The sequence below is a fragment of the Hydra vulgaris genome, chromosome 01 (genome assembly GCF_038396675.1).
Source record: "Hydra vulgaris chromosome 01, alternate assembly HydraT2T_AEP".
NCBI lineage: Eukaryota > Metazoa > Cnidaria > Hydrozoa > Anthoathecata > Hydridae > Hydra > Hydra vulgaris.
Window position 1 is genome coordinate 21,251,904 of NC_088920.1, and position 72,089 is coordinate 21,323,992.

Here is a 72,089-nt window from a genome sequence, read left to right on the forward strand (position 1 = left end):
ATTGATGGCGTAACTGCTAATAATACTATCCCTGAATCAACAGTATTCATGAGACAAATCAATGAAAGTTCCATAAGCCAATTTTAAAAAATTATTAAATAGATCCATCTATTGGAATCAAATTTTACAATCTCATGATGTAGTTAATGCTTATGATTTATTACTGAACCAATTTTGTAAAATTTATGATAACGCATTTCCTTTAAAAGTAAAAGTAATGAATTCTAAGTCATTTTTATCTCCATGGATGACCAAAGAACTAATAAAATCATTAAGGAAAAAAACAAAATTGTGTGAAAAATATTTAAAACATAAAACTTATAAAAATGAAATTAAATAAAAAAACTAAAAAAAATTTTTAAAAAAATTAAAAAACGATAAAAAATAATAATTATGATAAATTGCTTGAAATTAACAAAAGAAACACTCGAAAAACGTGACATGTTATTCGAGAATTAATTGAGAAGGAAAAAAATTGCAAAAATTAACTTACGTTAAAAAGTTATTATTGAAATCTGAACAGTTTTTTTGTTGATGTTGGTCCAAGCTTAGCAGCGAATATTTCATTCAGTCAAAAAGGATTTGATTCATATCTTACAATAACTGATATAATTATGGACGAATTTGAAAATAAGTGAATAGAATAATGCTTTTAATAGTCTTTAAAAAAAATGAAAGTAGAGGTGTTGATCAAAATAATGTTAATGCAATTAAATCTATTTTTAGTATTATCGAACCCTCATTATTCCATATATTTAATCTCTCACTTAAATAAGGTCATATTCTTGACAAATTAAAAATTGCAAAAATGATACCTATTTACAAATCTGACGACGAGACTAATATTTCAAACTACAGACCTATTTCAATCTTGCCCTCCTTTTCTAAACTAATTGAACGCATTATGTACAACAGACTTTACAAATATTCAACTGAAAATAAGAATTTATACTGTCATCAATTTGGTTTAAAAAAAGACCATTCTTCTGACTCGTAATAATTAAATTGGTTAAACACATATCAAACGGATTTAATAGTGTTTTAAATGGTTGTAGTGATTTAATGGATGTAGTAGATCTTTTACACTATCTTATTTGCAGATGACATTTATTTTATTCTCACAAAGATATTATTGTTCTTTTTAAAATTTTTAAATTAAACGTTGATTAAACAAAGTTTATCCTATTCCCTGAACCTGGTAAAGCTGATAACTTTCTCTTAAGAGATCTCTTAAATTGCCCCAGCTTTTAATTAATAACATAATAATTAATAGGGAATTAACTGTAAAATTTCTAGGAGTGATTTTAGATGAAAAATTGTCATGGAAATACCATATTAGATATATAGAAAGTAAGATTTTAAAAAGTATTTTTAATTATTTCTATATTATATCAGACAAAACCGTTCCTTAATAATCAATTTTAATAAATATATATTTTTTGTCCATACATAGCTATACTTCTTACTGTAACCTTGTCTGGGGTAGCACTAATTACACTAAATTCAAAAAAATTTATAGCAAACAAAAACATGCTAGCAGAATAATATTTGGGGCAAATAGAAATGCACATTGCGAACCTGTCTTAGGTCAGCTTGTAGCTTTAAATAATTATAAGATTAATATTCATTAAGAAATGTTATTTCTGTTTAAAGCAAAACGTGGTTTATCTCCAGTAATATTTCACTCTAACTTTAACGAAATCTCTCATAAATATCCTATCAAATTTTCAGTGAACAACTTTGTCATTTCCTTAAACCATCTCATATTAGGCTCGTACCGAATTCAATATCGGGGACCTTTTGTTTGGAAAAATTTTCTTTATATTTTTAATGAAAAACATGACTTTGTTTTTGCACTTTGGAAAGTTTTAAGGTTGATTCAAAACGGCATTTACTAAACATGGACTTTAATATACAAGATTTCAAATATCTTTTTTAAAATAATTATAAAGTTTTGAATTAACAAGTCATCTAATTTAGGTTTGCTTTTTTTTACTATCTGTTTTCCTTTTTTGTTTAAAATTTTTGTTGATATTTATTAATAAGCCCTAATTTCTTATTTGTATAGGATTATTTTTAATAAAAATTAACGCAATTTTTAGTGATTAATAACTTTCACGACTATCTTACTTTTGTATTATTTTATTTTTCATTTTTAATTTATTCCGCTGGAAGATTGTTCGCAAAAATTTTTTTTTGCTATAGTTTGGTAGATACTTATACCATTTTGTTTTATCACTAATTAATAATGTGAATACGTTTGAAAACAACATTGTAATGGGGCTTGGCGATTAGACAGGTCTGTCTTCATCTTGCTTTGGCCAGGGTTTTCTATTATTGTAATTTCTTTTTTGTAATATTTAACAAACGGCAAAATGAAATTAAAAAAAAAAAAAAAATTCTAGAAATTTCCAAGGTGTCTTTGGCGAGAATAAAAATGCTTGAATTTTAAATAGAAAAAAAGCTTGACTTTCGAGCATGTTTAATTACCTGAACATTTCTCTTTAAAGACCAGCAGTAACTTCCCATTATATTACTGTTATATTGTCTTTGGTAACTTTAAAAAAATAATAAAAATAATTTTAAAATAACAATGAAAACGCTCACTTTGCTTTTCGCTTACAACTTTAAAAATTTCTGGGAGAAAATGAAGGTGACTGTAAATGAAGTGACCTTAAACATTCATGTTGTACCAAAATTTTTAATAACTGTAAGCAGCTTTTCAATCTTATCTTTATATTTTTCAAATATAGATACAATGCAAAGGAACTCAAGAAGAAAAAAAGCCTTTTTTATAATTACAAAAATCCGCGACCGTCTAATAAGACAGTTTCAATATTTTCTTAACATCAATTCCGAGATTTCTTATAAGACCGAATGTAATAAGATTGAAGCGTAATGAAGAAATAAATAAAAATAACAATTTCCGCGTATTATTAAAATAATTTTGATTTACTATAAATTTGTAGAAATTCATTGTATTTTCAGTTGTATTATAAAAGTGTTATAAAAAAATATCAGGATCACGAGTACCATACTTTTCTTCTTTAAAGATTAAGTCCTTAAATTAAAATTGAAAGGCAAAAAAGTAATTTTAGAATCCATGGCAACGCCCTTAGCAACCGTGTTTATGTTTTAGCTCTAATTTAAATTCTAGCTCCAAATATAAATATATTTATAAATAAATATAAGTTCAAAAATGACTTATTTTGTGATACTCTTTGTTTCTACGAAGAGATAAGTTGCGGAGCTTCTCTTTGTAATAAAATAGTTTTAAAATATTTTGGTTTTTTCTTTGGAATAGAGTTACTTTTTATTAAAAAAAACTTTAAGAAATAATTTTGTCTGGATAATATATTTTTATATTTTTAAACGTTAAATAGTTTCATGAATTGTTTGATATATTTATGCTATCAAGTTTTTATAGAAATATACAACTATATTTGATTATGATTTATTGAGATTGTAAATTACAAGCGGTTCTCGATGACAAGATCTGACTGTCTTCTGTCTTTATTATAGCATAAAATACCTGTAAGACCATGTTATCTTTTACTAAGTTCTTACAGTATGATTTTATTATTTAAATGTTAACGATTTTATTGTACAACGATTTAATAAAATGTTTAAGAAAATAACCAAAAAAAAAATAATAGTAATATGTATATAAAGTCTTATAAATGACTTATTTTGTGATGCTCTTAGTTTCTACGAGATCTAAGAGATACGCCATAAGCTTAAACAACCTTTTATAAGTCATAAACTTAAACAACCTTTTGATGTGATTTACTATTTAGTTAGATTTACAAGCATGTTGATAATTGTTCTTGATAATAAACTTCCAAGTTTTTCCTAAATGTCAAGATAAATATTTTTATAGTTTAATATTATTAATAGCAAATATAAAAAAAAAAAAAAAAAAAAGAAGAAAGAGAAAGTTTCAAGGTAACTTTTACACTAAAAAGGTTGTATCAAAATTTTGTATAACTGGTGACACGAGTGTTTTAAAGAAAATTCAAGTCATGCATAAAAATAAACAAAAATATTATGATTTAAATAACTTTTACCTTATTACCTTATACTTTAGTGCATTTTAAACAGCTGAAAGGAGTTTTTAGAAAAAATTGTTATTTAGCTGTTCAAAATTCTTTTTTCAAATTTGTACAAGCTGAAAATATCACATAATATGTTGCTGCCTAAAAGATTTTCTTTGAATTTAAAAGTTAAATGTACTCATTGTGATAACATTTATAGTTCTTATACATCTCTTGTAGTAAACAATAAAAAGTATGGAAATAAACTTCATGAAGTCAACATTCGCAGTCTAATGGAAAAGGATGTGACAGAGAATCAATGATCGGCTTTACAAATATTATGAGCATGCCACCCTCTATGACTTATTGAAATATTAAGAGAGGTAATGACGAGTTATCAGAAAGCTGCAATATGTAGTTTGACAAATTCTGCTATGGAAGTAAGACAAAGTCTTGTAAAACCATATGATGATACATCAAATCTTGTTGATCGTTCTGTTTCTGTTGATGGTACTTGGCAGAAAAGGGATATTTCAATCTTAGTGCACAAAACTTTGATAAAAGTATTGAGTTAAAATCAAATGAAATAATTAAAAAAAGAAGAAAGACATTAAGATCACTAAAAAAGGTTATTATGTCAAAGAGCAATAGATTGATGGTGGTCAAAAGTATTGCAATGGGCAGTTTTGATGTTTTTAATGAATAATTTTTTTAGTGAACAACTTTTTTTATTTTAAAAATTGTTTTCCTCAGTTTGTGAATATTTCTAAATATTAGAACACGAATATCTCAAAAACAGTTTATTTATTGATATTGTAGAGAGGGCTGGTAGTAGAATAAATAAAAAATAATTTTTATTTTAGTCAGAATCTGCTATTTTACATACCCTGCGGACCATTTCTTATGTCCGTTGTAGCCCTATATCCGCCCATTTAGTTTGACCTAATATTTTTTAATAACTTTACTAAGAGCCTAAAAATGCTTAGAAAATTTGAAGCTTAAATCTCAAATATTACTCAAGTTATTAACGCTTTTGTAACTGCACGTTTTTTGCCCTTTTATGCTGACTCAACATCTTTTAACAACAATTTTTTAATTATGTTTTTTATATTCAGCTTGTGAACTACTTTCTAAAAAAGTTTATAATTTTAAGAAAAATATCAAATTTTGAAAAATAAAACATGTTAGGTAGTTCTTTCTTAAATCATATCATGTTGGTTAGCATATACACAATTTTAAAAATTTAATTCGCGATTTTCTCTAAACATTTAATGCACTATCTTCTTTAAAAATTTAATACACTATCTTCTTTAAAAATTTAATACATTATCTTCTTTATAAATTTTTTCTTTTTTAAAAAAGAGAACAACAAGCTTTAAAATAACTACGAAAAATATTTTTATAACTTCTTTGCAAATCTTACGATACATGTTTCGATACCTACGATACCAAATAACAATATAAAAAAATTTGAAAAGCACTTTCTTTCTTTAACGGCAAATGAAATTGCATCTCCTTAATATCTGACATGTAATTATGTTTTTATATGTAATTATGTAAGTATGTTTGTATATGTGTGGGTGTGTTTATGTGTATATGTTAATATGAGTATCTCCATAAAGTAAGTACTTTTTTTTGCTTACCCATCCCTGCCCCCTCCCCCCCTCTCGCTTTTTGCGATGCGTATTTTTGAGTACCCTCTACTTCCCTGAAAGTACTTATGCTTTTAACCTACCAACGCAACATTTTATGATATTTTTTTTTATTAAGTGTCTCCATACTTTAATAATTGACCTAGTGTAAATGTTTCATTGCAATTTTATTATTTTATTTTTATATAAACGATGAAATATATATATATATATATATATATATATATATATATATATATATATATATATATATATATATATATATATATATAAATAAATATATATATATATATATATATATATATATATATATATATATATATATATATATATATATATATATATATATATATATATATATATATATATATATATATATATAACCCACTCTTTATAATTATTATATGATTTGGTTTATATTTATTTTATTTTAACTCGTTATATAATACGAACTTATTCGAGCTATATTTAAACACTTCATATATACTCCTAAAAAACTTTTGTAAAAAAATATAAATCATAGCAGACAAAATAATGTCGTCGTCTTGTGCCGGGCATTAATTTAGTTAAAAAATTATGTGGACTGTTTATATTTATTAAACGGTCAAGTATCATGTTTTTAAAGAAACCAATGTATTACGAAGTTTTCAATACATTCTAATAATAATATATAATATTTAGTTTTATATAATACTATTTTCTATTGAGTCATTTTTTTGAATATAATGTTTAAATATTGATACAAAAAATGACTTTCAAAAACGCAAAAGTAATAATTTAGAAAGTTTTTTTTTAAAACAATCAAGGAAGCTCAGGTATATTTTTTTTTATGTTTTTAAGTCTTATTTGACATCACATTCTTTTTTTTCTTTTTTTTTTGATTGCTGCATTTCCTGCAAAAAAATAAAAGTATAAAAAAAACTTAAAATTTGTTCTACTAATCTTTTTACACTTAAAGATTCTAAGGTAAGATACTTTCTGCTAATTGTACACATGAGTAAAGTGACAGTAGAAGTTAAAAAAGTTTAGTAAACTGAAGAACAATCGTTTAGTAAACTTTAAGATTGTAAAAAAGTCTCTCCGTTCGACTATGGGCCAAGATTGCGTTACTGACCTTTTGGTTATTTTGATTGAAGAACATTTGGATAAAAAGGTGAGCTGATGTGTACGTTGATGATATTGATAATTAGTTGATGATATTGATAATTAGGCGGCCAAAAAAGCTCATGTTTTTTTTAAACCCCTTTTACCTTTCTCGAAGATTTTGTTGATCGACTTTTTGTTTATTGGTTTTAAAATTAATATTTTGATTAGTATGTCAGTTTTGATTAATTTATACAGAGAATTAGTAACACAGAAATGAGATGTGCAGTATCAAAAATTGATAATTGATGCGTTCACAAAATCTAAAGTTTTTTAATTTCTTGGTTTGAAATAAGGGCATCGTTCTCTATTTTTGACTCAGGCCCGCTAGGCGTTTTCAAAGACCCTGCTAGTTTGCACTTACTCCAGTTTGTACTTATGTACGTTTTTGCAGCTGTATCGCACCTTATACCTGTTTGCTCTGATGAAGTTTAAAAAACACTTATTCAGCCTCCTTTTTGTATATCATTATTAAAGACATCTGATGTAATGATATTATTATTAGGGGTAGCTGTATAAAAGGAGTAGCTCCTTATACTAAGATTGAATCGTTTCAATTTGGGCCTCGCTCAGCATCAGTGGAAAGCCGAAGGAACCCGTGGTCAGGCAAGATAAACCAAGGATTCCATGACCTAATGCCAATGCAGTCATTAGCCGAACTGTGCCAGCGTGACAGATGTTAAACTGATAAAAATAGATACTACACAGATACTATATAATACTCAAATTATTGAATTGAAAAAATTTTTTAAATGAAAATTGAAAAAAATAAAAGTTGAAATTTTGTTTATCTTCATAATCACTATTATCGAAAAAACTTCAAAAAAATCCTTTACTTTTTTCTTTTGTGTCTTTTTTGAAAAGGTTTTGTTCAAAAAATCTGCTCAAGCTCTTATTCACGCCCTAAGGTGATCGTTCACGGTAATAACAGCTTAATAGGATGTTTGTTAGTTGATTATTAACAAAGGCTAAAATTTATTTGTCCTTGCCAGAACTTATTATTAACATGGGTTAAAATTTATTTATCCTTGCCAGAAGCACTCAAATTATTTCTAATATAATGCGATATATTTCTCTTTCAAAAAGATAAAATTTTTATTCATCTCTAGATCAAGAAGATGATCAAGAAGTTTTTCAAAATTACGATCTAAGCTATTATTATTTACATGAAGAAATTTAATTTAATGTTGATATTTTAATTATTCTTCAAAAGAAACTCTTTTAACTTGCTTGGGTAAAAATTTCACCAATTTTGCTCAAACTTTTAATCACTTAAAGCTAAACGATTACTCAGCGTTTTTGGAGTAAATTGCTTAGCTTAACGTGAATAAAAATTTGAGCGAGTCTGCTTAAGTTTTTATTCATGTAAAGCTAAACAATTACTCTAAAAACGCTGAGTAAAAGCAATTGCTTTTTTTATTTTCCCGGCGTAATGATTAGAACATTCAGTATGTAAATCACAGTTGTAATTAGTTTCTGGGTCAGAGTTTTCAATTGTTGACAAGCAATCTATTTCAGCAGAATTGATTCCTTGTCAAATTCATTTTATTTAAAAAATACTAGTGTTGTCAATTTTAGCATATGTGCTTATAAAAGAACTTCTTCAAGATTAAAATCAAGTATTATTTGTTTAGATCTTTACAATAGTTTTGTCAAACTTCAAAATACAATACTAACCTTTTCTCCACAAATTTAATACTTCATTTCATGTTTCCGCAAATTTAATATCTTTCCATCGATTCTTTCAAAGTCTTCATTAATAAAAATACTCTCTTTTTGTAGTTACAGTTGAAGAGGAATTTTTTATCGTTATAAAACATTTTATTCGTAATGTTCCTCTTTTTTCGAGACGGATCTCAGTGCAGGTTGAATAATTATTTTGATGTTAATTTTTAGTTACTTTGATAAAACTTTATTTCACTATTCTTTTAATTGTTTCAAGTTTTACCTTTTTAACTCGTTATCACCTTCGATTCTCAGATTATATATCAATTTTCAAGGTCGATCAACTTCTCATTTATACTTTGGATGGTATTTGTATCGGTGACTATTTTAAAGTGTTTCTGTTTAATGTGACTTTTATTTCATTATTTTGTTCGTTTGTTTATTTCTGCCAAGCTTTTCTTCATCATCTCTTCTCGGAGTTTTAAACTTTCATTTAAACTTTTCTGTTTAGAAAGCCGTATAAATCTATTTTGGAATTGTTTATTTTCTTCTATTGTTGGTTAAATCAAATTTCAGTTATAATTTTGATATTTACGCATGTAAATCATTCTTCTTGAAGTCTTTATTTTAAGATAATGTGTTTCTATTGACATTTTTTAAAATGGTTTTTGTTACTTTTATTTATTACATCCATAGTAATTTCTATTTTTATTTTATATGAAGTTTAGAAATGTTTTTAATTGTTATAAAGCTGTGCATTTACTACAAACCCCCTTCCTTCCTCCTACGCCTAACTCCACAATAACGAGATTTGAGAACGAATGAGGGTCCTTCCTCAATTTTAGAAATTGAGGAGGGGGCCACGAAACATATTTTAAAAATAGGAAAGGAGGCAAACGTAAATGGGGGCTCGTTTGGAAATTTAAGGAGCATTTTTTTTTTAGTAATACCTAGTAGTAAATTTATATGGTATTTAGGCCCTAAAGACAATTTTTTTGAGAGGAAGGGATCGGTAGGTTGTCTCAGACCCACTAGCCACGGCACTGCGTGCGTATATATATATATATATATATATATATATATATATATATATATATATAATATATATATATATATATATATATATATATATATGTAAATTATAAATTATGTTAATGTATTCTACAAATAGAGTGCTCAATGTTCTAAAAGAACTGAGCAATAATAAATTAAATTATAAATTATAAATTAATTTATATATCTATCTATCTATCTATATATATATATATATATATATATATATATATATATATATATATATATATATATATATATATATATATATACAGTATCGGACAAAACGAGTGCAACCAAATAATGTTAATTTGGTTTCTTTATATAAAAGTGCTGCATTTTTTCAATTTAGAGAGATAACTATGTAAGTGAAGAGACAAAGTTCTTCAAATTTTATTCATCACAAAAGTTCATTATTTGTACACGAAAATTAATAAATTAATCAAAAGTATTAAAAAAAGGTTGATTTCCTTCTGGACAAAACAAGTGCAACTCGACAAAATGTTGACCAAGCTCTATTTCGCTATCGTTATTTCGTGGCGAATCCTTTGTTATCGATCACAGCCTTGCATCTTCGAGGCATAGATTCGATCAGGTGATCAATGAAACTTTGTGGAATTGCTGCCCAGGCCTTTTGGATTTGTTCAAACAGTTGATCCTTATTACGAACACCTTCACGATTAATTTTGCGGTTGACGATCTCCCACAGGTTCTCGATAGGGTTAAAATCCGGAGTTTGAGGCGGCCAATCCATCACCGATAGGTGGTTGTCTTGAAACCACGGCTTGACTACTTTTGCAGTGTGTTTTGGATCATTGTCTTGCTGAAAAACCCATTTTATTGGCATATTCCATTCAGCATGAGGTAACATAACATCTTTCAGGATATTTTTATTCATGAAACGGTTTGTTATTCCATCGTTTCGATGTATTGGACCTAGACCGTTAGCAGAAAAACACCCCCAGACCATTACATTGCCTCCACCATGCTTCACGGTCTTATGGCAGTAACGTAAATCGCGGCGCTTTTTCCGGCTGGTCGACGGTTCCGGCTGAATGCCATCGCTCCCAATGATGTTGAACTTTGATTCATCACTGAACAGGAAAGTTTGCCATTTCTGCACATTCCAGTCAATATGAGATGTAGCAAACAGGAGTCTTTTCTTCTGGTTTTTTAGTGAAATCAGCAGTTTCTTTGCAGGGCGTCGAGAAAACAATCCGGCTTTAACAGCACGTCGTCTGATTGTTCGGTCCAATAAAGGCAGCTCTAATTGCTTTTGTATCTTGACTGATGATATCCAGGGATCCTTCTTGACGGATCTGACGATCATAGAATTCTCTCTAGAAGTGGTTGAACGCGGTCTTCAACCTTTGTTATCTGCTGCCAACTTCCCCGTAGAACGATATTTGGAACATAGTCTTGATACGGTCCATTTTTTCACGCAATATTTATTACAAATACTTTTTTGTGACATTCCACTTACGTAATGGCCAATAATTTTCTTTCTTAGTTCCAATCCAAGACTGTCGGAAGCCATTTTTGCACTTGAAGTCATAAAAATAAATAATCACGCTTCTCAAGGCTTACCGTGTTGCATTTACCTTGTGATGATACAATAATGCCCGGTGGAACACAACGTCTTGGTGGATGTGGACTGTATTGAATGTAATGAAACACTTGTTGTATTTCACTTCTTGTATTGATGTTCTTCGATAAAACAATTTGATAAAACTCACTTTGATAAACTGTATTGATAATACTGACTAATTGACTTCCATATACTGACTGAATCACATGTCGATTTACATGTCTCTTATATAGTAAAATGAAACTGTGTGAACCTGTTCTAGAAGAATCTAGATGCTTCTTTTTGATGCTTCTGGAAGCTTCTGGATGCGTCTGGATGCTTCTGAATGTTTCTGGATATTTCTGGATGCTACTGGATGCTTCCAGTGACGTTGACACGGACCAGACTTAAGAAAATAAAATAAACCAAAAAAGTTGCACTTGTTTTGTCCGCTGCAAATAGGCACTTGTCAACGAAATTCTGCCTGTGTGCTGTCACCTATTAGCTGATTGCTCATGTCATGGCATGCTATGACTCCAGACTTTTGAACTGTTTGCTGTGGTAGTATAGTTCGTTTCGTTTTTAAGACATGTAAAATTAGGAACACTTTTTTGCATTGTTCGATGTTGGTTGCAAATATTTTTTCCAATACTGTATATATATATATATATATATATATATATATATATATATATATATATATATATATATATATATATATATATATATATATATATATATATATATATATATATATATATATATATATATATATATATATATATATATATATATATATATATATATATATATATATATATATATATATATATATATATATATATATATATATATATATATATATATATATATATAACACTAGATTTGATGATAGGGCAACAGTGTATATTTCGTTTTATCAAGGCCACAGTTTTCAATTTTTTTTTTAATATATAAGCGACAATTATATTTATTAAATATAAGCTACAGTAACAAAATTTTATGTTTTTAATTTGTTAAGTTAAAAATTTTGTAACATAATGAACATTTTGTAATTAAAGGTCGCCTTAACGTTACACAAACACTTTAATAAGGCTTAAATAATAACTTATTTAATAAGGCGACTTTTACTTGTCTCTTTATTATACCAGATTAACATTTTTATTCGAACTATGTATTCATTGAAAATTTTTACGTTCGAATTTCGAATTCAATTACTTACGTTAACTTTATTGTTTACAAATATCGTTGCAAAGATTAAAAGTAAATAAAAAAGTTAGGTTTTTAAAAAAATATATAGTTATTATCTTAGTTGAACATATAAAAATTTTATAATACTGAATCATATTCATAAAAATTCATATTTAAACATCAAAACATTTTTAATCCAAAAATATTTAAAACGTTTATTAGAACTATTGACAGGGTTGTTTTGTCGTGTTGATGTCTAAAAAATATCAAGTATAAATCTATATATATAAAAGATATCTTAAAACATTTTTGCCAATGAATACTGAACTTATTTTTCTTTACATTAAAAATTTACTAAAAACCATGAAATTATATTCCTTAGCATAAGGAAAAATATTCCTTGTTCTCCAACAAAGTAGCATAATGTGCTATAATTTTTGGTGAACTTAACTTAAAATTTCTCAAGAATAGAAAAATTCTTTGCAAAATACTTTATATTAGATTTAAATAAGAATCAAATATTAACTAAATGTTATGTTCATGCGCGAATCAGTATCATGATTTATTTCTCCGTCAGCTAAATACATTTCAGAGAACTTATACTTGAGTAGACAATTTTAACTCTATTTAGAATGTTGTCCCTACACTCCATGAAATTGGTTAAGCGAATTAAAACAAAACAGAAGATTCTTAAGTGAAAATCAGAAGCAGTGGCGGATACAAGAAGGTAGAAGTTTTTTTTTTAAAGTTTTATCAAGATAATATTAATAAAATTTAAAAAAAAAAGGTAAATATAAAAAATTATGTTGCAAAATAAGATTTTTAAAAATTATTTACACACACATTCCATATACGTATTAGAAAACTAACTTATAAACAATTTAAACAATAAAATGAATTAGTGTTTTTATTTGAGAAAACGGGGCTCATTTTTTTTTCCTTTTAGTCGGTCTACTCCCACAAGGACAATGACATGGATCCGCAACTGATCAGAAGTAGTCTATTTAGATAGAATGTATAAAGAAAGAACAAAGAACAATCATTTAAGAAACACAAGAACTATGAATTACTTTATGAAATAATAATAAAAAATAAAAAAAACTATAAAATACTCTATGATAGAGTATTTCATAGCTTTCATATTATTATTATTATTACATATGGTTATTATTAAATACTGTTTTTATGTTTATACATTGGTATATACGTTATACATTGATTTTTTAAATTCGTTAAAATTGGTTGGACATTAGAAATTTTTCAATTTTGTTTTTTAGGTGTTGGCAGGCCGTACTTGACTTCCTTCCAAAAAAGTTAAACGTGCAGTTTTAATTTGTTAAAGCGCTTTGACATATATCTGTCTAATTGCTCAGTAGTAAATAATCCATTAATTGGTATATAATCAAAATGGCGAGTAATTCATTTTATTCAGTTCTAAAATTGAAAATAAAAAAAACAATAATAAATGAAATATCCATTATTTCTAAAAACTAACAATAATAAAAAATAAAAAAACATTTTTTTTTTAAACATCTTTGCTTCCAACATGGCTGCAAGCAACCACTAATTAAAGATGGAAGTTACTAGAAGAGAAAAAAAGAAGATTGTAGAGCAAGATAACGATTGACGGACGACTTAGAGGATTGCAAGTTATATGAATCAGGAAAACGAGATGAAGGAAGCGAATTCCATGTTCGAGGATAACAACTAGATAAATAAGAGTTTTTGGAGCACTTAGGAACAATCACAGAAAAAAGATCAGACTTAATTGAATGACGAGTAACATAAAAATGAATTTTGGTAGATGGCACAAGAGACGCTAGCTCTTTAGAGCAGTGCCCATTATGGTAAATGTAGAAGAAATGGTAAATGTAAAAGAGAAACAACTTTATGACAATATGATAATGGTTGGAGGTAGGCGGCAAGAGCAGGACCAACTATGTTTACAATGCGTTTTTGTACCTTGTCTAAAAGAGAAAGCGCATCATTAGAAGATCCATCCCAGATATAGCAACAGTATTTTATACGAGGCTGGATTTGAGTTTAAAGAATAGAATCCGAAGTAAGAAAGTGTCAATCTCGATAAACAGTTGCAGATGCTGTTTTTGCAACAGATTTGATATATGATTTCCAAGAAAGATCTGGAGTAAGAGTTAATCCCAGAATATGAAGAGTAAATGACTCATCGAGTACATTACTGTTCATAAATATAGGAAGATCTAAATTATTGCAATAACGATTGGCTAAAACAAATTGAGTTTTATCTGAATTGAAGTTCACCAGCCACTGTGAGCCCCATGCTGTAGCAGAAGTGAGATCCTTTTCAAACTCAAATGCCCCCTTCAAGCAATCAGGGAGTGTTGGTTTCCTATCACGACTAGAGTAAATGGTAGTATTATCAGCGAATAATGCCACCTTAGATGTAAGAATATCTGGAAGATTGTTAATGTAAATTAAAAAGAGTTCAAGGCCAAGGATAGAACCATAATGAATAAACCATATTAATAATCAGTAAGTAAGTTATTAGATTCAAGATGAGAGATTAAGTACTTGTTAATAAAAGTTTCAAAATTCTTGCTTATTAAAGGAAGAAGACTAATAGAACCTTAGTTAGACGAATCAGATCGCACTCCAGAATTTTTGAAAATAGGGATAACAGATGCCACATTCAAGCAAGCTAGATAACAAGACTCTGATAAGCACTTGTTGAATATTTTTGAAAGTATAGAAGCCAGTTCCGCAATACACTTATGCAACACTATAATAGGTATGTTGTCCGGGTTACAAGCTGTAGAAGAAACTAAGCAAAAAACCACTTTAGATACAGAAGCTGGAGTGATACGAATGTCAAGCAATGGATCAACCTGATTGTTGGCTATATCAGGTAGAATGCAGCTAGTGGAATCAAGAGATGATATTGATAAAAAGTTCTAAGCAAACAATTCAGCTTTGTCTATGGGTGAGGTGACAAAGTCTGACCCATACAAGGTAGAATTACAGATTTGCCCTTAATATTGATACTATTAAAGATTCTCTAGAAGTTACAAGAGCCAAATTTTATAGCGGGCTTCGGCGTTAAACAAAACATTTTTGTTTAACGCCAAAGCGAGTCCACAAAGAGTCCACAAAGTTAAGTACGAAGCACATTTATCGACAGGAAGACGAAAAATTTCTACCCGATTGGCCATCATAAAAAAAATCACGGATAGAATCAGGATTAACAACTTTAAAGCTGACTTTATTTCGGATTAAATAAAGTCAGCTTTAAAGTTGTTGTAAGAGGTACAATGATAGGGGGATTTATATGATGAAGACAAAATGAGATATTAGTTTTAGAGAGATCTAATTGTGATCAGAGGCACCTAACGATGAATGTGGAGAAACTGAGCACTGACTAGGATCAGAAACAAGACATAAATCAAGTAAAGATGGTAAATGATTCGGGTTACCTGGAAAGCGAGTAGAAAAGTTGACTATTAGGGATTTTTGAAAGGCAAAGGTTTGGACTGAGAAAGGCAAAAGTTGTGGGCTTTAATGCCTCCAGAGTCACTGACGTTTGAGCCAAGCCATTCAGTGTGATGAGCATTTTAGTCACCAACAATAACAATATTAGCTTTTAGATAAAGAGAGAGGGCTTGGTCAATATGATAAGAAAATAACATTAAAAAGAGTGCAGTCTTTGGATTAAGGAGAGAAATTTAGGACAAAGAGAAAGACGATAGAGTGAAGTGGTGCTAAACGAAAACGCATAAAAGAAAATTCTTTGGACCTAGTTTCACAACAAATGGGTGAATTTTTACGAATGTAAATGCCAAGCATGTGACTATTGGAGTCTTTATGAAATAAAGGAAGATAACCATCAACACTAAGATCACAAGATGAGACAGCTGAACTTAAATTAGTCTCACAAAGAGCAGGTAGGTCTGGTGAACTTTGCAAGAGATGAGACTCAACAGAAGAAAAGTTTAGTATTTATTTTATTTGATCTTTTTTTGATTTACCGATTAGCGCAGCAATTTTATGCATTAGGGTTTTTAAATTAATATCTATATTCTATTGAAAATGTATAAATGGGCTCTTTAAAAGATTACAATGACGCATTGTCATTTTCATCTTCTTTAAGCCCCTGTCTGTTTAACTGTTTATTTTATAAAGATCATTATAATAAAGAAAAGTTTTTATTTTTTATTGTATATACAAAAAAGGTGCTTATTGACAAGATTTTACTGTTTTCTTTGTTCTAGGGACATTTTTTTTGTTTCTTGTATATGTATGTTGATTATTTATTATTAAACAGCAAAATAAATGTAAAAAAAAATTCTGTTGTAAATGCAAAGCATTTTAGTGAAGCTGCACCGAGCAGTGAACGCCTTAGGGATGAATAATAAGTTAAAAAGAGTTGAGCAGAGTAAGATAAAAGTACAAAAGGACAGATGTCCAGTGGAAAACAAAGAGCCTCAGAGTAGAAAATTACTAAAAAAAGATAAGTATAATGTTGTAAAAATAAACAATAACAATAAACAATAGTCGAGATACGTAAGTGTAATGTGTATACAGTATCAATGATGGAGCAGAATTAATCGTTTTACAAGTAGTTATCATGTGGTCTGTATTATTAGGGTGGTAAATAGACATTATCGATTTAAGTGTGTCATGGACGTCTCGAGTACAGTATGGATTCGTGCCCTATGGTACAGTATGAACACAAGAAGACCTCCAACTTTCGCCCGAGACAGGCATCCCAAAAGAAGTTCTACTCTGGGTATACACCAGGGTATCTCGTCAAGGTATCCCATTGTGTTATCCCAAAAGGACTATTCTCAGAGTATCCTGTCAGGACGATTGCCACAGACTGCTGAATTGACACTGGGGCCAGAGGACACTTAGTGGGGCTCAGTATAACTTGCATACAATTGTAAGTCACTTTTGTTGAAATGAGTGTCGATAAGTGCAGTGCTTTGTTGCAGTATAACGAGGGTCAGTATAAGTTGTGAACTGTTTTGAGTCTAGTAGATGTGTTTGTGATGTAGACAGTCAATGCTGTGTACTTGTGTGTCTCTACTGTAATAAAATGTCTTGATGGTATGAGTTGTAAGTATAAAATTGGTTGAAAGTCATTAAAACTGTAGTAACGTAAGTTAGACGTGAATACTAGAAGTCCAATAACATGTATTTTAAAATAACAGTCTATTGCAACTAGATAATATGGAAAATTTAAACACAATTCCACTAATATAGTAACACAAACTCTTATATATCTAATCTACAACTAATAATCTATATATATATATATATATATATATATATATATATATATATATATATATATATATATATATATATATATTTTACAACTAATAATCTAAGATTATATGGAATTATGTAAAAGTTATAAGAGTAGCTGTGAAAATGTCATGTGACTGCTATGTTAACAGGAGTATCTGAAGTGGAGAAGAATTATTCGTTTTATAAAATAGGTAGCAGGTAGCCTCTTGTCAATTAAACAAACTGTATGTATAGTATGGTTGAGATAGTGTTTACTTATATTCATTGTGACTTGTGTCTTTAGTATGAGTTTTTAGTTTCAAAACAATATTAGTGGTTAGAAGCTGGTTATCAAAATTAAGTTATTTGGTATCTAGTAATAATGTGAATTTGTGCTTTTTTTTATATTTCTCATTAGCTTAATAACTCTTTATTAGCATTATTATAGTATTTTAACAGTGTGAGAATGATACATTAACAGTAACATGTGTGTACATTTAGATATAATTTAAGTGTTATTACTTATTTTTTATAGAGGGATGTGTATGGGTGTATGTCACAGAGTTGGAGTGGAATTATTCTTTATTTTAAGAAGTTATCAGATGGTGTATGTAACAGAGCTTTAGTAGAATATTTGGAGTGGAATGATTCGTTATATATAGTTAGTGTGGTGTGGCTTCAGTTATAGGTATGATAAATATATATAGTAAAAAGATGCAGTGACTATAAAAACAATATTAGATGTAGTACCTTTAGTGTATTTGACAGTAATTATGTATTAAATATCATGTATATTTATAGTAACATTACACATATTATGTATAGCCTGATATGCACAAGCACATTATGTAGTACTGGACACCTAATGTGAAACTAGGTAGTACTGGGCAGTGGTTATGCATTTTGGCTGTACACATACAACCACTAAATGCATATATATATACATACCCTTCAACATATATGTATATCCACAAACATACATACATATACATAAAAATAGGTATGTATCTGTCTACAAATATATACATAAATACATACATATGCACAAACACTCACTGATAAAAAATAGTTACGTATATATTCATACAAACACATGAGTATATATGTGCTCATGCATGTTTATGCACACACATGTACCCCATGGACATACATATATATTCGAAGACATTCATCAATTATTTATATGTATTATATACATTACACTGGCTATTTCACACATTTATTGTGTTAAATAGGTGTTAGAGTAATGTTATAATGACTCAGTTTGGGTTAAGTATAACTCTATAGGCATAAATTAGCAAATATAAATTCTAGAAATATTAGTACAAATCTTAGAATGACAATCATCGGTGTATTGAGTGGTGTATGATTAAAATATAGGTGTTTTATTATCCAATTACCCATGTAGTGTCAAGATGACATTCTCATCAGGACCATTAATTGTCATCAGGGAGTTTCGAAGGTCTGGCGCCTGACCAATGGTCGACACCCTGTGGACACTACTTTGCTAAAAACGAGCACGTGCTCAAAATTTGTAAAACACCAGTACTTTGTGATGGGATGGTTTATCTTAGACTTAGTTTGCTCTTTTCTTGGTCAACTCTGACCAGGGCCTTTGTGTATCTACTTGTGAATAACAATGTAGGCATTCACATAGATAACATATGACATTTATTATGTACCACAGACACGCAACACAAATTGATAGTCATTTTGGTACATATTTATAAATTATAACTGTATATTTAAAACCTTAGTAAAATGAGAAAAAACAAAGACATAAGTCCCATATAAATATTATTACATATAAATTGTCTACAAATATAATTGCAAATAGAATAAAAGAGAGTTAAGTAATAAAAACATGTGTGCTTACCATTTTGAAAGTAAATATTATCTTTGGTTTAAATCGTGACGAGGATGTAAAATGTGTTCTTAATGATAAATATCCGCTTGTCGTTGTTATAAAAGTTAAATTTAGAATTATCAATAAACACTGGTATACAGGGAATGTTTAAATGTATAAAGATTGATAGGAATCTTAATCAGCCTAAATATCCAAAGAATGTAAATAAATTGAAGTAATTTTAAACTCACCGCTCTGTATCAGAGTTCAAACAGAATAACATGCGGTTTTAGAATGGCTTTTATGCTGAATAAGAGACTGAGGTAAGCGAGGCCTGGAACGCCGATGACAAATTTGCGTTAGTTTTTAGAGTCTTGATGAACCAGAGTTTTTGTTCATAAAAAGTTTTGCGTTTCCATTTAGATGATGCTGATAGAGGGGTTGAAGTAAAAGCTGATATTTTTTGTATAGTTATTATTGTTGGTGTTTAGTGTGTATTAGTAAGTCTTTAATAGATTTTAAGTTTGTATGTACTGATAGTGGTTTGTGTGGAAATATGTCCTGTAGTTGTAGGTCTGGGTCAATCATGTTTCAGTTATTAAGAATAATGCTGTTGATTTGTTGTCCTATGGGAGTATATGGTGTAATTATCGTTAGTCGTTCTGTATTTTCCTGCGCTCGCCTGTTGTTGATGAGTTCATGTTGCGTTTTATAAAGCGGTTTTTTAATGTTATTGTTGATGATGTGCAGAGGTTAGTCCCTAAGTTATGTTATGCGGTTTTTTAATGTTATTGTTGATGATGTGCAGAGGTTAGTCCCTAAGTACTAGTGTCATAGTTAGGTAATTAAGTTATTTTTTTAGGTTGTTAAGTTCTGTAATGATAGTGCAGTATCTGAGAGCTTGGCTGTATATGGTGCCCGGTATGGTGTGTGTAGGATGATGTGAGTCATAATGAAGTAGTCCTATTGTGTCAGTTGGTTTTCGGTAGATGGTCGTGTGAATGTTCCCTTGATCATTTTTGTACAGTAGTATGTCTAAAAAGTTTATTGATGTTGCTGAGTGATTAAAAGTGAATTTGATAGTTGGATGAATGGTCTTCATGTAGTTACAGATCTGATCTAACACTTCTATGGGTCCTTGAAAAATGAAGAATATGTCGTCAATGAATCTTCTGTAGAAAGTAATGTGGTTCGGAAATTGGTTAGTGATTCGTTCGTCAAGCCTCCCCATGAAAAAATTCGCATAGCATGGCGCAACTCGTGTGCCCATTGATGTGCCTGTCAGTTGATGGTAGTGTTTGTCACTAAAGGAAAAAGTACTGTTTGATAGAATTTCTTCTATTAGGTCACCTATGATACCCGGGGATGGGCAGTCAGTTGGTCTATCTTGTATTGGTATGAGCCTCAAGTAGTGTAATGCTGCGTCTATGCCATCTCTATCTGGGATGTTGGTGTAGAGTGATGTCACGTCAGCCGTCACAAAGATGAATTCCGAAGATTGAAGTCGTATATTTTGTAACATGTTGAGAAAGTGTATACTGTCTTTAATGTAGGCTGGTAGTGATTCGACTAGTGGTTGTATGAATTTTGTCAGGTATTCTGATAGATTGTCCGTTGGTCCGCTGCATGCGCTGACTATTGGTCGTAGCGGAATGTTAGGTTTATGAATTTTTGGAAGTCCGTAAAATAGTGGTGGTCTACATGGTTAGTGGGGAAGTGTTGAATTAAAAAAATTAAAATTTTTACAGTGGCCTAAAGTTGGAATATTTTTTTCAATAACCTGTTTTAAGCAATTGATTTTTTGAGATACCAATGCAACTACGCGCAATTTTAATCTTTTAAATGAAAATTAGACCCACAGCTATGTTCTGATGTAAAAAAATTCAAGTTGCTATGTTGGCTTCATTCGTTACGGCTTTTCGTATTTTTTGCAATTTCTGTACTTTTAGACTATAATTTCTAGAAAACAAAGTACATTTTTTTTTTCTTTTTTAAGGAAAATTTGGGACTGGCTGTATTTCAACAAGTTGTCAAAACTTATTAAGATAAAATAATTTTCCAATTATAGCTTCAAAAAGTTTGACCTAATGCAAAATAAGCATTTTGATTAAAATTCGTCCAAATTTTAAAGTACCACCATGGCCAAACGCTAAATATTTAGACCAAAAAACTTTGGATTTGTCATTGCATTTATTATAAAACTTCTTTACTGTTGTAAATTTGTTTTTATTATTCTGCACGCAACGAAAAGGCAAATTTTTTTTTTTTTTAAATATCAGAAACTTTAATATTATTTTTGTTGTTGAAAAAAACAACTTTATATAAAGATAATATGGAGTTTAACTTTTTTTTTGTTCATTACAGCTAAAAATATAAAATAAAAGTCTTGCTTATTTATTTAAAATCGTGCTAAGCTACTCATCCAAATATTAAGTTTTAAAAAATATCTACTTTGAATAACTATGATGAGAGAACATCTACTTTGAATAATTATGATGAGAGAACATCTACTTTAAAACATCTACTTTATGAGAAAATGTCTACTTTAAAATACTATCCTTTAGAGTTCTTTTACAAGTAAGGGGTTTTCTACAAATTACGTGACGGAATTTTTAACACTTTCAGATCCCTTCTTCCCCCCAACTTTCTTACGACATTGTAACTTTTTAATAACAAGTTCCGTATGAGTTGTCACAAAACCACTAACTCCTCGTCTCCCTTCCCCCATAGAGCATGACGTAATTTATGGACAACCCCTAACTTACACTGAACAAACACTTCATTACGCTTGATGAATACATTGTTAATATTAACACCCATTCACAAAGTATTATTATTCTTATTTAATACTCAATCACAATTTTGATCCGCGCTTTATTCATGTAAAATAAACCTTTTGATTTTAGCGAATAAATTAACATTTTATTGATTTGAAATTTACCATTTTATTAATATGAAATTTACCATTTTAATCGATTTGAATTTTATTGACTTGAAAGCTGGTTTAAAAATTTCACGCCTTCCTTACATCGACAAAAAGCAGTTCTACAAATTGGCGATGACAGAACAGAAAAGTATGATAAAAAAAATAGGTAGTTTTTTTTTATTAATATTTATAATAATAACAGTTGTTTTTGTATTATATATATGTATAATTTTTTTTTAACACAACATTATTTTTAACAAAACATTCTTAAATAATAAATTTTTAAAATTTATTTAAAAATTAGTTATAAAATATATACAATTTCAGCCATTAAGATATATATATATATATATATATACATATATATATATATATATATATATATATATATATATATATATATATATATATATATATATATATATATATATATATATATATATATATATATATATATATATATATATATATATATATATATATACATTAGCGGCATAAAGTCTTTCCCACACTCAGGAAAAACAAAATAAAAGTCATTTATTTTTATTATGCAAAAGTTAAAGCACCACCAAACAGCACCAAACATGACTCAAATGATATAAATGCATAGCACTTGTAAAAATACAACACAAATATAAAAAAATGTTAATACTTTGTGTGTCCACTACGCGCGTCAATGACTGCCTGTATGCGCCTAGGCATTGGCTGTACCAGCTTTTGGACTGTGGAAATTGGGATTGCATGCCAAACAGACTACAACTGTTGCCACAATTCATCCAAATTGCTTTTTGCTTGCTTTTCTGCACCATTCTGAACTGTTCCTCCCACAAATTTTCAATGGGCTTCAAGTCGGGACTTTGTGGTGGCCATTCAATCACATTGATGCGTGCGGTTCGAAAGTATTCAGTAACTTTTTGGGCTTTGTGGCAGGGAGCATTGTCTTGTTGGAAAACAAACGTCTTATTCCTACCAAAAAGCTTGGTGGCAGATGTTTTAACTTGTGTTTTGAGTATTTCTATGTACTTGTCTTGGTTAACAGTGTCTGTATAACGATACAGCCGGCCAACACCAAATCCCGACATGCAACCCCAAATCATAAGAGAACCTACACCATGTTTCACTGCTGGTGCAACACATTGAGAACTAAATCTCTCACCAACTTTCCTTCTAACATACACTCATTTTGCTGCACAGAATACAGTAAAACAACTCTCATTACTCCACAACACTTTATTCCACTGTTCAACAGTCCAGTTCTTGTGTTGTCTTGCAAATGCTCGTCGCTTCGCAATATTGTCTGGGTGCAATAATGGCTTTTTGAAAGCAATTCTGCCATTCAACCCAGCTTGCTGAAGGCGTTTCCTTACGGTTCTTGCTGCCAGATTGATGCTGTGCGTTTTCCCCTTGTAACTGGCTAGATCAGATGCCGTGTCGATGCGATTAGCCAGACTTACCCGAACCAAAAGCCGATCTTCCCGAATGGGGGTATTGCGTGGTCTGCCAGAACGCATTTTGTCTTTTACTGTCCCAGTCTCTCTCTCTCTTTTGATGGTGTAGGCAACAGTCATCAAGCTACACTCTAAGAAAAAATCCGTTATATACAACGAACTGCATCTGTCGCTATTGCACCAACGGGTTTTCCGTTATGTTAACGGATTAAAATTTTAACGGATTGAAGTTCGTCGATATAAATCCGTTGAAATTACGGATTTATTCCGTTCGTGCAACAAACAATTCGTTAAAATAAAGGAATTATTACGCTGGGCGGCTTTTGCTGTTTTGGTAAAATAAAGAATTTACTACGTCATTGAATTGAATAGTTTATTATTCCCTTCATTAGAATTAGAAAGGAATTAAGCCAGATAAAAATGAGAATTCATTACAAAATAGTCCTTATTTTTAGTATATAGATTATTTTATTATGATATTCAACATCTGATACAAGCAGTACTACTTATACTAACTAACTTGATCGGGAGAGATGTTTTAGCAAGCTTTAAAAACGTTTTAACTTTTTAATTGAAAACTAATTAAATATTTATAATAATATAATTCAATATAGAAACTTTCTATTACAACAAAAATTAAAAAATTTAAAATTATAAAAAGTTTCTTAATATATATTTTAATAATACAGTTATTATTTTCAAGGTCAAAAAACATTTATATAAAAAACACAGACATGTATACAATTGTTACTATTCTAGATTTCAATTTTTAATACTGTTGTGTGCACATGTGTGTGCACATTTCAATTCCAGCAACCAGTTGTCGGTTATTTAAAGATAAACAAACCTTAAAATACAATAAAGAAAATATTGAATATAAATGATATACCATAACACAAATTGGTAAATTTTTACTAATAACCCTGAAAGAAACATTTGTTGCTAACTTTTTATTTCTAAATTGCAAATAAAAATTATGTAATTTTATTAGTTCTACATTTCAATGTATTAAACTAAATTTTATTTAATAATAATAAACACGTTAAAAGTATTAATATTAGAATTTAAACTTGATACCTCATGCCTGAATACCACATGTCTAGTAGTAAGTAGCAAGTTCTATACAAATATAAACAAGCAATATATAAACTTATTTGTAACTAACATAAAAAAATTGCAATAAAAAAAAAAAGTTTTTCAACTAATTTAAACTTACTGTGTGATAGAGCATGACACGTATCTAAAATAGCAAATTATAAAAGCATATACAAACTTAAATATACAAATTATAACAATCCATATATAATCTTTGCTGTAACTAGCCTAAATAAACACCCATAGAAAAAAATGCAAGTAAACATTTTACAACTGATCAAACTTACAGTGTGATATTGCATGTCACGTGCCTAAAATTATAAAAGCATATAAACAAATTATATCTAAACTTAGCTGCAACTAGTTTAAACAAATATACCCATTAAAATAAATGCAAGTAAATATTTAAATTTGATACCTTGTGCCTGAATGAACCATGTCTAAAGTAGCAAGTTTAATACAAATATAAACAAGCAATATATAAACTTAGTTGCAACTGACATAAAAAAATTGCAAGTAAAAAAAAATAAAAATAGATTTACAACTAATTTAAACTTACCGTGTGATACAGCATGACCTGTGACTAAAATAGCAAATTATAAAAGCATATACAAACTTAAATATATAAATTATAACAACCCATATATGAGCCCATAAGATGCATGGTGGTATAAGTCACTTTTTTCAATATTTTGAGTTATTTCCATTAATTGCTAGCATTTTGTTTATTCTATTACATGGCAAAGTAGTATATCTCTAATGATATTGATAATGATGCTGGAACTGTTTTTTGTTATGCTCCTCACTAAACAGTTGTTTTTGTTCACAGCCATAGTGATATTAGTCAGACTTTTCAAAACTAGATATGAGTGACTTATACCACTATGCATCTCAGGGGCTCATATAAACTTTGCTGTAACTAGCCTAAATAAATACTCATAAAAAAAATGCAAGTAAACATTTTACAACTGATGAAACTTACAGTGTGATATTGCATGTCGCATGCTTAAAATAGTCAATCATAAAAGCATATAAACAAATTATATGTAAACTTAGCTGCAACTAGTTTAAATAATTATACCTCATGCCTGAATGAACCATGTATAAAGTAGCAAGTTCTATACAAAAATAAACAAACAATATATGAACTTAGTTGCAACTAATATAAAAAAATTGCAAGTAAAAAAAAAATAATAGTTTTACAACTAATTTAAACTTACAGTGTGATATAGCATAACACATGTCTAAAATAGCAAATCATAAAAGCATATACAAACTTAAATATAAAAATTAAAACAATCCCTTTATAAACTTTGCTATAACTAGCCTAAATAAACACCCATAAAAAAAATGCAAGTAAACATTTTACAACTGATGAAACTTACAGTGTAATTTTGCATACCACATGTCTAAAATTGCAAATTATAAAATCATATAAACTAGCTCTATGTAAACATAGCTGCAACTAACCTAAATAATGATACCCATCATTGATGGGTCTTTTGATGACATCAAAAGAAATGTTAACATTTTTAATTTTATAACTGATTTAAATTTATACCGTAAATTACTACATGTCACGTTTAAAATAGAGAATTACACAAGGATATATACAAGTCATATAGTCTTAATTATAGAAATAATTGTTCAACTAACCCTTTAGTTTATCATATTAAAAAATTAAAAATATATTCAATGCTTAATATAGAAAATTTAAAATAAGTTTAACAACCTTCGAAATTACAAATAACAGAGTATAATTTAAACTGCGTTTATCCATTTGCTTTCTCTACTAAAATTTAGTAAAAAAAGATAATGGATAAACACAATTAAAATTGTGCTTTTTTAAAATAGCTTCACATTTAGTCGAAATGTGAAGCTATTTAAAAAATGGCAAATTAAACTTACTGCAACAAACCTTTATCTACAATTTAAATATGGTTTAAGAAGATCGCCCTTTAAAAATTTATCATTTATAAATAAAGAACTTGACAAATATAAATCAAACAAACAAGACTTAAAAAAATAATCTACAGAGAATGCACTTCATAATTTCTTATAGAAACCCTTTTTAACAAAAACTTCAGTTGTTTTTCAACGGATTTGAATATTTAATCCGTTGAATTAACGAAATTTCGAAGAATCCGTTAATAGTTTATTTTACTCCGTTAATTTTGTGATTTTTGGTTACGAATTACTTCGTTAATTTATCGGAAAAAAGAAATCCGTTGCTTTTTCTAACGGATTGTTTTTAGAGTGTAACCTTTAATGATTTAGCAATGTCCCTGTAGGAAGTTCCTTGTTTTGCCATTACCACTATTTGCAGGCGTCGTTCAAGAGATAATGGGATGGCCATATCGATAACAATCCTATACAAAAAAGCACTTTTTTTTTTAATAACTCATAAAGTTATGTAGAAAATCATTGTTCACGTTAAGTTTAGTTGACAAGAATAAGAAATAAATTAGAGATTTGGTGTGAAATAATGATATATGTGTTATTGCAGTTAATTAGACTAATTATAACTACTAATTATAATTAGTAATCAATTGATAATTATTATGGTTTTAAACCAATCAAAATTGTAGTAAAAGTTATAGAGTGATAATATGTGGTATACAGCAGCCACAAATTTCAACAAATATGCGCAAAAACATCCGAAAACTATATTTTACTTACCAGTATAATACAGATTGTATTGAAGATAGTGGCAGGTGTCTCAATCAACCAACAATAGCAACTAAATTAACAAGTTAAACTATATGAAAACCGTTGCTAATAACGCGGGAGATGTCCAATTAGAGATTTAGATCAATTCCCGAAGGAAAAGCTTTAAAAAGTAATATACCAAGGCAACCTAAGTACAAGTTGTGTAAAATCCAACAGTGTGGCAAAGGCTTTATACCACCACTGTATATATATATATATATATATATATATATATATATATATATATATATATATATATATATATATATATATATATATATATATATATATATATATATATATATATCTTTAAAAGTCATATCTTGTTATACGATATGTATATAAATAAATTGATTTTAATGAAAAAGGCATCGTATAACTATTTTTTTAAATATATTTTAGATATAATAATATATTTACAATATTTTGTTGACCTATTGTGGTCAGCGTCATCAGGTAATGAAAAAAACGCTATAAAACAACATAAAACCAACCTTTTAAAAAAGAAGACATTAAAAAGCATAAAATATAAAAACCAATCAAATAATATAATAGTGACGTCAGTTGAACTTTTGTCAAAATTGGTCCCCAAGTTTTTGTTTTCACACTATCACCGTCATCTCTATTTAGAGCAGTTTGCCCAATACCTATCTCGTGTCGAATTTTTGCTTTATTTATCTCCAGGGATTCTCTAAAAAACAAAACATCAGAGTTATATTTACTTCACCTCCCAATTTAAATAACATACTATGCAACAACAAAACAAAACTACCACCGAACTTGAATCCGGGTGTTTACGAGCTTAAATGCTCATGCGGAAGTATATATATTGGTGACACCAAAAATAAAATCATTTCAAGAAGTGCGGAACACCAAAGAGCCTGTAAAAATCAAAAATGGTCGAGTTCAGGAGCCACGGAACATTCTAGAACATACCGTGGTACTTTTGATTGGCTGAGTCCTAAAACCTTGGTAGTCATTCCAGAATACAGGATAAGAAAAGTTAGAGAATCCCTGGAGATAAATAAAGCAAAAATTCGACACGAGATAGGTACTGGGCAAACTGTTCTAAATAGAGATGACGGGGATAGTGTGAAAACAAAAACTTGGGGACCAATTTTGACAAAAAATTAACTGACGTCACAATTATATTATTTTATTGGTTTTTATACTTTATGCTTTTTAATGTCTTCTTTTTTAAACGGTTGGTTTTATGTTGTTTTATAACGCTTTTTTCATTACCTGATGACGCTGACCACAATAGGTCAACGAAATATTGTAAATATATTATTATATCTAAAATATATTTTAAAAAATAGTTACATGCTGCCTTTTTTATTAAAATCAATTTATTTATATATATATATATATATATATATATATATATATATATATATATATATATATATATATATATATATATATATATATATATATATATATATATATATATATATATATATATATATTAGGATGGTTCAAAAAACAATTTTTTTTTAAATAATCTGTTCCACTTAACTGAATGTCTTTTTTATAATACAAAAACACTAGGTATAAAATTTTTTTTAATAAAAAACATTTTAAGGGGTGCCTAAAGACCCTTGAAAATTTGACAGGTCCCTAATATTTTGAAAAAAAAAGTTTTTTCTAAAGTATGTCAACCTGGTACTCATAAGAAGCAAAACTATATAAAAACTTCAAAAATGATAATCAATTTACATTAAAAAAATTCTTAAAAAAATTATTTTAAGAAAACTTAAAAATATTGATGTTTTTATTTTCATCTTAAAAGCAATAGTTTTTAGGCTATTATATCTGAAAAAAATATTTTTTATGTAAACTGATTATTATTTTTAAAGTTTTTATAATTTCGCTTCTTTTGAGTACCATGTTGACATACTTTAGAAAAAACTTTTTTTTCAAAATATTAGGGACCTGTCAAATTTTTAAGGGTCTTTAGGCATCCCTAAAAATATTTTTTATTCAAAAAAATTTTAAACCTAGTGTTTTTGTATTATATTATATTAGCGGAATCATAAAAAGCGATATAAGCGACCACTTTCCAATCTTTTTCATTTCGCGCTTTTTTAAAAAAGGAAAAAAAAAGCAACGTACAAAGGGAAGTAAAAAGGCAGATTAATGATATTAATATTGAGGCGTTTAGAAATTATTTACTCAAAGTAAACTGGAAACAACTCAATAATTGCAAAGATGCTAATATAGCTTGTGATTTTTTTTACAATGAGTTCATTAATGCTTACAATAAAGCGTTTCCGATGAAGGAAATAAAAATTAAGCTTAAAAGCCTGCAAAGTCCCTGAATTACAAAAGGGCTTATTAAATCTTCAAAGAAAAAACAAAGACTTTATGAAAAATTCTTAAAAAATAAAACTTATCAAAACGAAAAAAAGATATAAAATTTACAAAAACCTGTTTAAAAACCTGAAAAGAAAAGCTAAAAAAAATTATTTCTCAAAATCACTACAAAATAATATTGGTAATAACAAAAAAACTTGGAATATAATAAAGGCAGTGATAGGACAAAATAAACAAGATCATGGTAATACTTTACCAAAATAAGTATACACTGAAGATGAAAAAACAGTAATTAATGAGCGAAAAGTTATTGCAGAGAGTTTTAATAATTTATTTATAAACGTCGGTCAAAACCTAGTAAATAAAATAACTCCCGGAAATAAAAATTTTAAATCGTATATTAAACAAGAGGAGTGTGTGATGGATGAGCTTGAAGTATTTCCTGATGAACTTCGTTTTGCTTTTAATATGTTAAAATTAAACAAAATCTCAGGTCTTGATGACATAAGCCCAAGGGTTATTAAAGATGTTTTTGTTATTATTGAAAACCCCTTGCTAATTATTTTTAATCTTTCATTAAAAATGGAATTTTTCCTGACCTTTTAAAACTAGCAAGAGTAGGACCAATTTTTAAAGACGGTGATATTTCTAAATTATCTAATTATAGATCTCAATACTTCAATGTTTTTCTAAAACGTTTTCTAGTTTAGTACAAAACCTGTACTAAACTAGAAAACATTTATTGCAGAGTTCCACAGGGATCTATTCTAGGCCCTTTATTATTTATTATCTATATAAACGATATTTACTTATCTTCTAGTGTATTAAATTTCAATCTTTTTGTTGACGACACTCAGGTTTTTTATACCCACTCAAACATAGAGTCAATCTTTATCACTATGAATCGTGAGCTTGACAATCTCAATGAATGATTGAAAGCCAACAAACTATCTCTACATATAACTAAAAGTAAATATCTTCTTTTTTCTAAATCCTCCAAATCTAAAACTTTGCCCCTAAAACTCCCAAATAATTCAATAGAAAAAACTAAATTACAACTGACAAACTGCATTAAATTTTTACGCGTTTTACTTGACGAACAAATAGGTTGGAAAGACCACATTAATTTAATAGAAAATAAAATTTCAAAGAGTATTGAAATTATGTACAAGACAAGACATATGTTGGATAAAAACTGATTAAAACATTTACTTTTCATTTATTCATAGTTATATTAGTTATTGCAATATTGCGTGGTCAGTACTTATCCAACAAAATTAAAGCGTATCTTAAATAAAAAACATGCAAGCCGCCTTATATTAAATGCTAATAAATACACCAGTGCCAATCAACTGCTTAGAAAGCTTGCAGTGCTTATCAGTTAAATATTTACATTATTCTTTTATTCATGTTTAGATTTAAGTATCGTATGCTGCCAAATATTTTTAACGACCTTTTTGTTATTATAAATCATAAATATCAAACAAAACATTCATTGCATAACTATCAGGTACCAAAAACCTTATTAAAGCAGTTTAGTTTCTCAAAAACATGCCGAGGGCCACATTAATGGAACTAAATCCTTCCAATTGAAAGTAAAACTATAATTTCACTTCAAACTTTTAAAGTTATTTTAAAAAAACAGTTACTTGATTATGACATATCTCAAATTCTATTTTATTTTTATTATCTACTTTTTTAATTCTTAACTTTTCTTTCGTTTGCTTAAAAGCAAAACATTTTTTTTTTTGCTTATTTATCTAAAATTGTATTTATTTCTTTTTTTTTATACATGTATATTTTTATGTATGTAAAAATATTTTTTTTTTTATGTATAAAAAAATGTAAAATGTTTATTTAAAAGTATTTATACTATTTTGTTGATATTGTAAAATTTAATGACAGATTTATGATAGTGTAAACGATACAACGGGGCTAGATGATACGACTTTTGTCTTCTGCCTGCTCCGGTCATGTCTTAACTCAAAATATTTTGTAAATAACTTATAATAAAAATGACAAAACAAATTTAAACAAATATATATAGAACACATTTAGTTAAGTGGAGCAGACTATTTTAAAAAAAGGTGTTTTTTGAACCACCCTAATATATATACAAATATATATATATATATATATATATATATATATATATATATATATATATATTTGTATATATATATATATATATATATATTTTGAAATTATAGATAAATAGGCTTTTTCAATAACGTTATTGCAATTTTTGCCCCTTTAATTTTTTTTTCTCAGTGTTTTAAAAGTGTCTGTCAGAATAGAACTTAACGTTCCGTTTAAAGACTATGCAATATTTCTTTCATCCATTTTTAATTCATTATTGTTATTGTACATTTTAATTCATCAATAAATAAATCTTCGTGTGTCATAAAAGTTCTTTTTGTCCGCCCTACGGCTTTCGACTTTGTAAAATGTACAAACAGGTAAATTTTTGTATATTTTTATTTTAGTTTTTTTATTTCTTATATTTTTATATATTTTTGTATATTTTTATATATTTTTATATATTTTTACTATTTTATTGTTATTTATTAATTTTTTCTTTTCTTACTTTTTTTTTTTCAACAACTTTAAATTCATAAAAAATCGTAATAAAGTAACAGTAATTGTTTAGCATGATATACGTTTTAAAAATAATGCATACATAATGTGCAATGAAAAAATATAGAACAAATATCAAAGAAAAATATCAAGAAATAACAAAATATCTAGAAAAACATAATACCAGGAAAATATCAAGAATAAATCTCGTCAGTATATATAAAAAAAATTTGTTTACCTTAAAATACTTTCTAAAATACTATTTTTATAAAAACTTAAGATTAGAATCCAACATACACATGTTATAAAATGTATGTATTAAGAAATCATTAGACAAAAAAGTGTTAAAAATAAAAAAAATGTGTCTTCGATAATAAAATGATTTCTTTATTTCTTTATTTTTTGAATAAAGGGTAACTTAATTCGAAGAAAAGATCAAAGTTTTTTAAAACTATTCTGTTTCAAAGAAAAGCTCTTCGAAATCAAATACTTGAATTTCCAAAAAAAGAAAAAGGTTGCTGAATTAAATTATCATCTTTAAAGTTGTATTTACTTTTTTTTTTTTAGGATATATAGATTATGAAAAGAAATAGGAGATGCGTTAGTTTTACATTTGTACATAAAACAAAGTGTGTTAAAAAATTTCAGCTGATAAATATTGAGAATGTTCATTTCAAATAAGAGAGCCTTGGCATAAGCAAATCTATCTTTAAAATTGATTACCCGAGCAACATGCTTCTGCTGACGATAAAGTGGTAATAATTTAGACTTATTAATATTACCCCAGGAGATGTTTGGATAATTTGTATGGCAATAGATAAAGAGGAAATATAGTTGTAGTAAAGTTTGTTTTTTTAAAGTATTTATTGCTTTATACATTATTCCTATACGTTTAGCAACTTTGTTTCACAAAAATTCAATGCGATATTTCCAGCTAAAGTTTATTTGCATTTTGTCTGTAAAAAAAACGGCATTTCGTTAGGCAGTAATTTCTTTTTAGAAGTTGGATGCAAACGTGTCTATTTCATATCGTAAATATTAAGTGATAATTTATTAATTTTAAACCAGTCACTCATTTTTGTCAACTCAATGTTCATATTTTGAAACAATTTTGTTATGCGTTTATGAGATAAAAAGAGATTATTATCGTCAGAAAACATGATAGTCATCAAATTAGTGGCTTAAGGGAGATCATTATTGTAAATAAGAAAGAGAAGGGGTCCTAATATAGAACCCTGAGGGACTCCACAAGTTAAATTTAATAAATCGGAAGAAGCAATTAAATTAATATCAAAGAACTGTTTATAATGGTTAAAAACTTTTAAGTAGCATTAAAACGTTTCCTTTGATTCCATAGTACTCTATTTTTTTAAATAGATTTTTGTGATCAATTTATTCAAAGGCTTTCGATAAGTCAAATAAAACTCCTTACAAAAATTGAGATTTCTTAAAAATTTCGTCAATACTGCGGGTAATTTGGAATATCGTTACTAATACGTCAAAACGTTATCGATTACTGTGATATAACGACACTATTTTGAAAATAATGGTTACCTGAGTGTTTTACTATGTGATATCAATAGTTTTTGCTATATATTTGTTTTATTACTACAAGTAACATTTCTATTTTATTGACTAAAATAGTAGTTAGTTATTTAAAGCGTCGTTTAACTTGGGTTATGCATTTTGTGAAAATATCATCATTTAAGATATAAACTACTGCCAAAATGCTTAAAAACATCAAAAATGTTGAAATAAAGATACCTTCATGAAAAAAATTTTAGATAAGATAACAAAAAAATTGAAAGAAATAAAAAGGTTAAAGAGCCAGTCAGAGAAAAATCATATAAATGAGAATATAGTTCTTTGAGGAGCAGTAAAAATTTTTTGTAAGATTGTATCATCTAATAAAATCTCATCTATTTAGATAAGATTTTATTTGTCAAAAAGTATGACAAATCATTTATTTTAATAACTATTTATTTTAATGGAATGAATTATGTAAGAAATATTTACTTGTAATTAAAGTAATTTTTTCCTTGATTTTAATTGCGTATAATTAATAATATTTGTACGTTTTTATCCATTATAAATTCAAATAAATTTTGTAAATTTAGTAAAAGGATAAGTTGATTTAGTATAGTAGGATTTAGTGAAATCCAACAATGCCAAATAAAGCAAAGATAGATGATAATAATCTATAACTTATGTGCTTCCTTTGACTGAAAACTTGTTTAAGACAAATTACTGTTTTCCAAATGCACGTTGCAGCACCAGGCTCTGCAATTACGGAAAAGGTTTGCCCCACCAATTCAATTTTTAGCAGCAAAAGACGCCGACGCAGCTAAATAAACTGCATCTCGACCGTTTGTTCAATAAAGAAATATCTCCTGAAAGAACTATTCAACTAAAGTATCTGGCGGGCCTCCAATTACAAATGCCTCAGGTAAATAATTATACTTAAATAATGTTTACATATATTTTCAATCAAAACCTTTAAAAAAGAGAAAAATTGGGTTTCGAAAGAATATGTTTTACAAGTTTCAAATCACTTGAAAAAAAAAAAAAAATTTAAAAGCCTTACGCAAATTGCTGAACAAATCTAAAAATTAAGATAAAGTATGTTTGCTTTGGTTTCAGGTCGAAGTAGTGCCAAGCCACTATAAAGTGCGCCAAAATTGACCTCTCTAGCTCTTGTCAGCGTACAGTTAAATAGAGGACTATCAAACAATTGATTAAAGAAACTGATCAGAACTGTAAATCAAACATCAAGCAGCAAGATGGTAGAGCCAAGTTTTGTAAGAAACTCTCAATTAATTGAATGATTTTTTATCCTGCAGTGTCTTAAAAAATACCGACGGAAAAGGAGTATCTGGCACAGATCTAGTTGTTGCTCACTGCAATGAATTACTAAGTTTTGTGAATCATGTTAATCAATCTAGCAAAATTAATGTTAGATTTTTTAGTAAACACTGAATTGATGGTGGTGAAGGTTTTCTCAAGTTTTGTACTAGTGTTGTTAATATTGAGTTAAGGATTGATTTCAGCTTACCGCCTCAAAAACAACCTCTCACTCAAAGGACTATATAAGAGACTGGTGTTAAAAGACAAATTTTTGTTGCGGCATCAGATAATTTGCCAGAAACTTACTCCAACAATGAAAAAATCTGGTCACTGGTTGGCACAAAGGGAGGTAAACTAATTGTGGCTTCCGATATAAAAGTTGAAAATATACTTTGTGGTCTTCAAACCCATTTAAGTATTCACCCTTGTACATGGTGTGACGTCAAATCCAAGTGTCTTGCCAAATTTTGAAGCTTGCAAACACTGGGCTCACTCAAATCTAGCCTCGAGTCTTTTTAGCAATTTGGCAGGATTCTTGCTTGTGCTAAGTAATTTTAAAAATAATCCCAACAATGGAACTCCATCTCCTTACACAAGTTGTCAATCATCATTTCAAAATACTTAAAAGTGCTTGGATAGAAGTTTTCAAATAGCCAGCTACCCTTCACAAAGGATCTTCCCCAGGGTTTCTTTAGTAAAAAAACTTTACTTTGAAACTTGTGATCGAATATCACAGTAATAGGTAGCGTTTTGAGGTCTAGCTAAAATCTAACAAAATATAAACTCATACTGCCATAAATTGTCAACCAGTAAACTAATCCAACTTAAATTTTATCCAGAGTTTGGTGTGGCCATATGCTATTATCACTGCATATAATCGGCGTTTTTAGGTCAGCTAGGTTGGCATTATCCGTGCTACTAACCGTGCTTGATCACTCCAACTCAAATACTCTGTTTGAAACTATGAAGTCTAAAATTTTCATCTTGAGATGTTTTCCTGATATTAAATCACAAAAAATGTTGTACTTAATCCTCGACTGCAGTTATCTTCCATGCAGTAATATTGTATCAGTATTTAATACGGTATTTTTTCATCTTTAATATTAGCTGTAATATTGAATGGCAAATTCATTTAAAACGATGTTTTGAAAAAAAAAATTTATTGAACAGGGCCGAAGACACGGATTCGTTATAAAAGTCTTTCATATTTAGAATTTTTAAAAAACAAATATAACAAATAAAATAAGGTCTTTCAGAGAAAAAACCGGGTTTCCCTCCTTCTTCCTCGGTATCGTCGGCTGTGTTAAATACATTTTATTGAGGTGTATTAAGTAATCTCATTTATTTGATGTAACCAATGCGATGTTTCCCTTTAATAAGTTCATCCGGGAAAACTCTTAATAACTTTGTAACGCAGTTAAAAAATTATTTTTCTTTAATCTCTATTTAAGTTTACTCTTTTAATCTCAATTCGTTCAATAAAGGTTGCAGGCATATTTATGGGTATATAACGCTTTTTTCAGGTGAATAAAAGTAGCATAGTTTTGTTTTATTAGTTTTTATAGTTAACTGATTACATTTGAACCAGGTAGAAATGTTTTAAAGCTCGTCATTCTTTGTAGAAAAAATTTTAAAATTCTTTATTAGAAAAAAATAAGTTTGCGTTGTCCGCAAACATAATACTAAGTAGATTTGAGGCTTTATTCAAGTCATTAACGTAAATCAAGAAAGTTTTTTTGCGGATTTGATCTAAAGTTTATAAATTTTCAAACTTTTTTTTATCTATTTATTTTACTATAAAACATGAAAATTTACAAGAATGAACTATGAGCTTATATAATTAAAGTAAGATCTTAATTAAATGTTTACAATCCAGTCAATGCAGTGACACTTAAAAAAAAAAGTGTTCAATAAAACATACAAAGAATTAAAATATAAATTAAAAAAATTATAATAATAATAAAAAAGATGAGCAAAGAAAACTAAAATAAAAACATTAAAGAGCAAATTAAAATAAAATAATTCACTAATAAATAATGATAGTATTATTAATTATATATTAATAACCATAATAAAAAAAAAAAGTAAGAGCATTAATAGGGTACCCCCTCTGATTTGAAATCTTAGTATTTTTTCAAAAAATGATTATTGGTAACATGCTTATAGTAAATTTAAAATAATGCATAAGTTTTGTTTTGAAAATTCATACTGTTGCCACGGTAACCCCTAAAAAACCATAAAATAACCAAAAAGAGACTTCATGTTGGCCAAAAACAAAGAAATAGGCACATTTCTAGCAATCAAGATTGAACCATAATGTTGCCATAAGGCAGGGCTATGATATGAGTGGAACTGATTTCTCATAACTTTTTGTTAACAATACAGCAGGACAACCAAAGTTCAAAGTCAAATTTTTTATCTTTTTATTAAAAAAAAATTTCATTTATATAACTTAATTAAAGTCTATTCTATTCATACCATAGAGTGTAATATGGTAAACACTTCCTGAAAATTTCATAAAAAAATATCATGCGGTTCTCCAAATATATCAAATTACTATTCTGAGAAAAACTCGATTAAAGTAAAAATTTTAAATACAGAAAGATTTTATTCATAAAATAGGTTTAAAAAGTAAATCAAAACTTCAAAATCCACGAGGTACATATAAGTCACCATCTTTTTTAATTATTTTGTCATTTTTTTTAACTTTTTAGCACTTAATATTTGTCGCCTTGACTTTTTATCAGGGTTCATTCTAACTTCGACATTACTTATAATTTCATTATTTAATGCTTTGCATCCTGCAATCATATGAAAGCATTGTTTTACATCCAGTCGTATTAAAATATCTTTGGCTCCAATATTAAAGTAAGCTGCATTGCTATAAATATATATAAAGTAAGCTACATAGCATGGCTCCAATATTAAAGTAAGCTGCATAGCTTTTATATAAAGTAAGGGTCATATACATTAGCTTCTAATTGGGTAAGCGAGACAAATGTTCGTTTTGGTATACGGCCCCAAATCATTCTATTAAACGATTCATTAGCATTTTGTGTTTTACCATGCAAGAATTCTTGTAATTCACAGTCTTTACATTCTTGTAAGACACTTCTCTTTAAATATATATCTTATTTAATAATAACGCCCATTGGTAAACCTGGTCTTGTTTTGGTATACGGTCCTGGCTTATGTTGTTGTATTTTTTTTATCAGCATTATAATTGTACTAACCTTGGTATCTACGTATACTTAGAAACATGGAAAGTTCTCCATTGTGCATATGCAGTTACATTAGACTTTTGGAGGCCTTGACACCTAACACTTTGCCACAAACAGTAGAAAAGACTCCGTTTAGCGATTAATGTACTTGTTTGTACCATGTACCATCGCAAGGTACACAAATATCAGTCAATGGTATATATTTTTTGCAATTTATTTGCAGTATTTATCATAGTTTGTTCTGCTACAGTTTACTATTACTTTTAGTAATTTTTTAAAATTTTTTTGGGGATAGGTTTAGGTAAATTCATATTTGTACAAAACCTTTTTATGCCTGCATATCAATAAGTTAATAATCGCATGCAATAAATTATTTGCTTATTAATATCAAATACTTTTTTAATAGTAATCATTGATAGGGGTGCAAAATTGACAAAGATAGTTGCAATATTTTTTCAGAATTTAAGATATAACAAGATAAATCATGTTATTTCATATTTCTTCTGCCTAATGAGAGTTTGGGACTATCACATTCTGGATACAGAAAAGAACTCAAAACAGAAATTAAATCAGCAACATCAATAATACGATAGCTAGATATACTAGGTTTCAAAACAAATGCATCTTTTAAGTCTTCAATTTTACGGACAAACTTAAGTAAGTTTTTGATATTAGGCTTCAAAACACAAGTGTAGCATTCAAATTCATTGATGGCAACTCAATATTTACACTATCAGAAACACATATTAAAGTTTATTATGTTAACAGATTTTATTTAAACAATCAATATAAGCAGATAAACATTTCCCAAAAATCTTTTCTTTTTACATTGAGCTTGTGTACGTTACTTTACTCGACAATCTTTCGCATTTCCCATTTTAACTAATAAAAATAAGCAAGTAAAATAACACAATAACTAGCTCAAATTGTCCTACTTGATGTACCAACCTTGATAAAAGTTTTACAATTATTCATAAAGAAGTTGTTCAAGCTTACATAATTATAATAACACTTATTTGGGTTAAAGTAGGTGATATGTATCGTGTATATAGTTTTTCAAATGCGTTGCTATGACGTTTGCTTGGGATATTATTTCGAAGTAGTTCATTTAAATACACAATTTTAGATAGGTTAAAATGCTACTTTTAATACATTTTTTATGATCCTACATGGGTAAAAGTTGTTAAAAATAAGGATTTTTTGTTTTTTTTGAAAATTTTGAACTTTTAAGGGGGAATAGCACCTTAATAAAAAAAGTCATTATAATAGTATTTAATAACATCAATATTTAATATATCAAAAATAATAATAAAATAATAATTAAATTAAAATTGCATCAAATAAAAAAAAAAGTTGCAAAATTACAATTATAATACGATAACTTCAATAAAAATTTTAATAATTGATAAAAACAATAATAAAAATAGTTATAATATAAACAGTTATTATAAAAATACACATAGCAATTGCAAAAATAATTATAACAAATTTATTTTTAATTTTTTTTTTAAATATATATTATAATTGTCTTTGTTTTGCTTGTTTATACTTTATAAGGTTCTGATTACATAATCTTATGTCCTTCGTTTAAATCCATATATTTCATTGTTAACATACAATATACGCATGTATAAACATACTTTTTGTAAGTGTATTTATGCGTATATATATGTATATATATATATATATATATACATATATATATATATATATATATATATCTATATATATATATATATATATATATATATATATATATATATATATATATATATATATATATATATGTATATATATATATATATATATATATATATATATATATGTATATATATATATATATATATATATATATATATATATATATATATATATATATGTATATATATATATATATATATATATATATATATATATATATATATATATATATATATATATATATACATTTTACAAGGTTTTCTTCATAATGTATTTGGAGTATTGTTCTATTATATTAAAAAATGATAAGTGGGAGACGTACCAATAGCGATTTTCTTTCGAAGGTATAGGTTTTCGATACCATCTCGAAGTATACATAAATATTTTTGAACAAACATTTTTTGATACAATGTAGTGTTAGCAGTATTGGTTTCATAAAATATTCTGTCAGAGTTTCTGCCTGTGGTTTGAGATTGCATTTGTTGGGTTAAATAGGTTTCTATATGCAGGCACGAAAATAGGTTTATCCTAAAAAACGATATAAATAAGTGAGCTATAATAATGATTAAATATAAACCCCCCTCCCCTCCTCTAAAAACCTTTAAAAAATTAAAAGAAAAGCAGAAGTGATCAATTCTAAAGAATTTTTTTTATAGTAGTGTCAGCATATTCAAATCAAATTCAAATTAATACAAGAATGTCCGCCAAGGTTGAATATTTCTGTATTGATTTGAATTAAATAAACTTAGAACCACTCTCAACCAGGTTTCAAAGATCAAAGTCACGGAACTATACACCGATCCAAAATTTCTAGAATTATGTAACTACCTTGGAAATTTTTTTTACTTATTTAAATCTTCAAACAGTAGAAGAGAAAGGGTCAAAAATGGAAAAAGTAATCATCCACTGTAAAGACTTTAATGAATTGCTTGACTATGTTTTTTGGATAAAAAGATTTTTTCTGACCATATCATCAAACATGGAACAAATGGTGGTGCAGGAGTTTTGAAGATTTCTGAAATAAAGTTATAAGTTAAATGTGGTGAACACTTTTGGTTCTCTCAAAGCTTCTTTTTAAGCATTTGCTTCTGCTGGCAATGATGTAAAGAGTGCAAAAAAATTTGTAAACGTCATTCATGAACCCATTCTTAAATCAGATGACACTGCTTTGTTTTGGATTTGAAGAAAAAGCAGCATTTTACATTATCCCCCGTAATGATGCCTTACGAAAGTTCAATGGTGTTGTAAAGACATGCTTTGGGATCGTTTTGGAACATGATTTTGATTTAAAAAAATTTCTTTTCTAGCATTTTTTCTTGGCACTTTCTGCAGCAAGTATGACTCAATAAGTTCATGCTGTTTTTTTCATACCAAGGATTTCGTCATGAGAAAAAACACTTCATTAGGAATTAATAGTGAGCAAAAAACTGAAGCTTTGTATTACTAATTTCAGAATAACGTATAAACGTCTCATTTCACATCCAGAATATGAAATTCAACTTTTAAAAACAGTTGCTGATTTTACCAGCAATCATTTGTAAAACTGCCTTAAGACTTTGAAAACAGTCCCTCTTAAATAAAAAATCATATATTTAAATGTATTTTTTGTTCTAGACAGTGAATTAAAATATTATTTATTTGTAGAAACGCCAAACTTTTTACTGCTATTACCTTCTTTATAATATTAAATTAAGTGTAAATAAATTATTTGTTGAGTAAATTTTTTTGGATAAGATGTTTTTATATAAATGTTTACATTTTTATGATCCTGATGTCATAGGCTTTCAAACCCCATATCTCATTTCAAATCCCTTATGCTAATTTTCCAGGTCAGCTCGAAGATGTTATCTTGATTTTTTGATAGGAGTGGAACGTTTGCCATAACCATTAAAGTTACATTCATAACCATAGTAAACTGAAAATTATGTTTTTAACTTAAAATTTTTTTTACAGTTTTTAGAATTCATTTTAGGTTCGTAGAACAAACACTAATTAAAAATATTTTTTTTAGGCCGAAATTTGAACTCAAAAACTCAGTTTATTTGTATTTTTAATTGTATTCTCTGAGTAATATAATTACTTGATATTTTTCAAGTTGTAAAGTTCACAAAGTACATTGCATAAGGTGTTGTTTACGAAACCTTTTTAAAATGCATGTAATTGCTATAGTATAAAGTAAAACTTTATTCAAAAAATTTTTCAAAACTAGTATTATTTTATATATATAAAAACTTTTTTAAAATTCATAATTATGCGCATTTAAAAAAAAGAGAAAAGATTAGTAAGAAGTTTATACATTTTACATAATAAATGAGATTAAATTTATTTTAATTGAAATTATAACTTTTTATAATACATCTAACCGTAGGTCTATTTTTACCTATTCAATCTTTTTTAGAGAATTTATTTTCACGCAAGAAACTACTTTGTGAAATTCAAGATTATTTTTCACATAATGCAAACGAGTCAATTTTAGTATTATATGGAATGTCGGGTGTCGGAAAGACACATATCGCCAGAAAATATTGTGAAATATCGTATAACTTCTATAAAAACGTTGTTTGGATTGACGCAGCATATGCGATATTACAAACTTCAATGAGAAACCAATGTCAAATATTAGGTATCGAGGTTCATGATTCGAAAGGAGATTATTTGAATATAAAAGTGATTATTGAAAAAATTCACAACTATTATAAAAATGAAAAAACTTTGTATGTTTTTGACAATGTCGACGATGAAAGTGTTAAAAATTTATCAATGTACATTTCAAGAAAACCAAATTCATTCACGTTGATTACCTCCCAATGGAGAACGTGGTCAAATAATGTAAATAAAATGCTAGTTGATATTTTTTCTTCTGAAGAAGCATTAGCGTATGTAAAACATAATACTAGAGAAAACAGCGACGAGAACATAAGAAACTTAATTAAAGAACTTGGTTATCATCCGTTTGCAATTACTCAGGCACTAAAATATATAAATATACATAAAATTTCGATAGAAAAATACATAGATCGATATAGATCAACACCAGCAGAAATATTAGACAATAATAACTTTCCGACCGAAGAAGAATCGAAGTCTGCAATAAAAGCAATTAACTTAGTTTTAATAAAATTAAAGAAAAATAAACCTTTTCTATTAAAAATATTAAACTGTTTATCTCATTGCGACGGTCAAAACATCAGTAAACAGTTTATAACACAAATCTCAAATCAAATTGAAACAAACGATGAATCTTTAATAGATGAAGCTATTGGATTACTAATGAGTTATTCTTTACTAAACTGTTTTGATGATAAAATATACACAATGCACGAACTTACACAGTTAACATGTAAATGCTTTCAAAAGAGAAATTCAAGCACAAATACATATCTTGATTTAATCGAAAATTATTTTAACGTTGAATTGAAAGATGTAAAAGTTCACATAGATTACGGAAATGATTTTGTTTTTCATTTTATCTATATGTTTCGCACTAACGGATTAAGATTTTCGGAAACATTTCATCATATGACGACTTCTATTCAAAAATTATTATTATGTAAAGGTTTATTTGAAGAAGCAATTGAAATATTAAAAGCTGTTCAAAGTTTTAATACAGAAACTTATGGTGAAAATAATACAATCACGCTTGATACAAGACATAATATCGCAAGCTGTTTGCAAGATAAGGGAAAATATAACGAAGCTTTAGAAATTTATTATTCTGTTGATAAAAAAAAAACTGAAATTTTAGGTATCAACGATCCGTCTACAATGACAACAAAACATAATATCGCATTCTGTTTAAACAAAATGGGAAAATATAAGGAAGCTTTAGAAATTTATTATTCTGTTGATAAAATACAAACTGAAATTTTAGGTATCAACCATTTGTCTACAATGACAACAAAACATAATATCGCACTCTGTTTGAACAAAATGGGAAAATATAACGAAGCTTTAGAAATTTATAATTCTGTTGATAAAATACAAACTAAAATTTTAGGTATCAACCATCCGTCTACAATGACAACAAAACATAATATCGCACTCTGTTTGGACAATATGGGAAAATTTAACGAAGCTTTAGAAATTTATTATTCTGTTGATATAATAGAAACTGAAGTTTTAGGTATCAATCATCCATCTACAATGATAACAAAACATAATATCGCAAGCTGTTTAAATAAAATGGGAAAATATAACGAAGCGTTAGAAATTTTTAATTCTGTTAATAAAATACAAACTGAAATTTTAGGTATCAACCATCCGGATACAATGACAACAAAACATAATATCGCACTCTGTTTGGACAATATGGGGAAACGTAACGAAGCTTTAGATATTTATTATTCTGTTGATAAAATACAAACTAAAATTTTAGGTATCAACCATCCGTCCACAATGATAACAAAACATAATATCGCACTCTGTTTGAACATAATGGGAAAATATAAGGAAGCTTTAGAAATTTATTATTCTGTTGATAAAATACAAACTGAAATTTTAGGTATCAATCATCCGTCTACAATGACAACAAGACATAATATTGCACTCTGTTTGAACAAAATGGGAAAATATAACGAAGCTTTAGAAATTTATTATTCTGTTGATAAAATACAAACTGAAATTTTAGGTATCAACCATCCGTCTACAATGACAACAAAACATAATATTGCAAGCTGTTTGGACAATATGGGAAAATATAATAAAGCTTTAGAAATTTATTATTCTGTTGATAAAATACAAACTAAAGTTTTAGGCATCAACCATCCATCTACAATGATAACAAAACATAATATCGCAAGCTCTTTAAATAAAATGGGACAATATAACGAAGCTTTAGAAATTTATTATTCTATTGATAAAATACAAATTGAATTTTTAGGTATCAACCATCCGTCTACGCTGACAACAAAACATAATATTGCACTCTGTTTGAATAATATGGGAAAGTATAATGAAGCTTTAGAAATTTATTATTTTGTTGATAAAATAAAAACTGAAATTTTAGGTATCAACCATCCGTCTACAATGATAACAAAACATAATATCGCACTCTGTTTGGACAATATGGGAAAACATAACGAAGCCTTAGAAGTTTATTATTCTGTTGATAAAATAAAAACTGAAATTTTAGGTATCAACCATCCATCTACAATGACAACAAAACGTAATATCGCAATCTGTTTGAATAAATTAGAAAATTAGCAAACGAGTTATTTAATTATTTGATCATTATATTATTTTTAATATATATAAAGTTTATCTGTTGATAAAATATAGTAATAGTAATAGTAACATATTTAAATAAGTCCTCGTATATAAAATGACAAATAATTTAAAAACGAACAAACAAAACCAACAAATTATACAAAAATTTATGGTTTGTGAAATATAAACTTTAAGTAAAAAAAGCAATTGTTGTTTCATTGCAAGTAAGTTGATATCAAAAATGGGAAAAAGGGAAAAAAAATTGCTTTCATTTAATTAAAGTTTACATCTATGACATATAGTATCTAAAAAGCCAATATTTGTAGCTGCTAAAGTACGAATTAATTAATAAACGTGCAGCTCATCTTCAGTAAAAGATGTACTGTTTGCAGCTGAAGAAAAAAAATACTTGTCAATTCTATTCTTAAATAGGTTAACTGGCGGAAACATTTTGCATGCTGACGACAAGTTATTGTGACGAGCATTATTATATGTGAATTCCTGCATTAGGACGTTGGAAGATGATCTGCGAATTGGTGGATTATGCCAATTGATACTCTCAAAACCGTTTTCTAGCTTAAATTGTTGGATTAAGTCGCCTCGTCTCCTGCAAGTTTCCAAAGTAATAAAATTGAGCTAACAACACCTTTCAGCGTAAGGTAATCCTATTAAATCAATAGGTACTTCCGTGTATTTATGTATTTCCATCATTCATTACATATTCATGATTACAATTTCCATAACGAAGGTGCATAACTTTACATTTTGGAACATTTAACTCCATTAGCCATTCCTTTGACCAGTCTGTGACAATGTTTAAATCATTTTGGAGGATCAGGCGACCAGCATTAACTCAGGTCTTATTTCTTGTGACAGTTTAGTGTCGTCAGCATAGATTTTATGAACTGATTTTAACTTATCCGTTAAGTCGTTTATATAAATGATAAATAATGTTGGACCAAGTACAGACCCTTGAGGAACACTAATTATATTGCCTGAGTCTTCTTGATAATGCCGTCTCTCAAAAATAGGTAACTGACTACTTTTACTATCATCAACAAAAACTGATTTGAAGTGTTCGTTAAGTCTGTTTGCGATATGTATTCCCTCTATTAACGTTTCACCTTTTGCATCAGATATGGCACTAATAGGTACATGAACATTCTGTTGCGCCTTAGCATAGGCGTACACCCTTTTAGGATTACTTTTATCTGATGCTAGTTACGCTTCAAATACTCGAACACGACGTTTACATTCTTTTTGCACTTGGCTTCGTAGTTTCCTATATTCACGAATCAGTGTCGCTGATTGCCAGTTAGTCGCAGATAAGTAATTGCCCAGTTGTTTTTTTTTGCTTCATCATAGCCAGTACCTCCTTATTCATCCACGGCGCAATACGAGTGGTATGGACTTTTTTTAACGGAATAAATTGCTTGCTGAGTTTATTATATTTATTGCAAAAAAGTTCATAGCACTCATTAGTATTTTTATTTTCAAATAATTGCTTTCAGTTAGTTTCCATAATCTTTTTACCTAAATTTATATAGTCACCTTTATTAAAGTCGTATTTTTTTTTTTAGAAAGTAGTCTCATTTTTAGAAAGGACAACATAATCCCAACTCAATATGCGATGACCTTGCGACAAATTACCTAATGGCAGAGAGCTTGATAAGTTGATTACACTTGTTGATAAGTCTGTAATAATTAAATCGAAAATGTTTTTTGCTTTATCATTAGATGCTTCGAATGTTGAGAAATCAACTAATTGTTCTAGGTTATGATTAGCCAAAGTATCAAGAAAAACACTTGCCGCACTATTTTGACCACTTAGTAATTCGATCCTGTCATCATCGTGTCATTTGATATTCGGAAAGTTGAAACCACCTGCTAGTAACATACAACTATACGCTTTTCTATCAACAGCTCGCTTAGCCAATATAATTGCTTTATTTACATCATTTAATGCGAAAAAGGTGGTCTTCAGACATAACCAATAAGAACAATTTTGTTATCGATTTTGATTTCACACCATATTTGCTCGGAGTTGCTGTTGTTTAAGATCTCTCTTAGATGACGAGCAGATACCTCGTTCACGACTAGATCACGCTTGATGTAGATTGCAACACCTTTACCGTGACTAATTCAATTTTTCTTCACTAATGAGTGGTTATTCAATTAAGAAGCAGATATTTCAGTAAACCATGTCTCAGAAATAAAGATTAAATCATACATGTTTAGGCCACAAAGTGCAGATAATTCGTTATATAATTGACGAACGTTTTACTTTAAAAGTTAGAGAACTCAGTATTTAATTCTTATAAATAAAATCCTTATTTTTAATATTTAAATTTTTAAATAAGAAAAAAAAGTTTGCTTATTTCAGTGTTTATAGCGTTTATTATATATTATAATTTTTAAGTTAAAAAGAGTTTAAAAGAGGTAAAACTAATTTATGGTTTAAACTTAAGTCCTATGTTATTAAAAAGCAAAGATTTTGTTATTGCAATATATATATATATATATATATATATATATATATATATAAATATATATATATATATATATATATATATATATATATATATATATATATATATATATATATATATATATATATATATATATATATATATATATATATATATATATATACAGTAGCGTCCAAAAGTAATTGGACAAACACTTTTTGGTTATATTTTCTCATTAAGTAAACATTTTTAAATGAAATTTCGCGTAAGCGTGTCAAATTATACTACAGTTATGAAAAACAAAACAAAAATTACCTTTTGGGAGTAATTACTCCAAATTTTGCTAAAAGAATGGAAATGATTGGCTCAAAAGTAATTGAACAAACTAAATTCTAACAATATTGATATAACTTAAACTATTTTAACTTCTTTTTCTGAAGCCAGATTTTTATAAAAACATTCAATGATCAATTTGTTGATCAATGATCAAAATAATTTGCAATGGGACATAATAAATATTTAAGCGAGGCAGTGAAAAAATTAATTGTACAAGCATTTAATAACGGTATGACAGTGCGACAAATTTCAATAGATATGAACATTCCACGATCAACAGTTGGTTATACATTAAAAGTTTTTCAACAACGGAGTCACTTCTAAGTTTCAACAAAGTCAGGACGCCTGAAATCAACAACTTTTCGCCAAGATAATGTTGCAGTAAGATCATCAAAGGCAGATCCGCGCAAGAGTGCTAAAGAAATTCATAGAGAATTTACACAGTCACTTCAAATTTCTTGCTCTTATGCAACAGTAAAGCGTCGCTTAAGATAAAACAACCTTTTTGGCCGTCGTCTGGTTAAAAAACCTTTTGTTTCTACAAAAAATTGTAGAGCACGGTTAAAATTCGCTAAAGAACAACTAAACTGGACAGCAAATCAATGGTCGAAAATACTATGATGTGATGAGTCAAAGTTTAATATGTTTGGTTCTGATGGTAATAAATATGTTCGACGTCCAATAGGTCTTCAAAATAATGTTAGGTCCAATCTATCGAGTTCAAGGCATTATGGATCAAAACATGTATAAAGGAATAATCAAAGATATAATGCTGCCACATGCAAGACAAAATGTTGCGTGGTTGGACTTTCCAACACGACAACGGTCCGAAACACACCTCCAAGCTAGTCATAGAATTTTTATCTCAAAAGAAAGTTCGTATCTTGGAATGGCCGTCACAATCTCCGGACCTGAACCCAATCGAACATCTTTGGGAACATATTGAGAGAAAAATTAGTGTTCGGAAACCATCTAATCAGCACGATTTGTTTGAGTTGATTAAGCGCACTTGGGAGGAAATACCAATTGATGTTTTAATTAATTTGGTTGATTCAATACCACGTAGATGTAATGCTGTCGTTGCGGCAAAAGGTTTTCCAACGACGTTCTAGGATTATGCACAGATTATATACATTATGTAACAGAATATAACACTATGTAACATTATATGCATTATTTAACAGAAATCTTCAGAAAAAATGCTGAAAATTTATCCTTTGTTGAGAAAGTTTTATTTTTAAACGACATATTTAGCTTGTCCAATTACTTTTGAGCCAATCCTTTTCATTCTTTTAGCAAAATTTTGAGTAATTACTCCCAAATTAGGATTTGTGTTTTCTTTTTTATAATTGTGGTATAATTTGACATGCTTATGCAAAATTTCTTTTAACTCGATGAATGTATATTAAATGTTAACTCGATGAGAAAATATAACCAAAAAGGTGTTTGTCCAATTACTTTTGGACGCTACTGTATATACATATATACTTATTTGTTTAAAAAATATTTAATGGATGAACGAATTAATACCATTCCCTAAGAAATTAAGGTATGAAATATTAGGAAAACGTTTTTTGATAATTTTTAACTCTCACAATAAATATTTACTATATGTTAGTGATGACGATTTATTCTTTCTTCTTATTAAGTTAATAATAATGTTAATGTTCTTATTAATTTAATATTACTTTTATTATTAATTTAAATTAGAAAAAATAGTTATCAAAATGTATTATTCTAATTTATTATTATAAAATAATAGTGATCTAAATTGATTGGTTACACAGATAAAAAAGTTGCGATAAAGCCTAAAGAGAATTCTTTAAACGTTTTTGTTTTAATAATAATTGCATTTTAATGATATTTTTATTTTATTATTTCTAAATAAGTGTTCTAAAAAAAATTACGTATGAACAAGAATTTTGTTTTTAAAAACATTTAAAAAAAATGCACAGATTCAAATAAAATCGTACACGGTTTGCACGGATCCTGATATTGCCAACCTAGCTGACCTAAGAAAACCACTTAAATGGGATGATGGCGTACACATCAAAGTAAACTATGATGCAAATTTTGAAATCTTTTAAAGTTTTTGTACAAGTTAAGTGAAACTTTGACTCTATAGTGTGACGATAAAAACACCTGTAGAATGAGAAACTGAGAAGCCGTGGCACAGTGGTAGCGTCACTTGCTGAGCAGCCGTAACTTCTTAGAAAGTGGCAGCCTTAGCTACTCAGCAAGTGGCAAACTGAGCATATGTAGTGCAGTGGTAGCGCACAAATGAAGGATCCGTGGTTCAAACGAAATATCTGGGCAATTTTTGTGACATTGGTTAGGAAGGAGTAAATTTCTCATCTGCAGTGCTCTGTGATAAGACCGTGAGTACTTTTTGGGGCACCTAAAAAAAATTAAAAAAAAAAAAAAAAGAACCACTACAAATAACTTGATAAAAATTGTTATAAATGTAGCATTTGGCCACACTCAATTCTGGATAAAATTCTATTTGGAATTTTTTTCTAGTTCAGAATTTATGGCAGTTTGAGTTTATATTTTGTTAGATTTTTGCTAGACCTCAAAACTTTACTTCTTCCTGTGATATTCGATCATAATTTTAAAAATAAAGGTTACACAAGTGTCTGCTACGTAATATCAACAATGTTTGTTATAACTGTTTTATTGCCAAATGTACTATTTAGATTCTATAGACAAAAAAATTGTTTTGCTATTTGATGCGTGGTTTGATTTGGTTTATGCATAGCATAAATATCTCAACACTTCCTAATTTATAACCTATTAGCAAAATGCAAAAAAAAAAGTGCAAAAAAAAATGCAAAATTGCAAAAGGCTTTTGAATGACATTGCAAGACTTATTTTTAGCAAACCCAGTCTGATTGCTAAAAAGATTCGAGACTATGTTTTATTTTCCCAGTTTTTGCAAGTTTCTAAATTTGAAAAGACACTTGGATTTGGCGTCACACTATGTACTAGGGTGCATAATTAAATGGGTTTAAAGACCACAAACAATATTTACAATTTTCATATTGCAAGCCAAAATTAGTTTAACTCCATTTGCATAAATCAGATTTCAAGACCAGATTTCTTTAATGTTCGAGCGAGTATTTGGCAAATCTTCTAATGCCGCAACAGGATTAGTCTTTTAATTCTAGCCTTTGATAATGGTTTTTTACTTTTTTTAATACTGCATCTAATATTGATCCTAGCGGTGAGCTGGTATCAATCCTAATCGCAGTATTAACAAAGCTTGGAAAAAACCTCTTGAGAAAACATCTACTACCATCAATCACCTAGCATAATAAAATATCGACCAGAAATTTTGCGAGATTAAATAACATGATTCATAACACTCATGATTCACAACAGTGACGGATCCACGAGTTTATAATGGGGAGAGAGGGATGTTGAAATATTTTTGAACTTTGTATGTTGTATGTTGTATTTTGAACATTTGCGTCTCCTAAAATAAGAAAAAAGGTCCTCAATAATTAAGATAATTAGGATTTTCAGATTCTTTTTGGGAAGACGCATACCACATATCCCCATGGATCCGTCTCTGATTTACAAGACTTGATAAATCATTGTAGTAAGCAACAACACAAACTGTACCAGAACCTTCTTTTCCGTCGGCAATAACAAGTCACTGGAGGTAAAGAAATCACTCAATTAATTACCTGCTCTTCAAAAATTCTTATAACATTCGGCTGTACCATATTGCTGTTGATATTCAGTGTACAGTTCTAACCAATTTCTTTGATTTGTTGATTGATAGTCACGTATTTATTTGTACATTTACAAGAGCTAGTGAGGTCAATTTTTGAGCGCTTGATTGTGGCTGGGCACTACTTTGTCCTGAAACCAAAACAAACATATTTTATCTGTATACTACAGAAATTTTTTGTTCAGAAAGTTCTAACTACGTTAAAAATATTCATTTTTTAAATAATATTAAACTTGTTACAAATATATATTTACCATAATCTTGTTTCTTTTTTTAATGATTTTCTTTAAATATATATGTAAAATTTATTTAAGTATAAACATTCACCTATGTTAATTGTAATTGGAAGCCCGACAGATGTTTTAGCAAGTCAAATAGTTCTTCCAAGGCATAGTTCTTTATTGGAATTAACTCGAGATGCAATTTGTTTAACTGCTCTGGCATCTTTTCTTGCTAAAGATTAAAGGTTTTCCCTGAACTTTATATGAAAAACCGGTAGGGCTAACTCTTTTTTAAAAGGTAGAGGCATGTGCTGCAAAGTATTTCTGGTTCTTTTTCAATGGTAGTTTGTTCTCCAAGAGGAGGTACGGATCACGGGTGTTGCTACTGATGCGCGTGCATCAGTCTTTTTGCGCCGCTAAATTTAAGTGTTTTTTATTTTCATATTTTTCTTAATAAAAAGTTAAAATAGAATCTAATATTTAGCAAAAATAAAACATTTAAATATAAACTCAAAAAAAATTTTTTGATGTAAAATTACTTTTATTTAATCTCTTTTGTTACTTATTCGTTACTTAAACAAAATTGTGTTTTGTAGCAACTGATACAATTGTTCTTCACTAAATTCAAATGTGATTGGGCAAAGAAAAATTATTTTACTCTTTAACCCACTTTATTTGCATTTGTTTCCAATTTTTTCCATTCACTTAGTAGCAAGTGATGTAACAATTGTTCTTTCAATTATAAATGATTGGTTGAAGAACTGTTTAAACCAATCACTTTTTATTAAAATTGCAATTGCGACAATTGCTACAGAACTTCCAAATTAAAATACTAAATGTTTCAAAAAACATAGTGAATGTTTTTTATATCAATTTTAGTTTTCAGTTTTTTATAACCAAGTTTATTGTTAGGTTTTTATTTGAGCCTTTCTTATGGACTATAGAAGTAATTTCTTTAACACAAATTTCTTAGTCGTCAGTAGAACCCTAAAAATTACTACTGATATTATTACTAGTTTACGGTTCGGAACATTCTCAAATCTGCAAAATTAAGGAATCCAGCTCCCATCCTGTCTTTGCCAATTTTGCATAGACCCACATATACGCCATGTTTTGATTACTGTTTCAAATGTCAATTGTAAACCCTACGAACTGCGCCTTCTCAAATTTTAGTTTTGGAAACTTAACTGTCTGGTCGTATTGTTTCTTAATCAGAATTAAGGTAGTTTCCGTAGTACTTTCCACCGTCCAAGTTTTGAAAAAGCTTGGTCCCAGAGACATGTATACGAACGAAATGGAGGAGTTCCGATGTAAATAAAAAAAAATTTTATACATATTTTGAGGTTTATTGTACTTAACATTGTACATAAGTGGGTTTCTAAATAAAATTATCAAATAACGTTAATTTTTTTAAGAAGTTCTGATTATGGAAAAAAATCGTAACTATTGAAACTTTAAACAACAAAATCCTCAAGATCTTCTTTTACATACCAAATTACCATTTTAAAATTGTTTTAAAATAATTTTCAACTCAAAAAATGTATGAAAAGAATTTTAAACTTATTAAATGACGGGTACCCGACAGTTCTACCTGGACAATAACAACGGGCGGATACCCAGGTTTCCGTCAACAGCATTAACGCCTATAAATATTATCTATATATATAAGATCTGAGTTATGAATGAGACTACGGTACAACAAACTCAGCAAACACGCTACAGCGAGTTTTCAGTAGACCTATATTGGCATTTTGAGCGGCCCGCTGTAGTTTTGCTCATCGGTTACTTAGTGGACCATTAGTGGCAGCCACCAAAGGTGCTTAGCCGATGATAACCCACTGTTAAAATATCGGAAAATTATCGGCTCGCCATTTATAGCGGCTGCCGGTAATGGTCCACTAAGTAACCAATGAGCAAAGCTCCAATGAACCGCTGAAAAATGCATTTATAGGACCACTGCAAATCCACTAAAACAATGTTTGCTGGGAAGCAGTTTATCAATATATTATCATAGTGTATTAACATAGATTTTAGGGAACATTTTAATAATAATGTTGAATACATTAGAAATGTCATTATAAGATTTTTAGCACTGAATGTTCATAATGTGCACATGCATCATTACATATTTAAAAAGACTCACTCAAAAACAACTTTAGCTTTGTATTAGACTTTTTAATATTTTTAATATTTATTTAATAATTTAACATTATTTAATATTTTATGCATATTATTTTATAAAATTTTTCATAAAATAAAAAGATAATAAACATTACAAACTTTCAAAACTGCATATCAACCCTGAAATCTTTTAAGGTAATTGCAAAACTTTGCGTTTCAGTATTTTTACCTATATATCAAGCGTTTAACATTTCCAAAAAGATCTTGAACGGACCTATACACCACATACTCCAAACTTGGTAAAGTTTGTAGGCTCTTGGAGCCAATAATTTCGCCATTTTTTGATTGGCAAATTTTGACTAATTAAGCTTTAACATGAAAATTTTAGGTAACGTTTGTTCAGCCCTTTATAAAAAACATTCTAAAAAAAAAAAGTTGCGCTTTCAGCTGAATTCATTAGAAAAATTGTAGAGAAAGAATTGATTGTTTTTCTACAGCAAAGAAAAATAAAGAACTTGTTGTTAAAAATAAATTTGTATTAAAATAATATGTTACGCAATGCCAACTATGGCAATCCACTAACAGTCACAAAACAAACAACTATCAATAGGAACAAACGTTTATAACATTAAAATAATCATTTATATATATATATATATAAACATATATTATATATATATATATATATATATATATATATATATATATATATATATATAAATATATATATACATATATATATATATATATATATATGTATATATATATGTGTGTGTGTGTGTATATATATATATATATATATATATATATATATATATATATATATATATATATATATATATATATATATATATATATATATATATATATATATATATATATATATATATATTAAACTTAGGAGTGAATTTTTTGTTACGCAGTAACAACGCAATTGTCGTCGTAAAAATAAAGTGAAGATAAAGCGAATACTTAACTAAATATATAGATCTTATTTGAATTAGTGTTTTTTAAAAGGGCGGATTCGCTCAAAAACTTTTGAGCAAACCCTTTGTTTTAAAAATACTCATTCGTTCATGATCCAGTTTAAACTTTCTATCATACCCACATCCCTAAATTTTATTAGCTGATAACCAAAACCATGCAACGAATATTGGAGCCTGGACCAAGTATACTTATGAGATGCTATCATATAGGTTGACCAAAGTTTTGAGCCACTATCTTATTACAAATATAAGTCTTTCAAAATTATTTACATGTAAATAAGTCGGTAATCTGATACTAAAAAAAACATAATAAATCATTATAAAGTATTAATTCTAAAGAATTATTTTATAATGAGTTATAAAATATCTATTATATATAAAATATTTTAAATAAAAATGTAGACTTTTGGACATATTTCTAATAATAAAAATATGTATAACAGTTATATATAATAAGAAAAACCGCAAAGTGTCGGAACCACTTAGGGTAGTGTTATGAGGTGTGGTTGCTTTTGCTATCGTTAAAATTAAAAATCGTAGTTAAGTTAATTGACGCTGATAAAAAATTACATATATACTTATCTTATTATTTATACTTATACTATAAATTATATTTACAATTATCTTTTTTGCTTTATTATCTATTTCAAGTCAATTTTTTATTATTAAACTCATTTTTTTTACAAAGGTTAAAAGCTATATATAATTAAAAATTTAATAATAAAAAATTATTAAACAAAAAAAATTTAAATATTGACCACTTCAATTTAAATATCCAACCTTAGCCTGGCAATCACATCAGTGATAGATTTATTTATATCAACTCATTTCTTCTTCTTAAAAAGTTTAACGCATAAGAGTTGTTCTTTGGTTCGTCAGCGATTTGTTTCTCTTACATAGAGAAGAAAATGAAAAACAAAAGTTATCTGTTCAATGTGAGATAAGTCGGAGGTACCTTCGATTATGGCAATCAACTAGATAGAATCCTGGATTTCTTCAACAGCTGCACTTAACGCTACCACATTATTTAAAGAACTGATTTTAAAACAAAAAGAAAGGTAAAAAGCATTTATTCTGAAAGCCCTCTTTTGATAGCTGATTAACCCATTCGCTACTAAGTTGAAAGTAGCTATTAGTCATTCCATATAAGATGAACAATTTTTTTAAAAATTTCTCGGGTGACCTTCTCAGATTTTTTGGGTATTTACACCCCTTATAGCTTTTATGGAAAAAAAGATTTCTCTAAATTTCAACTCATTACCTTGAAGCATTCTAAACTTATGGCAATTTGAAATTTTATGTCTAAGTCTAGCTTGAAATCAATCTGATGGCAGTAATCTACGTCAACTATTAAAAAAAAAATTTTTCTACAAAAATAATTTTTCTGGCCATCTTGAACTTCAAAGTTGTAATAAAAAGCACTTTAAAGAAACAAGTTCGATATTATTAATGCAAATGAAATCGAATTACACAAGGAAATGTAAGAACTATATTATTTTGTGAGAATATAGGAGGTCTTAAGTAGCCGAGGTGCAGTGGTAGCGCACATGCTTTTGAAAGAAAAGATTCGTTGTTCAAACCCTGGGCAAGTTTTACGACATCTGTTAGAAAGGAGGCGTAAACTTCCAATTTAATGCTCATCCGCGGTGCTCTGTGATAAGACTGTGATAACATCTTCGAGAACCTAAAAAAAAAATCATCATTTCTGTTAAGTTTTGTAACATTGGATTCAAAGTTATAGAAGTAAGACCCCCTAAAAAAGCCCCAGACTTAAAATGGTAAACTAAATATTACTTGAGTGTTCAATAAATTTAACACTTGAAACTTGTAGGAATGTATCTTCAATATATGAAGAAGAAATACAGAAAAGTTTTTTGGGTGTCTAGTAGCTGCTGAGATATCTGAATTAAACTTTCTATCTTAATGGATTCTGGAATTGAAAATCGTCCCTTATGAATTTGTTATATAGGTAATATCTTTTAAACCGATGAACATTTTAATGTAAAAATTTATTTATTTATTTTAAGCAAGAAATTTAATTGAATGTACATCAAAGTTTATATTTTTCCATAAAGTAAATACATTTGAAACTCAAAAAAAAAGCTAAGAAGCAAATCTAAATTACAATAAAAGAATGTAAAAAATGAAATAATGAATAATAAATTTTTTTCTTAAATAATAGTCTTAATAATTTTATGAAACATTTAAAATTTGATGATATTTCTTGAAATTCTTGCTCAGAAGTGTGATAGGATTTTGCTGATTGGCATTGTGCAACCAGAGTATTTACTTCTGCTAAAACCTTTATAACAGAAACCCAACAATTGCCTTCTCGCATGGGCCACATAAAGCTTACTCCCTTTTGTTGCATAAACTTTATATAAATATCTGAGTCATTTAAAATTTCTTGTACAATTTCAATGTACCATTCATTATTATGAAAACATGCAAGATATATTCCATCATGAAAATCACCCATGTGTTCCGGCTTTCTTCATTATCCAAAGTCCAGGCTTCTTCATTATTAGTTGCATTAACTGTTGTAAAACATGCATCACCTTATATACGTTTCATTTCTAGCTTCCTTTCATAGCATGGTATAAAACAGTGATGTAAACACATTCCTAGAAATCTTTTAGAACTAGAGTAGCGCTCATCAAGCTTAGCATTTTCTATATGATCTTTTATATTAGTTTTTAGAAATACTAATGAATCTAATACCTGTTATACTTCAGGACGCCATTTTAACATTTTTGCGACAGATAATATTTAGTTATTTTCCAGGCTTGTCTAGTAGGCAAGCTTAAAGTCATTTTACGATCCGACCAATGCCATCACATGGAATTTTACCATGACTTGTTGCAAAAAATCAGCACTCTGCATGTATTTCATTGTCTTGAATTTGATGACATAGATTGCTAATGAAATCCTTGGACTGTGTCTTGTGCTATAAAACAATAAACTATCTTCTACAATATCAAGCAAAATAATATTTTGGTTTTGCTGAAGGTTTTTTTTCAGAATTCGAAGGAATAAGGACTGCACCTTTAAAATCAAATGGTGTGATCGCAAGTTTTTAATTACAGAAATAATTTCTTCAAGAAACTCCTTTAACGTAAGTTTTAAAGTTGTTACACTTATAGCATTCTCCTTTTTTGACCACTGTTTGTACGGCACAATATCTTCATATTCAAAACCATGTTAAAGATATTACTAATGTACTGTTTTAAGTTTTCTATATTATTACAAATATGAAGCATACAGCTGCGATTCTAAATGTCACGAGCTGTTTTTGATTAAAGTCCTTGATATTTAATGTTACCGGGCATTGCATAAGTAATCAGCTTTGAACTTTGATGTACTTGACTGTTACACACCATTTTGGACAAAGCTTACAAAACTTTTAAAATATTATATCTCCTATCCTATATTCTCTCTTGTTTTTGGAAATTCTAAATGTAGCTCTTTTAGATTTATATGAAATAATCACTTTTAGATATGTTGTTTTTGACCATTAATTATAACTGAAACAAATTCTTTCTTACCAGGACAAATCCTAGAATATTCGTACACTGATAAAAAATCTTGGTTTTTGTTTTAAGTGCTTGCGATATCTTATTTCAAGTAACTTTTTTTACACTCTCCAAAAATAACATTAGACGCCTTCAGTTTACGCGCTTTTTTAACCATAGGCTTTGGTTCACAAAAGTGTTCTGCTCTTTATAGGATCGTCCGAATATTTAGTGCTAATTTTAATATATTTATTTTTTAATTTCTGTTTAATTTAGTAATTTATTACTTAATGGCTTCACTAAATAAATCTTGGTCTGTCAATTTTTTCAAATACTCATTGTTTATTGAGCAACGAATAGAAATTTTATTATTGAAAATTCCCAAATAATTTGAAATTAATATTTATATTAATATTTGGCAAGCGCTTGAGACCTCGTTTTTTTTGTTTTTTTTTTCATAACTGGGTTTGTCTGGAATAGACACTGATTTTAACGGAGACACTGTATGTAGATTTGGAGTTCTAATATCAATGAAATACCCTAAGAAAATTCTTTTAGGTAATTGTGTATACTAATTGTAGCACAAAATGAGTAACTTCAAAATCCTGCATTAAAATCCAACGGACTTATTTGACATTTAAGTTTTTATCCAAAAGTGTTTCTTTCATATACATATAGTATACACAATTACCTACCAAATCTACAACACCTAAATATGGACTCCCATAGACATGTACTATTACCAACTAAAAGGATTTTCACCGGGTATTTCATTGATATAAGGACCCCAAATCTACAAAACGTCGAGAACAAACCAGCATCCTGAATGTTTTATTTGCAATTTCAGAACGAGTCGGAATATATGCTGTATTGGTTTCATCATTGGTTCTATTGTTTTTAATAGTTTTACCTTTCTTACGACAAGTTCTACAGAGTTTTTGACCCGGGCAAAACTTCATTTTAAAGCGGTTTTTTTATTGATTGACCGAAGAAATTCTAAGAAGAAAAAAAAAAAAACTAATCTATACAATAATTACAAGTTTTACCAAAAATATAAAACCTTGTATAAACATACACTGCACGCCCTAAGGAAGTGTCGGATGGCAATATTGCCGCAATTTTAAAACGATATTTCCAATTATAGAATTTAAAGGAACAAAGACTTATATTTAGTACTTTGACGGAAGAGAATATTTCAAGAACAATATAAGAACAATGCAAACACAGATAGCATTTTCTATTTTTTTTTTTTTTACCCACAATTTATGTAGTTATTGGGTATTTAAAAGAATATTATTATATCAAAAAACTTATTAAACACGTCCATCGTAACCTAAAATATAAAACCTTGTATAAACATAAAACTTGTTAAACACGTCCGTCACAATTTTTTTTTGCCGTTAACGTAAAGCAATGACAGAAAAATAGCTAAGAAATTTTTAATTTTAAAAATTTTTGCAGAAAAAGATTTTTTTGTAACATTTTTAACAATTACTTACTAAATGCTTTAGTTTTATGAAATTTACGTGGGTCAAAACAATACCTTTGTGTAGTTTCATACTGTGCTAGGAACTTTTTTTCATGATGAAAACATATAGAACTACAGTCATTTAAAATTATATGACATCACCATTACTGCATTTTTTTTTCTTTTTCTCGAAAGCTTTGAATAACTCTTTCGCCAACCATTTGAGTGTTATTTTATGACAATCAAGCTTTAGTAAAACTATGAAGGTTTATTAAGATTAATATTTTTTTCTAAATATAAAAAATATATGTTATTTCATTTATCAAAATTAATAAAATGTATTTGCATCATACGTATTCAAATAGCATAAAACAAATATTGCATCATCATAAAATGAAGTAATACCTGGTCACTATATTTTTTAACCCCCCTTAAAAATAATTAACTATTAAATTGCTTTTTAGTTCCTTATTTAAAAAAAGAAAAAAATAAACAAATTTTTATATTAAAATGTTCATCGGTTTTAAAGTAGTACTACCCTATTAAAAACATCAATTAACAAAAAAAAAAATTTTAGTCCAATAATAGCAGTTTGAACATCCTGGATCATGAGTATCACGTTTTTTTCTTCAAAAATTAAAATAAAGTTTTTAAATTAGTATTCAAAAGCATCAATTTTTGTATCCTTAGCAACGGCCTTGGCAACTGTGTCTGTTTATGTTTTAGCCCTAATTTAAGTCATTAACTTTAACAACATTTGATGTGATGTACAAGTTTAGTTTGTTCAACAAGCATGTTCATAATTATTCTTTTTAATAAACTTCCAAGTTGTTCATAATTGTTAAGATATTTATTTTTATAGTTTGCTATTAATAATGGCAAATAAAAAAGCAACAACAGAAAAAGTAAGAGAAAATTTCGAAGAAACTTTCACACTAACAAAGTTGTATCCGAATTTTGTTCAACTGGTGACACCTGTGGTGTAAAGAAAATTCAAGTCATGAACAAAAATAAACAAAAATATTATGGTTTAAATGACTTTTACTTTTTAATGCATTTTAAACAGCTGAAATAAATATTTAAAAATTACTCTTACAAACAAGCTGTAAATATCACATAATATGTAGCTGCATAAAGGATTTTCTTTGTCTCTAAAAGTTTATTGTATTCATTGTGATAATATTGATAATTTTTTTACATCTCCTGTAGTAAACAATAAAAAGTGTGAAAATAAACCTCATGAAGTCAATATTCGCAGTCTAATGGCATTTCGTGAAATAGGATGTTGCAGAGAATCAATGATACGCTTTGCAAATATTATGAACATGCCACCCCCTTTGAATTATCAAAATATTAACAGAGGAAATGACGAGTTACTTATCGCATATCAGAAAGCTGCAATTTATAGTATGACAAATTCTGCTATGGAAGTAACACAAAGTATTTTAAAACTAAATAATGATTTATCAAGTCTTGTTGAATGCTCTGTTTCTTTTGATGGTACTTGGTAGAAAAGGGGATATTCTTTCCTTAATGGTGGTGTTGCTATGGTTGCGCACAAAAACAAAAATGTTATCGACACTTATATCCAAGTTTTGCAAAGTTGCGAAATGTAGAATAAAAAAAAGAGTTATTTAAAATTTGAAATTTGGAAGTTGAAAGTTATTAAAAATTGAATAGTGAAAGTTGAAATATATTTGTCAAATAAACCATTCTAGATCAGCAGGTTCAATAGAAGCAGCTGGAGCCATTGAAATATTTTCTTCTTCTGTACAAAAGTACAGGCTTCGCTATGCTAAGTATCTAGGTCACGGAGATGCTAGTTCTTTTACAAAAGTAGTTGAGTCAAATTTATATAGAGATTCATTAATTCCAAATAAACGAGAATGCATAGGTCATTATGAAAAAAAAAACAGGTAATAGATTTCGCCAATAAAGAAAAGAATTGAAAAACGAGATGTTATCGGATGGTAAAAAAATATGCGGAAATGGAAGATTAATGGATAAAGCCATTAATACACTTCTAAATTATGTAGGCATGGCAATTAGGAAAAATACATCAAATTTACTAGAGATGCGTAACTCTGTCTTTGCAACATTGTATCAAAACATTGTAACAAAAGCTTCGTTAAGTGACGTTCGTCTAAAGCTTTTGCTTCAGACGAAACACGTCACTTAACTTGTACTAAAGGCAACAGTAGTTACTGCAAATGGCAGTCTGATAAAGTAACTAAACTTAATACATATAAAAATAAAATAACTTTGCCAAAAGTTAAAATGAGCAAATTAAAGCCAATTTCTCAAGAATTATCTAAGGTGGAGCATCATAAAAAGTATTTGCATGGCTTGACTCAAAATTGTAATGAGCCATTCAATCAATTAATTTAGAATTGTTGCCCATAAAATATCTTTGTATAAATATCTTTGTATAAAAAAAAAACTGTTAAAATTGCAGTAAACTCTGCACATAATCTGTTATTGCACATAATGAAGGAATATTAGGACTTGCTGAAGTTTTTAAATTGCTAGGCATTACACCAGGATACTGTTTCAATCTTAGTGCACAGCAGTTTGACAATAAACGTTTAAAAAATATTAAGTTAAATTCAAGTGAAAGAGCTAAAAAAAAGAAGAAAGACATTAAGGTCACTTAAAAAAGATTCTTTTGACAAAGAGCAAAAGGTTGAAAGTGGTCACTTGTATTGTGCTGGCCAGTTTTGATGTTTTTAATGATTGATTTTTTTAGTTTATAACTTTTTTATTTTAAAATTGTTTCTCTCAGTTTTCTACTACTAGAACACGAATATCTTAGAAACTTTTAACTCCTTTTATTTGAAAATTTTCACAGTTTATCCTTTGATATTGTAGATAGGGCTGGTAGCAGAATAAATAAATAAATATTTTTTATTTCAGTCAGAATCTGCTATTTTACATACCCTGTGAACCATTTCTTATGTTTGTTGCAGCTCTATAAATGCTATTTTAAATTGGCCTAATATTTTTTTTTAATTTTACTAGGGGCCTCGACCAAACATTTAGCTATATGCTTAAAAAATTTGAGGCTTAAATCTCAAACATTACTTAAGTTATAAATGTTCTTGTAACTTTTTTGCTTTGTTATGCTGACTTAGCATCTTTTGACAACAATTTTTTATTTAAATTATGTTTTTTATATTTAGTTATTTAACTTCTATTTAACAAAGTTTCTAATTTTAAGAAAAATATCAAATTTAAAAAAATAAAGAATGTAGGGTAGTACATTAAAGATATTGACTATAAAACAAATTTAAAATTTTGAAACTTTAGGTAGATTACTGCCATTAGGTTGATTTTTAATTAATTAAGAAAATTGTTTTTTTTATTTGATACGGATTTGAAAATGAGACTTTTTTGAAAGAAAAAAAAAATTTTTTGAAATAGGCTCAGACATTAATTTTTTAAGTTACCATAATTTTATAATGCTTCAATGAGTTGAAATTTTAGGGAAATCTTTTTTTCCATAAAAACTTTAAAGGATGTAAATTTCATAAAAAGTCTGAGATGTTCAGCCGGAAGGTTAGACTCATCTAATATGGAATGACCCTAATACGACTGCGACTATGCGTAATAATATACTATGCGACTGCGCGTAAAATAACTAGGATAATATTTAAATAAAAATCAAATAAAAACTACTAGTCAGAATATTTACAAATATAAAATGATAAATATAAGTTGTGATAATAAATAAGAAAAAGACCTTGCTTTTTTTTTGTCGAAGAATTGCCTTTCAGAATAATAAAAAAATTTTTTTCATTATATTAGTTACGTCATTAAAATATATCAAGTTGAAAGAAACAAAAATATATAGTTTCTTTATGTAACCTTAAACAAATAAAGCGTGTATTCGTAAGACCTGCTAGATCAAGATCTAGCAGTCGCATTTGCTAGATCTTGCTTTAAACTTCTTTTTTAGAGCTGCTATTCGTGTTTTCCGCTGGTCATTTTTTCCTAAAATCTAAGTTTTTGTTTTTTTAATAAAAATTCGTTCAAAATTGATCAATAAGTTTTATAAACACGCTGCTCAATTTTAGAGGATTTATTTCTTTAAGTACAAATTTAATGACATTATGTAAATACCATTTTTGAGACTTCTTGGAGTAGTGGAGTAGCCAAACTAGACCAAAATATGCTTTTTGATAAATGATAAAAGGCGTATCTTTATGCATTTTTTAATAAACAAACGTTCGTTTAAAGTTTAACGAGTGATGTTCTTTTCAGAACATAGGAGCAGATTGCTTGCCATAGAAGGACTTTGGAAGCAAATTTTTCAGTTTGAGTAAACCTGGAAATTTTGGCGACATATCTATCGTTCTATTGATCTATCAATTTTCAAAAGTCATTTATGCAAAAGGTTTTATTGTCTTCAGCTATGCACAAACTTTTTCAGTTTATTAGTTTTTATAGCTTTTTAAACGACAAAATGCTTCAATTTTTCCATCAATTGGTCGCTTTGGAATTTTCTTTATATATTATGCTTAATGTTTTTGAGATCTAGGCATTAAGTGTGCTTTTTTTTAATTTTATGTTAAACATAATTTTACAATCAAAGCTTGCCTTCATTTCAATTTTCTTGTAAGACCTCTCATGTAAGACCTCTCATGTAAGACCTCTCATGCGACATGAATTAGCCTTGAAGCAAATGATCAGTTTTGCTTCATATTTATCTTTAATTTTTTTCTTTTTTTTGATTCCAGCTTCTCTATTTATATATTTATATCGCGAAAATTAAATATAACCGAGAGCCGAAAGGCACCGGATCATTCTAAAATGCCAACATGTGACAATATAGAATTTTGAAGAAAAGTTTCTAAAACATTTTTTAAATTTAATACCTATTTACTTACTTTAATTCCAATAAAAATTGCTCTTCATTTGGATATCTAAGAATTGATATTCTGTAGACCTGGTAAGATATATAGCGTCGCTGTTTATGTCTTTAAATAATAACTAAATTTGTTTTGTATTGCTTTTGTAGTATCTATTTTTTTCTGACAACATTTGTAAAAAGAAATTTTTACATATGCTGTCTTGGCTATTTCGTTCATAAAAAAGAAAAGTTATTTTAAGCCTAATTTGTGTGCACCAGCGAGAAGATAAGCCATAGGACTTTGCACTTCATCTCTATACTATCATTTTGCTTAAGGTTAGAGTTCCATTTTTGGATTCTTCTGTTTTCTTGATAGTAGTTTATGTTAAGTATTAGTAAAGTTGCCTAAGGTTAGCCCTCTTAATTTAATTTAAGGTTAGCCTTCCATTTCTAGATTCTTTCCTTTTCTTGACAGGAATTTTTTTAAATAATTTTTGCTACATTTTTTTTTGAAGTTATATTGATTATTACATTTTTTATTGAAAATAATATAGAATAAATATAGATTAATAGTTTGTATTTATAAATAAATATATATATATATATATATATATAAATATATATATATATATAAATATATATATATATATATATATATATATATATATATATATATATATATATATATATACATACATGTGGTAGTGGTATAGTGGTAGAGTGCTCGCTTCATAAGCGAGTGGTTCGGAGTTCGATTCCTACCACGCCCCTGGTAGTACCGCGCTAAACTTGTTTCTCCGCGCAGCGGCCTTGTTCGTCAAGGTTCGTGTTTCGGAGTTATAGAGTTGGGAGAGGGTTATAATCACATGTAGCCTCCTCATATGTAGTGGCCTTCTTGGCTTTGGGGAGGTGAATTACAAATAAATTAAAAAAAAACAACATATATATATGTATATTTGTATATATATATATATTTGTATATATATATATATATATATATATATATATATATATATATATATATATATATATATATATTTATTTATTTATATGTGTGTATATATATATATATATATATATATGTATATATATCTAATATATATATATATATATATATATATATATATATATATATATATATATATGTATATATATATATATATATATATATATATATATATATATATATGTATATATATATATATATATATATATATATATATATATGTATATATATATATATCTATATATATGTATATATATATATATATATATATATATATATATATATATATATATATATATGTATATACAATATTATGTCAATGGCTTTTAAAGTACCAGCAACAGTTAAATGAATATTTGACTGGTTTTTCCAAAAGATTTCCCATAAATCTAACTCAGCAAGTATTATTGTAAAATGAGGCATATTAAATGAAAAGAAAAGTATTTTGGAGAGTACAGTTGAAGGAACTGCTGCTAGGCCTTAATAAACAAACATACCATTTTCTGGATTATTTTATATCACTGCTAAGATATGTCAAAAGATGTAGTTTAAAGAGCTACAGTAATTGCATAGTGAAATTCATAATGAAAACTGTTTTGTTATAACTAAACTAAACTTACAACAAAAGAGAAATAATTTGTCAATAAATTGAAAAAAGGAAAGGATTTGGAAGCAGTTTCATTGTTATATTCCTTTGATTTATTTAATCTCATTTCCCTTATAGCATGAATATCATGTATAACATTATTAAAAAAAACATCAAGACCTCTCAGCATTTAAATCCATCTTGTTAAAAAGTATCTATTTAATTTTCCTGATTTGGACTTACATTTTTTGAGACAGCTAATACGTTTAGAGATAAGTTAAAAAATAATATCTTTTACTTGACCAAGGTATTTAACTTTTTGAACTTGTCATGCAGTCCCTACAACTTAACTTGTCTATGGCTTGCACAATGAACAAAAATAACTTTATGACTAAGAACTTTTATTCAAGAAGCAATTCCTTTATATTCGTCTGCCATACAACCTAGAATATTTTGTAGAAGGTTCAAAAAGTAGGGTGGTCGAAGTATTGTCTATTTAAACGTTAACTTTCAATTGGATTTTGAATTGTTTTGCAGAATGAACTTATTCTGTAAAATAGGCATTAGATAAATGTTCTTTATTTGTTACAGTTTTAGTGCTAATAAAGTGTAAAGTAGCATCGCTTTTTATGGCCAAGTTTTTATTATCACGTGAAACTATTCTGGAATTTTTAACAATTGGTACATATTGGTACGTAATATATTGGTTGGATGTGATTATTATTTGGCATTACTGACATTAGTATTACACCGCAAAATTTTTAAAATATTTTGATTTTTAATAAAACGAAATGAAAAAATATTATCATTAATAAATTTTTTGAATTATTCTAAACCAAAATAACGATATATTGACATAATAGGAATATTCAAAACTGATGACAAACCGATTAGATAAAAAAGAGAAATAAACTTGTAAGCTTGGCAGTTGATTAATGCTTTTACCATGATAATTTCATAAAATTGATTCACTTTTGATTAATCTAAATTGATTTAAACATTTGAAGAAAAGCACAGGTTATTAGCACGTTGGAAAGTTTAGAAAAATTATTGTTTTTAACTAGTTTAATAAAAAGGGAATACCTTACATAGTAGAAAACTTTTTCAAGCAATTTAGTCGAAGTTAGACGCCTCGATACATTAACTGTTTTCAGAGACGAATTGTGAAGCTGAACTGTACCGGTAATTTCCATCTTTAGATGACTTTAAATAAAAAAGTATAATAAGTAAGACAGTATAACAAGCTCAGTTTTTATTATTATCTAGCTGGATATATGAAACACATTAACTTTAGTAATAGTGTTTTACCTTGGAGCAAAATAACCTTTATTATCTTCTTGCTTTGGGAAAAAACAATTTAGGGTTGCCACACATCCTCTTTTTCCGTCGGAGAAATAAGCTAAATGACAGTAAATCGTACTAGAATTTAGCCACGACGGCAAGCAAATTAACTAAGAACTAAATGTAATTGACAACTAGGACAAAAAAGTTATTTTTACGCGCGCTCCTTTGTAAAAATAGGACGTCTGGTAACCCTAAAACAATTCATTTCAGAATTTTCGAAAGACTGGCTATATAACTGCACTAGACACTTGTTATTTAAAATTTGAAATTCTTAAGTTAACTGATCTTTAAGTTTGCAATTATTTGGCAAATGCCAAGCTTTAATTTCATTTGAGACAAAAAAATTCATTTTCGTTTTAAAACTTTAATTTTCTTGCAAAGTCCTGCGACGAAAATAATGAGCGAAGAACGTTCATCAGGTGACAAATCAGAATTTTGTATATTTTGAACGATTTAGAGCAAATGAATTGATGGGTTATAGAGCGAAAGGACCATGGGGGTAGTAGCCCCATTCTTGGGACTTTTTCAAGAAACATTCTTTTATAAATTGACTATTATAAAGAATTGGACTATTATACTGACAAAGTAAATTGACTACTATACGTAATTATACGTATATGAACTTAATTATTACACTAAAATACAAAAAAATTAAAAAAGAAAGTTAATTATAAATGAAAACATGCGGGCCATTTTTTTTTTTAGTTGCTCAGGAGCGAATGACAAAACCCGCCCCTGAGCAACTGACGCAATTTTGTACTAAATTTTTTGAAAATTGTTTGAAATCGCTTGATAATCCAAAAGGCTCCAAAATATCATTGCATGGCTTTGGTTATCAGCTAATAAAATTTAGAAATGTGGATATGACAGGAAGTTTAAACTGAATTATAAACGAATGTGTGTTTTTTAAAAGGACGGATTTGCTCAAACTTTTTTTGAGCGAAGCCGCGCTTTTATAAAATCCTGATTCAAATAAGATCTATACATAGACTTAATTTAATATTACACAGAAATAATACATAGACATTAGTAAAGAATACACGTTATCTTCACTTTGTTTTCACGACAATATAGTTGTTAATGTGTAACAAAAAATCGCTCCTTAGTTTAATATATATATATATATATATATATATATATATATATATATATATATATATATATATATATATATATATATATATATATATATATATATAAATGATTATTTTGATGTTATAAACGTTTGTTCCTATTGGTAGAGGTTTGTTTTGTAAGTGTTACTGGATTGCCATATTTGGCGTTTGCGTGATATAAAATGTTAATACAAAATTGCTTTTGTTCTTTATTCTTCTTTGCTGTAAAAAATCATTCAATCTTTCCTCTACATTTCTTTCAACGAATTCAGCTGAAAGCACCACAATACTTTATTAGAAGTTTTTTTATTAAAAGAATCGAGCAAGCGTTACTTATAATATTCATGTTAAAACTAAGTTAGCCAAAATTAGCTAATCAAAAAATGGCGAATTCGTTAACTCCAATAGCTTAAAAACTTTACCAAGTTTGGCGTGCGTAGTGTACGGGTCCGCTCAAGATCTTTGTAGAAATGTTAAGTGCTTGATTTTTAGGTAAAAATACTGAAACATAAAGTTTTGCATTCACCTTTAAAAGTTTGAGATACGATTTGTAGTTTTGAAAGTTTATAGTGATTATTACTTTTTGTTTTATGAGAAGTTCAATAAAATCCATATTATATAAAATAATGTGAAGAAAAAAAGTCTAGCACCTAAGCTTAAGTAGGTTTTAAATATGTAATGATGAATATGCACATTTTGAACATTCAGTGCTAGAAATCTTATAATGACATTTCTAATGTATTTAACATTATTATGAATGTTTTCTAAAATCTGTTAATACACTATGATAATATATTATTAAACTGCTTTGCTGTACCATAGTCTCATTCAAATTTTATTTATACAGATAATATTTATAGGCATTAAAGCTGTTGGCGGGGACCTGGGTATCCACCCTTGGTAATTGCCCGAGTAGCATTTTCAACTGATTCATTTAATAAGTTCAAAATTATTTTCATAAATTTTTAATTTAAAAATTTATTTTATAATAATTTTAAAATGGTAACTTGGTAAGTAACACAAGATCTTAAGGATCTTGTTGTTCAAAGTTTCAATAGTTTCGATTTTTTATCATTATCAGAATTTCTGGAAAAAGTTAACGTTTGGAAATTTGTTTGAGATTTTTATTTAGAAACCCACTTAAGTGCAATGTTTAGTACAATAAACCGCAAGCTATGTATAATAGATTTCTTTATGTACATTGGAACTCCTCCTACTCGTTTGTAAACATGTCTCCGGGGCAAAACTTTTTTAAAACTCGGAAGACGGAGAGTACTACGGAAATTACCTTAATCCTGATAAAGAAACAAAACCAGGAAGTTAAGTCTCCAAGACCCAAATAAGAGAAGGCGCAGTTGGTAGACTTTACAACCTTTGGAATAGTAATCAAAACATTGCGTATATGTGTGTATATGCAAATTTGGCAAAGACGGGATGGCAGTCAATCCGATTGGAACACGAGCTTTGTCTTATTATCTCAAAAAAAACACTTTATTTATTTCTAACATGGATGCTAACTATTTTAAGTGCTTTATTGTAGCAGTAAAAAATAAGCCGCCAATACGTTTAGCGTGCTGATCATTCTGTGCTCTAATAAATTTACTGCTACCGTTGATACATAACGCTGGCCTTCATGAGCTGAACTGCGTTTTGTTAAAAGACGAATTTAAAGCCCACTTATACTGACTGTGAAATCATCCATTTTCAACTGTTCAGCCTGTTGGTCAATCGTTTTGATGCTTCTATAATATAGAAGCATAAAAACGTTAGAATCTGTATAAATCACTATTTCGTTTTTCATGAGATGTTGATCCAGGCATAGCATTGTTCGTAGTAGTTTCAAGTAGCAAAGGTCGATTTTGTTTAATTCTTTGCCTAATAGGCTTATCTCTGACATTCAGAGTTAAGCGTATTTTCAAACGAAGATTTGAATTTTCTTTCTCTTGCTTCAGTTCTCTTGCTTTTTTTGCTCTTTTCTGGTCAGTTTTCTTTTTATTTAACTGCTGTTCTAAGTTTTCTTTATTCTTTTTCTTTTCTTTTATGTAATAAATATAAAAAAATAGTTTATTTTATTAAATAATTTTTTTGACGTAACACTTCTTCAACACCCTTTCCTCCCTCTTGTCACAGATCGTCACAATAGTCGTTTCCACCCCTTCCCCCTTTGATTATTATTATTTATTTTTTTTTGTAGTTATTTAGGTGCTCCTGGAAGTCCTTACGGTCTTATCACAAAACACCGCGGGGGAGCATTTAACAGGAAGTTCACGCCTCCTTCCGTACATATGTCACTTGTTAGGCTGGAGTTGGCGTCGAACCTCGGACCTCTGGGTGCTGAGCCAGAACACTAATCACTGCGCCACGGCTACTCACTGCCACGGCTGCTAGATGCGTGATGTCGTTTATGGACAGCCCCTCAATGCTATTTATAGACAGGCAGCTGGTAGTTTTCAAGCATTCAAAATTTATCTGCGCATATTTTTAAATACAAAATATATATTGCGGAAACATGTTTACGTAGTTGAAGATATGACAATGACTCACTCAACTATGCTTTAAATTGTGATGCAAAATCTTTTATTGATACTCTTCTCGAATATATTCTTATCCCAACTATAAACAAAGCAACAAGAGTAAGTAAAATATCATCAGCATTACTAGATAACGTAATAACTAACAATTTTCATATGAGCCGTTATAAAGCGGGTATAATTAAGACTGACTAAACTGATCATTTTCCTATATTTCTTATTACTAATAGCGTAACTCCTAATAATACTACCCTCAAATTAACAGTATTCATAAAACCTTATCAATGAAAGTTCTAGAAGCCAATTTAAACAATTATTAAATGAATCCGTCGATTGAAATCTTATTTTACAT

At 28.1% G+C, this 72,089-nt stretch overlaps 1 protein-coding gene across 1 annotated transcript; it reads left to right on the forward strand.

The window, feature by feature from the left end:
* Positions 1-22,306: 22,306 nt before the first annotated feature.
* On the forward strand, positions 22,307-45,525 carry LOC136075197 (uncharacterized). Its single transcript, XM_065787657.1, has 2 exons — positions 22,307-22,508; positions 42,652-45,525. The coding sequence occupies exons 1-2, from the start codon at positions 22,370-22,372 to the stop codon at positions 45,453-45,455; spliced, it is 2,943 nt and encodes a 980-aa protein (XP_065643729.1). The 5' UTR covers positions 22,307-22,369; the 3' UTR covers positions 45,456-45,525.
* The last annotated feature ends 26,564 nt before the right edge of the window (positions 45,526-72,089 follow it).

Coding starts and splice junctions, on each gene's coding strand:
- LOC136075197 (XM_065787657.1), top strand. CDS start 22,370: ATGAAATTTACCATTTTAATCGATTTGAATTTTATTGACTTGAAAGCT. Junction 22,509..42,651: donor AAGTATGATAAAAAAAATAG/GTAGTTTTTTTT, acceptor AATCTTTTTTAG/AGAATTTATTTTCACGCAAG.